General features: G+C 43.3%; 2 protein-coding genes and 1 long non-coding RNA gene across 3 annotated transcripts in view; 1 reads left to right on the forward strand and 2 right to left on the reverse strand.

Annotated features, from left to right (window-relative positions):
- Positions 1-33,752: 33,752 nt before the first annotated feature.
- On the reverse strand, positions 33,753-37,448 carry LOC126381580 (uncharacterized). Its single transcript, XM_050031039.1, has 2 exons — positions 35,164-37,448; positions 33,753-33,771 (listed from the first exon to the last, which is right to left on the reverse strand). Exons 1-2 carry the CDS (start codon positions 37,446-37,448, stop codon positions 33,753-33,755), a joined length of 2,304 nt encoding a protein of 767 aa, XP_049886996.1.
- A 1,301-nt stretch (positions 37,449-38,749) lies between these two features.
- Positions 38,750-45,107, forward strand: LOC126381579 (uncharacterized). The gene is made up of 2 exons (XR_007568881.1): positions 38,750-38,818; positions 45,028-45,107. It is a non-coding gene; the product is annotated as an uncharacterized LOC126381579 (long non-coding RNA).
- A 25,556-nt stretch (positions 45,108-70,663) lies between these two features.
- The window catches only part of LOC126381581 (uncharacterized), a 1,776-nt gene continuing 350 nt past the window's right edge, over positions 70,664-72,089 (reverse strand). The window contains exon 1 of the mRNA XM_050031040.1: positions 70,664-72,089. This exon is cut by the window's right edge and continues 350 nt beyond it. Within this exon, the coding sequence (XP_049886997.1) occupies positions 70,664-72,089 (1,426 nt within the window).

Below are 72,089 nucleotides of genomic sequence, written 5' to 3' on the forward strand. Positions count from 1 at the left end.
AGTAACTCACGTGGGTGAATTTCAAATTAATTAAACATGCCTATCGGAAAAATAGAAGCGTTTGACATCGGGAAACACAATTGGGATGCTTATTGTCGTCGCATAAAACAATTTATCGCATTAAATGATATCGATAAGGAGTTACAAGTGGCCGCGTTAGTAACTCACGTGGGTGAATTTCAAATTAATTAAACATGTCTATCGGAAAAATAGAAGCGTTTGACATCGGGAAACACAATTGGGATGCTTATTGTCGTCGCATAAAACAATTTATCGCATTAAATGATATCGATAAGGAGTTACAAGTGGCCGCGTTAGTAACTCACGTGGGTGAAGCGTGTTACGAGTTAATGTGCGATTTATGTGCTCCAGTGTTACCGAAAAGTAAAACGTTCGATCAATTAACGGAAATAGTGAGGTTGCATTTAGAACCACAACGGTCGGATATTGCGGAAAGACACGTTTTTCGGCAGAGAACGCAGCGGCAGGGGGAGACCGTGAGTGAATATTTGCAAAGTCTGAAACATCTCGCGAAGACTTGCAATTTCGAGAAGATAACCACGAATCCACTCGAGGTCAGTCTCAGGGATCAGTTCGTCTCAGGTCTCTCCAGCGAAGACATGAGGTGCAGGCTGTTCGCCGAAAAAGATCTGAATTACAAAAGGGCGGTAGAACTCGCACTCGCGCTCGAGGCGGCGGACAGGCACGCGGTAGTGGCGGCGTCCGACAGCGCGGCGACCGAGGGCGAGGGTATGCATCGCGTGGCGGAGGTGCGCAGGGCTACGCGGGCGCCCGCGCAGACAACGAGCGGCGCGGCGGCGGCCGCGGCGGCCGCGGCTGGCAGTATGGCGGGCTCGGCCGGCGTGGCGCGGGGAGCGGGCACGGGGCCGCGAAGCCCGCGCTGCGGCCGGGGAGGCCATACGGCGGCGCGATGCAGGTTCCGGAATTATACGTGTGATCATTGTCATCAAAAAGGGCATCTAAAGGTGGTGTGCAGTAAGTACAAAGGCGGTAGCGGACAGGACTTCGACAGCAAAACAAAAGGTCAGTTCTTTTTTAATGATTCCGATGATAGTGAAGTTGATTTTTATAAAATTTCGTGTGACTGTGACGACGGACCGTATTATGTGAATTTAAAAGTGGAAGAGTGCTTAGTTAATTTTGAAGTGGACACCGGAAGTAAAATTTCTGCTATATCAAAAAGTTGTTATGATAAAATGTTTTCGGACATAGTCATAAAACATAAAAAACTAAGGTTAAGGTCATATACGGGTAATATAATTGAGCCTATGGGTTATATTGTTGTCAACGTAAACTAGGGTTAATTAAAGAACAATTAGAATTGTACATAATTGAAAATGGAGGACCACCATTAATGGGTCGTAGTCGGATTAGACGACTCAATTGTGAAGTTTCGTGTTGTCATAATATTAATGAAGTTAGTATAGACCCAGTCGAACAATTAAAAAAAGATTTTCCGGAAGTATTTGCTGATGGGCTTGGGACTTTAAAATCGCGTTTGCAGTTACATTTGGCGGACACGACACCTGTATTTGTGAAAGCGCGCCCGCTACCACTCGCGTTGCGCGCGCCGGTTGAACGGGAGTTGGAGCATCTACAACGAGATGACGTAATATTCAAGGTGGAACGTTCAGATTATGGAACACCAATTGTCCTTATTGTTAAAAAGAATGGAGACATCCGCATATGCGGTGATTATAAGGTTACCATAAACCCGTTACTTAAAGACTATCATTATCCGCTCCCGCGAATAGATGACATATTTGCTACCCTGGCCGGGGGGCAACAGTATTCAAAGTCAGATTTGTCCCACGCCTATCAACAAATTATTTTAACTGAGGACTCTCAACCGATGACAGCAATCACCACACATGTTGGAACTTTTGTATATAAGCGCGTTCCCTTTGGAATAAAATGCATTCCAGAAAATTTTCAAAAATTGATTGAAGAAACGTTGTGTGGTCTGTCGTCAACTGTTGCATTTATTGATGATATCTGTGTGACCGGTAAAGACAAAGAAACACATTTAAAACAATTGCGTGCCGTTTTAGACAGGTTAAAAGAAGCCGGTTTAAGAGTGAATTGGTCGAAATGTGAGTTCTTTAAAGATAGCGTAACATACCTGGGGTATCGCATAGACAAAGACGGTTTACACACAGATAGCAAGAAAGTGGAAGCGATTGTGACCGCTCCCACTCCATGTGACGTTACTCAGTTAAAAAATTTCCTCGGTCTAGTGAACTTTTACGCTAAGTTTTGTAAAAATATTAGCGATATTTTGAGACCGCTATATAATTTACTTAAAAAGGATGCTAAGTGGATAAGGTGCCAGGAGTGCGAAACATCATTTAATAAAATAAAACAGTTACTTAGTAGCGGGCCCGTGTTGGTACATTACGATGCGGCGCTGCCGTTAATACTCTCGGTAGATAGCAGCGCGTACGGTGTAGGTGCCGTGCTGACTCATAGGTTGCCCGACGGCTCGGAGCGGCCGGTCAGCTGTGCCTCGCGCACACTTAACGCGGCAGAATTAAATTATTCACAACTCGATAAGGAAGCGCTGGCAATAATATTTGGTATCAAAAAGTATCATCAATATCCTGTATGGCAGACATTTTACATTGAGAAGCGATCACCGATGCTTTATCTAGATTGCCATTGAAAATCACGCGAAAAGAAACGGTAGAAGATGGGTTTGAAGGTAGTTATTGTAATTATATTGAGAGTAAACTGCCAGTCACATTCCGCGAAATAAAGGCTGAAACTAGAAAAGATCCAATTTTGAATAAAACAATGGGTTATGTAAAGTTTGGTTGGCCGAATCAATTAATAAATGAATCAGAAAAGATATATTACGCAAAAAGGGAAAACCTGTTTATCGAACACGGTTGTCTTGTGTGGGGTTATCGGGTTGTGATCCCTGCAAGTTTGCGGGCACAACTGTTAGAAGAATTACACAATGGCCATCTAGGTATTGTGAATATGAAGCAGGTCGCGCGTAATTACCTATGGTGGGAGCGAGTGGACTCGGACATTGAGCAGGTGTGCCGGGATTGCGGCCCGTGCGTCGCGCACCGCTTCTCGCCCCCTCCCGCTCCATTACATTCATGGCCCTGGCCAGAAGAGCCGTGGACGCGGCTTAATGTAGATTTTCTAGGTCTCTATCGAGGTAAATATTATTTAATAATAATTGATGCGCATTCCAAATGGATAGAGGCGGAATGCGTGGCAACTACATCGGCAACTGCAGTAATTTCATGTTTACGAAAAATTTTCGCTCGATTCGGATTACCAAAAAAAATTGTCAGTGACAATGGCCCACCCTTTTCTTCCACTGAATATCTAACATATTTAGAGAAAAACGGCATCAAACGTAAACTTGTCGCACCGTATCACCCATCAAGCAACGGAGCGGCAGAAAATGCCGTCCGGACAATAAAACAAGTATTGAAAAAGGCAACAGTGGAAAATTAAGATATTGTTACAATTGCCGTGCAGAGATCGCTGATGGCTGTATAGCTGTGGTGTGCTGTGCCGATGATAAAAGCTGAGCTGTGCTGTGCTGATAGAATTTAAGCTGAGCTGAGCTGTTATTTATTATTACGCAACTATTTTATTTAACAATCAAAATAATACTCCTTGGTGGAATATAGTTTTTATAATCTAGCAAGGAGGCTCAATATTAAATTGATACAGGCATAATTGAAACTTGTTACGTTCGGTACATTTTTAGTCTGTGGTTTTAAAAAGAAAAGGGTGGATTCTCTGTTGTTAGTTTTTGATGGCGGCAATTGTAAAACTTGTTAAATAAATAATGACGCAATTATACACATAAAAACTATTTCGTATTTAATTCAGCATCTTCTCTTACATTCAGAAGCGGGTTAAGTTAACACGCCTAGTTATAATTTTTAATCAAATTTATAGATAATTAAAATTGGTCAGATTTTTTTGTAAAGCAAGCTTCATGTTGATTATTTTGTAATAGGTACCAAATTTGTAACCGTGTTTATTTTTAGTAAAGGATAAAAAAAACGTGTTAGACTTAAAGACTAAGGTAATGTAACGCAATAATTTTCTGCGAGATTTCAGAACAATGGATGAACCGCCTGGTAACAAAAGTCGGGACCTGTATCGACCGAGGCTCCTGACTCCTGGCACCAAGGAGACATGCAGTGTCACCTGAAGTCCAGGCTGCGATCAGCCAGGTCGTGAGCGCATTCTTTTACTGGAAAGGGAGTTTCAACGCGAGCAAGAACGGCTCGCGCTCGCTTTGCAAGAACTTCGCCGCACGCCGATGCGATCGCCGGGGTGAGCAGCATGCTGAGCGTCGGGGTGAGCAGCATGCTGAGCGTCGGGGTGAGCAGCATGCTGAGCGTCGGCCTGAGCCGCATGCAGATCGTCGGGGTGGGCTGCATGCTGAGCGTCGGCCTGAGCCGCATGCGGATCGTCGGGGCGGGCTGCATGCTGGGCGTCGGCCTGAGTCACATGTGGGTCGCCGGGCTGAGCTGCGTGCGCAGCGTCGGCCTGAGCTGCATGCTGAGCATCGGCCTGAGTCACGTGCGGATCGCCGGGCTGGGCTGCGTGCGGAGCGTCGGCCTGGGCTGCGTGCTGGGCATCGGCCTGAACTGCCGCTCCGGCATGCGCAGCGGCAGGGCGGCGCGGGACGGTTAAGGTGACGTAGGTGGAGGGATTATTTTGTGGATGTTTCGCATTGAGAGATAGTCTTTCATCGCAGTCTCGAGTGTAGGGCATACAATCAAATATTTCTATTTGGTAACAAACTCAACGTTTGGATTAAAGAAAAAGTAAATTAATGTACCTCGGTTTGAGTTTGTAGAGGTGCTGCTACTTATTATGAAAGGGTCACACTTTTCAAACATTGTGATACTGCTATGTAGGCAAGCGTGCGGTGGATTGTATAGTTCATGGTGTCCATATAATATAAAAGCGAAAGGTCACGACGTAACAAAGTCAAAGTGCTGGGAGTTTTGAATTTTGCATGGGGGTTCTAAAAGGACTGCGTGATGGCGCATGCTGACTCGAGTGATGGACCGACGGAGGTTAGTTCGTTTTAGTAATATAATATAACTAGATGTCGCGTGGTTCGCTCGCAGCAAGCTGCTCGCGTGTCTTGTTTTCCCGCCACTTTTTTACCGCGATAGAATTTGACCAAGACTTCAATAGGTCTCGTGAAATCAAAAAAGTTCTAGGTGCTATAGTTTTGCCAGGCCGTAGGGTGTATCCCTGATGTGGAGCAGCTTTCGAAGATCGAAAAGTATTTCCATACTCAACATGATGTTTCGATCACATTCCTCATACATCATTTTTACCCCCGAGGCATTTTCAGGAAAAACGAAAATTTTGTATGGCGGCCATCTTGTTTTTCCGCCATTTTGATTTTTTTTACAGGCGATTGGATTTGACCAAGTTTTAAATAGGTTTCGTGAAATTAAAAATGTTCCAGGTGCGATAGTTTTGCCAGGCCGTAGGGTGTCTTCCTGATGCGGAGCAGTTTTTGAAGATCGGGAAGTATTTCCATACTCAACATGACATTTTGATCACATCTGTCTTACATCATATTCACCCCCGAGGCATTTTCGAGAAAAACGAAAATTTTGTATGGCGGCCATCTTGTTTTCCCGCCATTTTGATTTTTTTTCACCGGCGACTGATTTTGACCAAGATTTAAGTAGGTTATGTGGAAAAAAAAATGTTCCGAGAGCGATAGTTTTGCCAGGCCGTTGGGTGTCTCCCTGATACGGAGCAGTTTTTCAAGATCAAGCAGTATTTCCATACTCAGCTTGACGTTTCGATCACATCTCCCATACATCATTTTTACCTCCGAGACATTTTCTGGGAAAACAAATTTTTGTATGGCGGCCATCTTGTTTTTCCGCCATTTTGATTTTTTTTCACCCACAATAGAATTTGACCAAGATTTAAATAGATTTTGCGAAAAAAAAATTGATCCAGGTATAATAGTTGCGCCAGACTGTAGGGTGTCTCCCTGATGCGGAGCAGTTTTCCAAGATTTGGGATTTTTCCCATACTCACCGGGAGGTCCCGATCACCCCCCCCATACATCATTTTGACCCCCCGACGCTCCTTCTAGGAGAACAATTATGTCAGTGAGTCAGTCAGTCAGTCAGTCAGTGGGTCTCCAGCTATATATAGTAAAACTAGATGTCGCGTGGTTCGCGCGCAGCAAGCTGCTCGCGTGTCTTGTTTTCCCGCCATTTTTTTAACGCGATAGAATTTGACCAAGACTTGAATAGGTCTCGTGAAATAAAAAAAGTTATAGGTGCTATAGTTTTGCCAGGTCGTAGGGTGACCCCTGATGCGGAGCAGTTTTCCAAGATGACGTTCCGATCACACCCCAATACATCATTTTTACCTCGTGAGACATTTTCTGGAAAAACAAAAATTTGTATGGCGGCCATCTTGTTTTTCGGCCATTTTGTTTTTTTTTCACTGGCGATAAAATTTGGCCAAGACTTTAATAGGCTTCGTGAAAACAAAAAAGTTCCAGGTGCGATAGTTTCGCCAGGCTGTAGGGTGTCTCCCTGATGCGGAGCAGCTTTCGAAGATCGAAAAGTATTTCCATACTCAACATGATGTTTCGATCACATTCCTCATACATCATTTTTACCCCCGAGGCATTTTCGGGAAAAACGAAAATTTTGTATGGCGGCCATCTTGTTTTTCCGCCATTTTGGTTTTTTTTCAGTAAGGATTGGATTTGACCAGGATTTAAATAGGTTTTGTGAAAAAATAATCGTTCCAGGTGCGATAGTTTCGCCAGGCCGTAGGGTGTCTCCCTGATGCGGAGCAGATTTCAAAAATCGACTAGTATTTCAATATCCAACTTGACACTCCGATTACATTCCCATACATCATTTTTACCTCCGAGACATTTTCTGGAAAAACGAAATTTTGTATGGCGGCCATCTTGTTTTTCGGCCATTTTGATTTTTTTTCACTGACAATAGAATTTGACCAAGATTTAAATAGGTTTTGCGAAAAAATAATTGATCTAGGTATAATAGTTGCGCCAGACCGTAGGGTGTCTCCCTGATGCGGAGAAGTTTTCCAAGATCTGGGATTTTTCCCATACTCAACGGGAGGTCCTGATCACACCCCCCATACATCATTTTTACCCCCCGACGCTCCTTCTGGGAGAACAACTCTGTCAGTGAGTCAGTCAGTGGGTTTGTAGCTATATATATTATAATAACTAGATGTCGCGTGGTTCGCTCGCAGCAAGCTGCTCGCGTGTCTTGTTTTCCCACGATTTTTTTACCGCGATAGAATTTGACCAAGACTTAAATAGGTCTCGTGAAATCAAAAAAGTTCTAGGTGCTATAGTTTTGCCAGGCCGTAGAGTGACCCCTGATGCGGAGCAGTTTTCCAAGATGACGTTCCGATCAAATCCCCCACACATAAATTTTACCCCCGAGGCATTTTCGGGAAAAACGAAAATTTTGTATGGCGGCCATCTTGTTTTTCGGCCATTTTGTTTTTTTTTTCACCGGCGATAAAATTTGACCAAGATTTAAATAGGTTTCGTGAAAACAGAAAAATTCCAAGTGTGATAGTTTTGTCAGGCCGTAGGATGTCTCCCTGATGCGGAGCAGATTTTCAAGATCGAGAAGTATTTTTATACTTGACATGACGTTTCTATTACACCCCTATACATAATTTTTACCCCCGAGGCATTTTCGGGAAAAACGAAAATTTTGTATGGCGGCCATCTTGTTTTTCGGCCATTTTGTTTTTTTTTTCACCCACAATAAAATTTGACCAAGATTTAAATATGTTGTGCGAAAAAAGAATTGCTCCAGGTTTTATAGTTTTGCCAGGCCTTAGGGTGTCTCCCTGATGCGGAGCAGTTTTTCAAGATCGAGAAATATTTCCATACTCTACAAGACGTTCCGATTACAACCCTATACATTATTTTTACCCCAGAGGCATTTTGAGGAAAAACGAAAAATTTGTATGGCGGCCATCTTGTTTTTCCGCCATTTTGGTTTTTTTGCAGCGGGGATTGGATTTGACCAAGATTTAAATATGTTTCGCGAAAGAAAAATTGCTCCAGGTTTTATAGTTTTGCCAGGCCGTAGGGTGTCTCCCTGATGCGGAGAAGTTTTTCAAGATGGAGAAAAATTTCCATAGTCAACGGGATGTTCCGATTACAACCCCATACACAGTTTTTACCTCCGAGACATTTTCTGGAAAAATAAAATTTTGTATGGCGGCCATCTTGTTTTTCCGCCATTTTGATTTTTTTTCACCTACAATAGAATTTGACCAAGATTTAAATAGGTTTTGCGAAAAAAAAATTGATCCAGGTATAATAGTTGCGCCAGACTGTAGGGTGTCTCACTGATGCGGAGCAGTTTTCCAAGATTTCGGATTTTTCCCATACTCACCGGGAGGTCCCGATCACACCCCCCATACATCATTTTGACCCCCCGACGCTCCTTCTGGGAGAACAATTATGTCAGTGAGTCAGTCAGTCAGTGGGTTTGTAGCTATATATAATATAATAATAATAATAATAACTAGATGTCGCGTGGTTCGCTCGCAGCAAGCTGCTCGCGTGTCTTGTTTTCCCGCCATTTTTTTTAACGAGATAGAATTTTACCCAGACTTAAATAGGTCTCGTGAAATCAAAAAAGTTCTAGGTGCTATAGTTTTGCCAGGCCGTAGGGTATCTCCCTGATGCGGAGCAGTTTTCCAAGATGATGTTCCGATCACACCCCAACACATCATTTTTACCTCTGAGACATTTTCTGGAAAAAAAAAAATTTGTGTGGCGGCCATCTTGTTTTCGGCCATTTTGTTTTTTTTTTCACTGGCGATAAAATTTGACCAAGACTTTAATAGGCTTCGTGAAAACAAAAAATTTCCAGGTGCGATAGTTTCGCCAGGCTATAGGGTGTCTCCCTGATGCGGAGTAGCTTTCGAAGATCGAAAAGTATTTCCATACTCAACATGATGTTTAGATCACATTCCTCATACATTATTTTTACCCCCGAGGCATTTTCGGGAAAAACGAAAATTTTGTATGGCGGCCATCTTGTTTTTCCGCCATTTTGGTTTTTTTCACCGGGGATTGGATTTGACCAAGATTTAAATATGTTTCACAAAAGAAAAATTGCTCTAGGTTTTATAGTTTTGCCAGGCCGTAGGGTGTCTCCCTGATGCGGAGCAGTTTTTCAAGATCGAGCAGTATTGAAATACTCAACATGACGATCCGATTACATCCCTATACATCATTTTTACCCTCGAGGCATTTTCAGGAAAAACGAAAATTTTGTATGGCGACCATCTTGTTTTTCCGCCATTTTGGTTTGTTTTCACCGGGGATTGGATTTGGCCAAGATTTAAATATGTTTCGCGGAAGAAAAATTGCTCCATGTTTTATAGTTTTGCCAGGCCGTAGGGTGTCTCCCTGATGCGGAGCAGTTTTTCAAAATCAAGAAAAATTTCCATAGTCAACGGGATGTTCCGATTACAACCCCATAGACAGTTTTTACCAACGAGACATTTTCTGGAAAAACAAAATTTTGTATGGCGGCCATCTTGTTTTTCCGCCATTTTGATTTTTTTTCACCGACAATAGAATTTGACCAAGATATAAATAGGTTTTGAGAAAAAAAATTTGATCCAGGTATAATAATTGCGCCAGACTGTAGGGTGTCTCCCTGATGCGGAGCAGTTTCCAAGATCTGGAAGTTTTCCCATACTCAACGGGAGGTCCCGATCACATCCTCCATACATCATTTTTACCCCCCGATGCTCCTTCTGGGAGAACAATTATGTCAGTGAGTGAGTTAGTCAGTCAGTCAGTCAGTCAGTGGGTCTCCAGCTATATATAGTATAATAACTAGATGTCGCGTGGTTCGCTCGCAGCAAGCTGCTCGCGTGTCCTGTATTAGTTCGAAGCTTTTTTGACCAAGACTTAAATAGGTCTCGTGAAATCAAAAAAGTTCTAGGTGCTATAGTTTTGCCAGGCCGTAGGGTGTCTCCCTGATGCGGAGCAGTTTTCCAAGATGACGTTTCGATCACACCTTTATACATCAATTTTACCTCTGAGACATTTTCTGGAAAAACAAAATTTTGTATGGCGGCCATCTTGTTTTCCGCCATTTTGTTCTTTTTTTCACCGGCGATAAAATTTGACTAAGATTTTAATAGGTTTGGTGGAAAACAAAATGTTCCAGATGCCATAGTTTTGCCAGGCCTTAGGGTGTATCCCTGATGCGGTGCAGTTTTTCAAGATCGAGCAGTATTAAAATACTCAACATGACGATCCGATCACATCCCTATACATCAATTTTATTACCCCCCGAGGCATTTTCAGGAAAAACGAAAAATTTGTATGGCGGCCATCTTGATTTTCCGCCGTTTTGTTTTTTTTCCACCGGCAATTAAATTTGACTAAGATTTAAATAGGTTCTGTGAAAAAATAATCGTTCCAGGTGCGATAGTTTTGCCAGGCCGTAGGGTGTCTCCCTGATGCGGAGCAGATTTCGAAGATTGAGAACATTTTCCGTACTCGTCAAGCCATTTCCATTACACCCATATACACAGATTTTACCGCCGAGGCATTTTCAGGAAAAACTAAAATTTGTATGGCGGCCATCTTGAATTTCCGCCATTTTGATTTTTTTTCAACTGCAATTAAATTTGACCAAGATTATTATTTTATTACTAGCTTTTGCCCGCGACTTCGTCCGCGTGGCGTGTTATATAAGAGAGAGATCTTTGTGTGTGTGGGAGTGCATATCAAATTTCAAGCATCTAACTTATGCAGTTTAGATTTTTTCATACAATTTTTTTCCCAATAACTCCCATTTTTCAAAATACAGCCAAAAATAAACTTTATATTTACTAAGGTATGCATGCATGCTAGATTGAATCAATTGATTGAATTGATTTTTTTTTTAATTGATTGTTCATTGAGTTTTAATTTTAATACACACTTCCTCTCTTCCCTTCAACGTTGCTGTGCCCTACAGGGTCCATGTTTTTGTTCCTATGCCTATGTAACACCCCATTGTACTACATGGAATGCAATAAATAATTTAATTGAATTGAATTGAAAACATCTATCTTACGCGGTTTCGATTTTTTCATACAAATGTTTTTTTCCCGTTAACTCCCGTTTCCGTGGGAATTTTGCAATATCCTGTTGCAACTAAGGTTTAAGTTAACTAAGGTACCTGCATGCCAAATTTCAAGCGTCTAACTTAAGCGGTTTAGATGTTTCATACAAAAGGATTTTCCCGCTAATTTCCGTTCCCGTGGGAATTCCGGGAATTCCTTTCTTAGTGCACCTCTACGGTACCTAAGCTATGTCCCTTCCAAATTTCAAATGCCTACATTTAGCCGTTCAGGCTATGCGTTGATATGTCAGTCACTGAGTCAGTCAGTTTCTCCTTTTATTTAGATTTGATTTTTTCATACAAATGTTTTTTCCCGCTAACTACCGTTCCCGTGGGAATTTTGTAATATCCTGTTGCAACTAAGCTTTAAGTTTACTAAAGTACCTGCATGCCAAATTTCAAACGTCTAACTTGAGTGGTTTAGATTTTTCATACAAAAGGATTTTCCCGCTAATTCCCGTTCCCGTGGGAATTTCGGGAATTCCTTTCTTAGTACACCTCTACGGTGTCTAAGGTACCTGCGTGCCAAATTTTAAACATCTTACTTGAATGGTTTAGATTTTTCATACAAAAGGATTTTCCCGTTAATTCCCGTTCCCGTGGGAATTTCGGGAATTCCTTTCTTAGTGCACCTCCACGGTACCTAAGGTACCTGCATGACAAATTTCAAACGTCTAACTTGAATGGTTTAGATTTTTCATACAAAAGGATTTTCCCGCTAATTCCCGTTCTCGTGAGAATTTCGGGAATTCTTTCTTAGTGCACCTCCACGGTACCTAAGGTATCTGCATGCTAAATTTCAAATGTCTAACTTGAGTGGTTTAGATTTTTCATACAAAAGGTATTTCCCGCTAATTCCCGTTCCCGTGAGAATTTTGGGAATTCCTTTCTTAGTGCACCTCTACGGTACCTATGGTACCTGCATGCCAAATTTCAAACGTCTAACTTGAGTGGTTTAGATTTTTCATACAAAAGGATTTTCCCGCTAATTCCCGTTCCCGTGGGAATTTCGGGAATTCCTTTCTTAGTACACCTCTACGGTATCTAAGGTACCTGCATGACAAATTTCAAATATCTAACTTGAATGGTTTAGATTTTTCATACAAAAATATTTTTCCGCTAATTCCCGTTCCCGTAGGAATTTCGGGAATTCCTTTCTTAGTGCACCTCTACGTTATCTAAGGTACCTGCATGCCAAATTTCAAAAGTCTAACTTGAGTGGTTTAGATTTTTCATACAAAAGGATTTTCCCGCTAATTCCCGTTCTCGTGGGAATTTCGGGAATTCCTTTCTTAGTGCACCTCTACGGTATCTAAGGTACCTGCATGCCAAATTTCAAACGTCTAACTTGAGTGGTTTAGATTTTTCATACAAAAGGATTTCCCTTCACTACTCTGCTCCTATTGATTGTAGCGTGATGAAAAGTATACTATGACCTGTCCAGGAGTGTGAAGAATAATTGTACCAAGTTTCATTAAAATCCGTCCAGTAGTTTTTGTTTCTATAAGGAACATACAGACAGACAGACAGACAGACAGACAGACAGACAGACAAAAATTTTACTGATTTCATTTTTGGCATCAGTATCGATCACTTATCACCCCCTGATAGTTATTTTGAAAAAATATTTAATGTACAGAATTGACCTCTCTACAGATTTATTATAAGTATAGATTATTTATTTATTTATTGCACAGGTTATTATAAAAGGTGTTACATAATTAATAAAGTACAAGTGACACCCTGCAAGGGCACAGCAATTTAAAGTGTAGAGAGGCTACTAGATACAACAAAAAAATAAATGATATTAGTGTTCTATTCTATGTTATTATTATTATTATTTGAAAGTTGTGAGGGCCGGACCGAATGCAGCCCGCGGGGTCACTGCGACCTTGACAGATCTATTGTGACCCTAAGTCCCTACATTTAAATATCCTCCTCTAGACCGATCCGTTCGAATAGATCCAACGTCTTTTTGGGAGAAAGCTCCATGACTTCCTGGAGGTCCATTATGTGGCCCCCAAGTGTACGGCTTCTACTATGTATGAGAGCCTCGCAGCTGCATAGCAGATGTAGTGGCGTCTCATCTTCCCCTAAGCAGAATCTGCATAGAGGAGACTCGGTCAGCTCCATTCTGTGTAGGTGCTTATTGAGTCTACAATGCCCCGTGAGGGCCCGTATCAACAACCTAACCTGCCCCCTAGTGAGAGTAAGGATTTTTGATGATAATTTCTTAGAAAAAGGTCTAATCAGCTGCTTTGAATGTTTTAGGCCAACAGAGTTGTACCAAAATTTCTTCACTCTGCCGTCAGCCACGCCTACCATTATGGATTACGCCTACGTAGAAGACCTACGCCGAGCAATCAACAACCTACGACCAATACCTACAGAGCCACATAACAACAGCAGAGCAGTTTTCGTCCATCCGCACCTACAAACTTGCGAGAGCGTATTCATGAGAGTAGATGCCGTAAGGAAACCTCTAACAGCGCCGTATGAAGGTCCTTATCGTGTACTATCGCGCACGGATAAGTTTTTCACACTCCAGTTGCCAAATCGACAAGCAACAGTGTCGATAGACCGCCTGAAACCGGCCTACATTCTCAATGAAGACGAACCGACCGAAGATACGACTACACCTGCATCGCCTGAGAAGAACGCTCATCATACCAGTCCTCCACCATCGAATCGACCTACATCGAGCACAGAAGAGAAGAAGACGCAGTCTGGCCGCATTGTCAAGAGGCCGGTACGCTTCGCTTGAGGGGGTGTACTGTAGCGGCGCGCTCCGCGCACGTCCGCACTCTTCGACGCCGCGACGAGCAAAACCGAGACGCAGTCAGGCCGGTCGTATTTATAGCTCGCGCAAAGTTTCCGGGGTGGAAAGCGACGCGCGGGCGCAGAGGAACGATTGCGCCGCGCATGCGCGTACTGCATATTTAACTTTAAATTATCCTTTTTAATTGATAGATAATAAGTTTATAATGTGCAAACCTACCACTAGTTGCGTAGACATTTTGTACACATAATTAGATATCCCGAAAATAACAAGGACAATTCATTTCACTACGCGAATGGAGTCTTTTATTTGCTAGGTGTAAGACCTCATTACACCTACAGATTCATTTCCTAGTCGCACCCCCAGATGATATCTAGAGGTGCTTTTCGAGATCCCGCAGAAGGGTTCGGGTCCGGTTAAACTTGTGCCCGATCCCTCTCTTGCGAGTTCGTCAGCAATTTCATTGCCCTTAATGTTAGAGTGCCCTGGGACCCAGCCTAGTGTTACCGAGTTTGAGGCCCCCAACTTGTTCAGACTATCAATACACTCTAGAGTGAGTAATGAGTCTACTTCAGACGCCGCCACCGCCTTAAGGGCAGCCTGGCTGTCCGACAGTATGAGAATGTTACTGTTTGTGTTCCCCAAATTTTGGTGCACACAATCAATGATGGCATACATCTCGGCCTGAAAAACTGTGGCGTGCGCCCCCATGCTGGTCACCCTCCTTCGCTTGGGGCACCCTCCGTATACACCCGCCCCTGAGAGCCCGTCTCGCTTAGAGCCGTCGGTAAACCACACCCGATCAGCACTGGGAAAGGGCGAGGGTACAGTTCCAGACCACTCCTCTCTCTCTGGTATTACCACCTTGAAGTACCTCACAAAGTTATGAGTCCCGACCATGACGTCTGAGGGCATCGCCATGACCGGGTCAGTCATAAGGTCCTCTTTGAGCTTTCTCATGACAGTTGATCCCCATGTCGTCTTACCCCTTTCCTTAGCTCGGAGCATAGCTATTCTAGCTTCCCCGATTATGTAGAGATGGAGTGGAGGCAGGTTTAGTGCCGCCTCCATTGCTAAGGTTGGTGTGGACGACATAGCTCCCGTTATTATCATACAAGCCATTCTTTGGACGCTGGTTAGGTCCGAAATGTAGGTTCCAATAGATGCCTTTTTGAACCATGCTGCACAGCCGTACGCGAGCATAGGCCTCACCACAGCAGTGTAGAGCCAAAGCATGGCCTTAGGTTTAAGGCCCCATCTTGAACCAGCTAGGCGCCTGCAGGTGCCTATTGCAGATTTGGCTTTTCTTGTGATACTACCTATGTGTTGTGACCATGTAAGCCTTTGATCGAAGGTCAATCCCAAATATTTAACCTCGCTAGAGAAGCCTACTTGTTTTCCGAAAAGGTAAGGAGGTCTGAGTTTGTCGAGCTTTCTCATGTTTGTGAAAGGAACGACTACGGTTTTGCTCGCGTTAACTGATAGTTTGAACTCTAAGCACCACCGTTCAATTCTTTTGAATGATGATTGCATGAGACTTGAGATTGTGTAAGGGCACTTACCTACTACAGTAACCACCAAGTCATCCGCGTACCCTTGAGTATGATATTTCGCGGAACTTAGCTCGCTAAGTAGACTATCAACTACCAAGGACCAAAGTAAGGGTGACAGGACTCCGCCCTGGGGGCAGCCCTGAGCAACCTTCAGGTCGAGGGTTGTGTCCATGAGCTTCGTTCTTACTATCCTTGTTGTCAACATTGACTCTACCCAGTTTACCGTTGTACTGTCAATGTTGCGGGCTTCCATGCTCCGGATCATGACCTCTGTAGAGGTGTTATCAAAAGCGACCTCAATATCCAGAAAGGTACATAGGGCAATTTCCTTGTCCTCGATTGCCTTTTCCAGACGATCAGTCAGTTCCATAAGTGCCGACTCGGTTGATTTACCTTTTTGGTATGCATGTTGCCTTACATGTAGGGGATTTAGTTTTATGAATGTGTCCCTAATATGTATATTAATTACCTTTTCCATTGTCTTCAGTAAGAAGGAGGTAAGACTTATTGGTCTATATGACTTTGGTTGTGATGGGTCCTTATCCCCTCCTTTGGGAATGTAGATCACCTTTACCTGTCGCCATAGGCTGGGCAGATATCCCCAGGCAAGACTCGCTCTGAAGATTTTGACCACAGCTCCCAAGATGATGTTCTTACCTTGCTGCAGTAGAGCAGGGAAAATATCATCGACCCCGCTGGATTTGTAGGGCTTTTATTCTATGTTAGTAAATTATTTATATAGTGTAAACGAATATAGTGTTAATATGTTAGTTAGTACTTATTATCTATAATAGATATATATTTCTCTACAATTAATCAACAATAGGAACTTTACATATTTTCTTTATCATGAAAAAATTCTGAAATCGTATACTAACACTTATTTTCTAGAAATTGTTTTAATTTTTTGATAAATAAAGAAGGATTTTTTATATTTTTTATGTATTTCGGTAGATGATTATATATTTTGATCACCATATGATGGGGGCTTGTCGCTACCAACTTCATCTTGGTAAAAGGTTTTATTATTTTATTTTCATTCCGGTTATTTCTTTTACTATCATTCTCCATAAACGAATATAGTTCGGGGTGTTTATTTATGAATTTACTACATTCTAATATATAAATACATGTAAGGGTCAATATTTTATGTTTTCTAAAATGCGCCCTACACGACTCTGTTTGTTTAATATTAGTTATTATTCTCACAATTTTTTTCTGGACAATAAAAATATCATCTACCTCACAGCAATTTCCCCAAACAATAATTCCATATGCGAGACGCGAGTATGCATACGCGTAGTAGGCTGTCAAGGCCGTATTGAAGTCTGTTGCTCGTTTTAGCTGTAGGAGAGCATAAGTTACAGATGATAGTTTCTTTTTTAGGGATAGCAGGTGGGGTTTCCAGGTCAAGTTAGTATCTAGCTCGATCCCTAACAGGGTAGCACTTTCAACCAATTCAAGATTTGTATTTTTATACGTGTAGGATGGCAGTTAACAGCAGGTAACGGTGTCTTTTGTGCAGGCTTAAATTGGATGATTTTTGTTTTTTTGAGATTGAGTTCTAAGTAATTCTCTTCTAACCAGGACTGAATTTGATTTAGGGTAGAATTCAATTTATGTATAAGTTCACCCGTATTTGCACATCTGTAGAGAGGTCAATTCTGTACATTAAATATTTTTTCAAAATAACTATCAGGGGGTGATAAGTGATCGATACTGATGCCAAAAATGCAATCAGTAAAATTTTTGTCTGTCTGTCTGTCTGTCTGTCTGTCTGTCTGTCTGTCTGTATGTTCCTTATAGAAACAAAAACTACTGGACGGATTTTAATGAAACTTGGTACAATTATTCTTCACACTCCTGGACAGGTCATAGTATACTTTTCATCACGCTACAATCAATAGGAGCAGAGTAGTGAAGGGAAATCCTTTTGTATGAAAAATCTAAACCACTCAAGTTAGACGTTTGAAATTTGGCATGCAGGTACCTTAGATACCGTAGAGGTGCACTAAGAAAGGAATTCCCGAAATCTATACTTATAATAAATCTGTAGAGAGGTCAATTCTGTACATTAAATATTTTTTCAAAATAACTATCAGGGGGTGATAAGTGATCGATACTGATACCAAAAATGCAATCAGTAAAATTTTTGTCTGTCTGTCTGTCTGTCTGTCTGTCTGTCTGTCTGTCTGTATGTTCCTTATAGAAACAAAAACTACTGGACGGATTTTAATGAAACTTGGTACAATTATTCTTCACACTCCTGGACAGGTCATAGTATACTTTTCATCACGCTACAATCAATAGGAGCAGAGTAGTGAAGGGAAATCCTTTTGTATGAAAAATCTAAACCACTCAAGTTAGACGTTTGAAATTTGGCATGCAGGTACCTTAGATACCGTAGAGGTGCACTAAGAAAGGAATTCCCGAAATTCCTACGGGAACGGGAATTAGCGGGAAAATCCTTTTGTATGAAAAATCTAAACCACTCAAGTTAGACTTTTGAAATTTGGCATGCAGGTACCTTAGATAACGTAGAGGTGCACTAAGAAAGGAATTCCCGAAATTCCCACGGGAACGGGAATTAGCGGAAAAATATTTTTGTATGAAAAATCTAAACCATTCAAGTTAGATATTTGAAATTTGTCATGCAGGTACCTTAGATACCGTAGAGGTGTACTAAGAAAGGAATTCCCGAAATTCCCACGGGAACGGGAATTAGCGGGAAAATCCTTTTGTATGAAAAATCTAAACCACTCAAGTTAGACGTTTGAAATTTGGCATGCAGGTACCATAGGTACCGTAGAGGTGCACTAAGAAAGGAATTCCCAAAATTCTCACGGGAACGGGAATTAGCGGGAAATACCTTTTGTATGAAAAATCTAAACCACTCAAGTTAGACATTTGAAATTTAGCATGCAGATACCTTAGGTACCGTGGAGGTGCACTAAGAAAGGAATTCCCGAAATTCTCACGAGAACGGGAATTAGCGGGAAAATCCTTTTGTATGAAAAATCTAAACCATTCAAGTTAGACGTTTGAAATTTGTCATGCAGGTACCTTAGGTACCGTGGAGGTGCACTAAGAAAGGAATTCCCGAAATTCCCACGGGAACGGGAATTAACGGGAAAATCCTTTTGTATGAAAAATCTAAACCATTCAAGTAAGATGTTTAAAATTTGGCACGCAGGTACCTTAGACACCGTAGAGGTGTACTAAGAAAGGAATTCCCGAAATTCCCACGGGAACGGGAATTAGCGGGAAAATCCTTTTGTATGAAAAATCTAAACCACTCAAGTTAGACGTTTGAAATTTGGCATGCAGGTACTTTAGTAAACTTAAAGCTTAGTTGCAACAGGATATTACAAAATTCCCACGGGAACGGTAGTTAGCGGGAAAAACATTTGTATGAAAAAATCAAATCTAAATAAAAGGAGAAACTGACTGACTCAGTGACTGACATATCAACGCATAGCCTGAACGGCTAAATGTAGGCATTTGAAATTTGGAAGGGACATAGCTTAGGTACCGTAGAGGTGCAATAAGAAAGGAATTCCCGGAATTCCCACGGGAACGGAAATTAGCGGGAAAATCCTTTTGTATGAAAAATCTAAACCGCTTAAGTTAGACGCTTGAAATTTGGCATGCAGGTACCTTAGTTAACTAAAACCTTAGTTGCAACAGGATATTGCAAAATTCCCACGGAAACGGGAGTTAACGGGAAAAAAACATTTGTATGAAAAAATCGAAACCGCGTAAGATAGATGTTTTCAATTCAATTCAATTAAATTATTTATTGCATTCCATGTAGTACAATGGGGTGTTACATAGGCATAGGAACTAAAACATGGACCCTGTAGGGCACAGCAACGTTGAAGGGAAGAGAGGAAGTGTGTATTAAAATTAAAACTCAATGAACAATCAATTAAAAAAAATCAATTCAATCAATTGATTCAATCTAGCATGCATGCATACCTTAGTAAATATAAAGTTTATTTTTGGCTGTATTTTGAAAAATGGGAGTTATTGGGAAAAAAATTGTATGAAAAAATCTAAATTGCATAAGTTAGATGCTTGAAATTTGATATGCACTCCCACACACACAAAGATCTCTCTCTTATATAACACGCCACGCGGACGAAGTCGCGGGCAAAAGCTAGTATTAATAATATAGAGATATCATCCGCGAAAACTACGCATGTTTCTGTTATTTTACTAGGAAGGTTGTTTATGTACAGGAGAAATGACACACAACCCAAAACGCTACCTTGAGGGATGGATGCATTTCATAGGACTCTATCAGATCTGATATATTCAATTTTACCTGTACCATAATCAGTATTTTTTATTTCTACACATTGTGCGCGATTTTCGAGATAAAATTTAAACCATCGATGGGCTACGCCTCGGATACCTGATTTGTAAAGAATCTTCAATAACGTGGCATGACGAACTTTATCATACGCTTTACTCATGTCCAGTAGGAGGCCTACTGAATATTTCTTTTCATCAATATTTTCGTAGATTTTTTTCATATATTTGTAGACTGCTAGGGTGGTGCAGCGGTTAGATTATAATAGGCCTGGTGGAAAAAATTATGTTCTAGGTGCGATAGTTTGGACAGGCCGTAGGGTGTCTCCCTGATGCGGAGCAGATTTGAAGAATAAGAAGTGTCTCCATACTCAACTTGACGTTTCGATCACACCTCCCATACATCATTTTTACACCCGAGGCATTTTTTAAAAAAACAAAATTTTGTATGGCGGCCATCTTGTTTTTCCGCCATTTTGTTTTTTTTTTCACCCACAATAAAATTTGACCAAGATTTAATAAGGTTTTGCGAAAAAAAATTGATCCAGGTATAATAGTTGTGCCAGACTGTAGGGTGTCTCCCTGATGCGGAGCAGTTTTCCAAGATCTGGAAGTTTTCCCATACTCACCGGGAGGTCCCGATCACTTTTCTGATACATTATTTTTACCCCCCGACGCTCCTTCTGGGAGAACAATTATGTCAGTGAGTCAGTCAGTACATGGGTTTGTAGCTATATATATTATAATAACTAGATTTCGCGTGGTTCGCTCGCAGCAAGCTGCTCGCGTGTCTTGTTTTCCCGCCATTTTTTTACCGCGATAGAATTTGACCAAGACTTAAATAGGTGTCGTGAAATCAAAAAAGTTCTAGGTGCTATAGTTTTGCCAGGCCGTAGGGTGTCTCCCTGATGCGGAGCAGTTTTCCAAGATGACGTTCCGATAACACCCCTATACATCGTTTTTACACCCGAGACATTTTCTGGACAAACAAAAATTTTTATGGCGGCCATCTTGTTTTTCGGCCATTTTGTTTTTTTTTTCACCGGCGATAAAATTTGACCAAGATTTTAATAGGTTTGGTGAAAAAAGAATCGTTCCAGGAGCGATAGTTTTCCCATTCCGTAGGGTGCCGCCCTGATGCGGAGCAGTATTTGAAGGTCGGGAAGTATTTCCATACTCAATATGACATTTTGATCTCATTCCTCTTACATCATATTCACCCCGAGGCATTTTCGAGAAAAACGAAAATTTTGTATGTCGGCCATCTTGTTTTTCCGCCATTTTGTTTTTTTTTTTTTCACTGGCGATAAAATTTGACCAAGACTTTAATAGGTTTCGTGAAAACAAAAAAGTTCCAGGTGCGATAGTTTCGCCAGGCTGTAAGGTGTCTCCCTGATGCGGAGCAGCTTTCGAAGATCGAATAGTATTTCCATACTCAACATGATGTTTCGATCACATTCCTTATACATCATTTTTACCCCCGAGGCATTTTCGGGAAAAACGAAAATTTTGTATGGCGGCCATCTTGTTTTTCTGCCATTTTGTTTTTTTTTCAGCGGGGATTGGATTTGACCACGATTTAAATAGGTTTCGTGAAAAAAATATTGTTCTAGGTTTTATAGTTTTGCCAGGCCGTAGGGTGTCTCCCTGATGCGGAGCAGTTTTTTAAGATCGAGCAGTAATGAAATACTCAACATGACGATCCGATCACATCCCTATACATCATTTTTACCCTCGAGGCATTTTCAGGAAAAACGAAAATTTTGTATGGCGGCCATCTTGTTTTTCCGCCATTTTGGTTTTTTTTCACCGGAGATTGGATTTGACAAAGATTTAAAAATGTTTCGCGAAAGAAAAATTGCTCCAGGTTTTATAGTTTTGCCAGGCCGTAGGGTGTCTCCCTGATGCGGAGCAGTTTTTCAAGATCGAACAGTTTTTCCATACTAAGCTTGACGTTTTGATCACACCCCCATACATATTTTTTACCTCCGAGACATTTTCTGGAAAAACAACATTTTGTATGGCGGCCATCTTTATTTCCGCCATTTTGTTTTTTTTTTTTACCCGCAATTAAATTTGACCAAGATTTAAATAGGTTTTGCGAAAAAAAATTTGATCCAGGTATAATAGTTGCGCCAGACTGTAGGGTCTCTCCCTGATGCGGAGCAGTTTTCCAAGATCTGGAAGTTTTTCCAAACTCACTGGGAGATCTTGATCACACCCCCTATACACCATTTTTACCCCCCGACGCTCCTTCTGGGAGAACAACCCTGTCAGTGAGTCAGTCAGTCAGTCAGTCAGTCAGTACATGGGTTTGTAGCTATATATAATATAACTAGATTTCGCGTGGTTCGCTCGCAGCAAGCTGCTCGCGTGTCCTGTATTAGTTCGAAGCTTTGTATGGCGGCCATCTTGTTTTCGTGAAATCAAAAAAGTTCTAGGTGCTATAGTTTTGCCAGGCCGTAGGGTGTCTCCCTGATGCGGAGCAGTTTTCCAAGATGACGTTCCGATCACACCCCAATACATCATTTTTACCTCTGAGACATTTTCTGGAAAAACAAAAATTTGTATGGCGGCCATCTTGTTTTTCGGCCATTTTGTTTTTTTTTCACTGGCGATAAAATTTGACCAAGACTTTAATAGGCTTCGTGAAAACAAAAAAGTTCCATGTGCGATAGTTTCGCCAGGCTGTAGGGTGTCTCCCTGATGCGGAGCAGCTTTCGAAGATCGAAAAGTATTTCCATACTCAACATGATGTTTCGATCACATTCTTCATACATCATTTTTACCCCCGAGGCATTTTCGGGAAAATCGAAAATTTTGTATGGCGGCCATCTTTTTTTCCCGCCATTTTGATTTTTTTTCAACTACGATAGAATTTGACCAAGAATTAAATAGGTTTTGTGAAAAAAGAATCGTTCCAGGTGCGATAGTTTTGCCAGGCCGTGGGGGTGTCTCCCTGATGCGGAGCAGTTTTCGAAGATCCAGCAATATTTTCATACTCGACATGACGTTCCGATCACACGTCCTATACTTCATTTTTATCCCCGAGGCATTTTCTGGAAAAACGAAAATTTTGTATGGCGGCCATCTTGTTTTTCCGCCATTTTGATTTTTTTCACCGGCACATAAATTTGACCAATATTTAAATAGGTATCGTGAAAACTAAAAAGTTCCACGTGCGATAGTTTCACCAGGCCGTAGGGTGTCTCCCTGATGCGGAGCAGTTTTTCAAGATCGAGAAGTATTTCCATACTCAACAAGACGTTCCGATTACAACCCCATTCACAGTTTTTACCCCCGAGGCATTTTCTGGAAAAACATTTTTTTGTATGGCGGCCATCTTGTTTTTCCGCCATTTTGATTTTTTTTCACCAGTGATTGAATTTGACCAGGAATTAAGTAGGTTTTGTGGAAAAAGAATCGTTCTAGGTGCGATAGTTGCGCCAGGCCGTAGGGTGTCTCCCTGATGCGGAGCAGTTTTCCAAGATCTGGAAGTTTTCCCATACTCACCGGAAGGTCCAGATCACATCCCCCATACACCATTTTTACCCCCCGACGCTCCTTCTGGGAGAACAATTATGTCAGTGAGTGAGTGAGTGAGTCAGTCAGTCAGTGGGTTTGTAGCTATATATAATATAATAATAATAATAATATATATTAAAATAACTAGATTTCGCGAGGTTCGCTCGCAGCAAGCTGCTCGCGTGTCCTATATTAGTTCGAAGCTATATATGGCGGCCATCTTGTTTTTCCGCCATTGTTTTACCGCGATAGAATTTGACCAAGACTTAAATAGGTCTCGTGAAACCAAAAAAGTTCTAGGTGCCATAGTTTTGCCAGGCCGTGGGGTGTCTCCCTGATGCGGAGCAGTTTTCCAAGATGACGTTCCGATCACACCCCTAAACATCATTTTTACACCCGAGACATTTTCTGGAAAAACGAAAAATTTATATGGCGGCCATCTTGTTTTTCGGCCATTTTGTTTTTTTTTTTCACATGCGATAAAATTTGACCAAGATTTAAATAGGTTTCGTGGAAACAAAAAAGTTCCAGGTGCGATAGTTTCGCCAGGCCGTAGGGTGTCTCCCTGATGTGGAGCAGATTTCAAAGATCGAGAAGTACTTTCATACTCAACAAGACGTTCCGATTACATCCCCATACATAATTTTTACCACCGAGACATTTTCTGAAAAAAAAAAAAAAAAACAAATTTTGTATGGCGGCCATCTTGTTTTTCCGCAATTTTGTTTTTTTTTTTTTCACCGGCAATAAAATTTGACCAAGATTTAAAAAGGTATTGTGAAAAGAAAAAAGTGCCAGGTGCGATGGTTTTGCCAGGCTATAGGGTGTCTCCCTGATGCGGAGCAGTTTTCGAAAACCTGGAAGTATACCCGTACTCTACATGACGTTCCGATTACACCCCTATACATCATTTTTACCCCCGAGGCATTTTCAGGAAAAACGAAAAATATGTATGGCGGCCATCTTGTTTTTCCGCCATTTTGTTTTTTTGTCACCGGTGATAAAGTTTGACCAAGATTTAAATAGGTATCGTGAAAACAAAAAAGTCCTAGGTGCGATAGTTTCGCCAGGCCGTAGGGTGTCTCCCTGATGCTGAGCAGTTTCTGAAGATCAAGAAGTATTTCCATACTCAACAAGACGTTCCGATTGCAACCCCATACATCATTTTTACCTCCGAGACATTTTCTGAAAAAACAAAACTTTGTATGGCGGCCATCTTGTTTTTCCGCCATTTTGATTTTTTTTCAACGACAATAGAATTTGACCAAGATTTAAATAGGTTTCGTGAAAAAAGAATAGTTCCAGGTGCGATAGTTTCGCCAGACTGTAGGGTGTCTCCCTGATGCGGAGCAGTTTTCCAAGATCTGGAAGTTTTTCCATACTCACCGGGAGGTCCCGATCACACCCCCCATACATCATTTTTACCCCCCGACGCTCCTTCTGGGAGAACAACCCTGTCAGTGAGTCAGTGAGTCAGTCAGTACATGGGTTTGTAGCTTTATATAATATAATATAATAATAACTAGATGTCGCGTGGTTCGCTCGCAGCAAGCTGCTCGCGTGTCTTGTTTTCCCGCCATTTTTTACCGCGATAGAATTTGACCAAGACTTAAATAGGTTTCGTGAAATAAAAAAAGTTCTAGGTGCTATAGTTTTGCCAGGCCGTAGGGTGTCTCCCTGATGCGGAGCAGTTTTCAAAGATGACGTTCCGATCACACCCCCAATACATCATGTATACCCCCGAGGCATTTTCGGGAAAAACAAAATTTTGTATGGCGGCCATCTTGTTTTGCCGCCATTTTGATTTTTTTTCAACTACGATAGAATTTGACAAAGAATTAAATAGGTTTTGTGAAAAAATAATCGTTCCAGGTGCGATAGTTTTGCCAGGCCGTGGGGTGTCTCCCTGATGCGGAGCAGGTTTTCAAGATCAAGAAGTATTTCCATACTCAACGATACGTTCCGATTACGCCCCCATTCACAGTTTTTACCCCCGAGACATTTTCTGGAAAAACAAAACTTTGTATGGCGGCCATCTTGTTTTTCCGCCATTTTGATTTTTTTTCACCGACAATAGAATTTGACCAAAATTTAAATAGGTTTCGTCAAAAAAGAATCGTTCCAGGTGCGATAGTTTCGCCAGACTGTAGGGTGTCTCCCTGATGTGGAGCAGTTTTTCAAAATCGAGAAAAATTTCCATAGTTAACGGGATGTTCCGATTACAACCCCATACACAGTTTTTACCAACGAGACATTTTCTGGAAAAACAAAATTTTGTATGGCGGCCATCTTGTTTTTCCGCCATTTTGTTTTTTTTTCGCCGGCGATTGGATTTGACCAAGATTTAAGTAGGTTTTGTGGAAAAATAATCGTTCTAGGTACGATAGTTGCGCCAGGCCGTAGGGTGTCTCCCTGATGCGGAGCAGGTTTTCAAGATCGAGAAGTATTTCCATACTCAACAATACGTTCCGATTACACCCCCATACACAGTTTTTACCCACGAGACATTTTCTGGAAAAATAAAATTTTGTATGGCGGCCATCTTGTTTTTCCGCCATTTTGATTTTTTTTCACCCACAATAGAATTTGATCAAGATTTAAATAGGTTTTGCGAAAAAAAAATTGATCCAGGTATAATAGTTGCGCCAGACCGTAGGATGTCTTCCTGATGCGGAGCAGTTTTCCACGATCTGGAAGTTTTCCCATACTCACCGGGAGATCCAGATCACACCCCCCATACATCATTTTTACCCCCCGACGCTCCTTCTGGGAGAACAACCCTGTCAGTGAGTCAGTGAGTCAGTGAGTCAGTCAGTGGGTTTGTAGCTATATACAGGGTGTTAGTGACGTCGTAACGAAAACTTTGAGGGATGATTGAGACCATGATTCTGGGATGATATGAAGTGGAATTTTCCGTCGCAAAAGTATGGAACGGAAAATAATAAAAAGAAAAACAAAAATTTTCATGAATTTTCTTACTGAAAATTCCACTTGATATCAACTCAGAATCATGGTCTGAATCAGCCCCCTCAGTATTCGTTACGGTGTCACTAACACCCATACCTACTTGTATGGGTACAGTATGTACTTGTGCGGGGTGTAAGTGACATCGTAACGAATACTGAGGGGGATGAAACAGCTGATTATTCTGAATTAATATCAAGTGGAATTTTTCATCGCAAAAGTATAGATTTGAAAATAATTTTAAAAAACTAAAAAAAAATCATGAATTTTGCGACGGAAAATTCCACTTGATATCAACTCAGAATCATGATCTGAATCATCCCCCTCAGTATTCGTTACGATGTCACTAACACCCTGTATAATATAATAATAATATAATAATAATAATAATAATAACTAGATGTCGCGTGGTTCGCTCGCAGCAAGCTGCTCGCGTGTCCTGTATTTGTTCGAAGCTTTGTATGGCGGCCATCTTGTTTTCGTGAAATCAAAAAAGTGCTAGGTGCTATCATACCTCCAATCACTCTAAATAGCACACCTTTGAAACGTGTTTCCCAGTTTAAATATCTTGGTCACATAGTCACTGAAAATTTATGTGATAATGCTGATATTGAGAGGGAGCGCAGAGGGTTATCGGTACGTGGTAATATGTTGGCACGCAGGTTTGCTCGGTGTTCAGCAGAAGTTAAAATTACGCTGTTTAACGCATACTGTCAGACTTTTTATGCGGGCAGCCTGTGGGCCAACTTTACACTTGGGGCCTATAACGCTCTGCGTATCCAGTACAATAATGTATTTAGGGCTCTGTTTAGGCTCCCTCGTTACTGCAGCGCCTCAGGCAAGTTTGCCGATGCTGGAGTCGACGACTTTTACGCGGTAATTCGCAAAAAAGTTGGCTCATTAGTACGCAGAGTGCGAGGGAGCACGAACAGCGTCCTTAGGATGGTGGGAGACCGGCTGGACTCCGCGCTGCTGGGCCGGTTCACCGAGCTGCACGTGTTGCGCCCGAGCGCACGGTGAGGTTGCCCATCTGCTTATTATCTACATTACTTGTTACTAACATAGCATGTAAGTTAATCATACTAACATATCTATGGACTGTAGTCTGAGAATAAATGTTTTTTATTTTTATTTTTTTATTATTTTTTATAGTTTTGCCAGGCCGTAGGGTGTCTCCCTGATGCGGAGCAGTTTTCCAAGATGACGTTCCGATCACACCCCTATACATCATTTTTACACCCGAGACATTTTCTGGAAAAACAAAAATTTATATGGCGGCCATCTTGTTTTTCGGCCATTTTGTTTTTTTTTTCACCCGCGATAAAATTTGAAAAAAAGGGAAAGGCAAAGGGATTGTGTCCTCTAACATGATGGACTAATGTTATGGGCGATAGGCTGATCCCTTATCACCATAAGGTTCATCATATCCATCTTTGGACTTCGTATCAACAGTGGCTGCAAGTTGTCTTTGATTACTTGTGGCTCTGCCCACCCCATTAGGGATTACGGGCGTGAGTTTATGTATGTATGTATGTATGTATAAAATTTGACCAAGATTTAAATAGGTTTCGTGAAAACAAAAATGATCCAGGTGCGATAGTTTCGCCAGGCCGTAGGGTGTCTCCTTGATGCGGAGCAGTTTTTGAAGGTCGGGGTGTATTTCCATACTCAACATGACATTTTGATCATATCCCTTTTACATCATATTCACCCCCGAGGCATTTTCGAGAAAAACGAAAATTTTGTATGGCGGCCATCTTGATTTTCCGCCATTTTGATTTTTTTTCAACGGTGATAAAATTTGACCAAGGTTTAAATACATTGTGCGAAAAAAGAATTGTTCCAGGTGCGATAGTTTCGCCACGCCGTAGGGTGTCTCCCTGATGCGGAGCAGTTTTCAAAGATTCAGAACATTTTTCGTACCCGACAAGACGCTCCGATTACACTTCCATACACAGTTTTTACCCCTTAGACATTTTCTGGAAAAACAAAAAATTGTATGGCGGCCATCTTGTTTTTCGGCCATTTTGTTTTTTTTTCACCTGGGATTGGATTTGACCAAGATTTAAATAGGTTTCGTGAAAACAGAAAAGTTCCAGGTGCGATAGTTTCGCCAGGCCGTACGGTGTCTCCCTGATGCGGAGCAGTTTTTGAAGATCAAGAAGTATTTCCATACTCACCAAGACGTTCCAATTACACCCCTTTGCACAGTTTTTACCCCCGAGACATTTTCAGGAAAATTAAAAAATTTGTGTGGCGGCCATCTTGTTTTTCCGCCATTTTGATTTTTTTTCACCCACGATAGAATTTGACCAAGATTTAAATAGGTTTTGCGAAAAAATAATTGATCTAGGTATAACAGTTGCGCCAGACTGTAGGGTGTCTCCCTGATGCGGAGCAGTTTTCCATGATCTGGAAGTTTTCCCATACTCAACGGGAGGTCCCGATCACACCCCCCATACATCATTTAAATAAATAATAAATAAATAAATCTTTATTCGTTTTAGACAATATTTTCTTTTAAATGCTAGTTGACCCCCCGACGCTTCTTCTGGGAGAACAATTATGTCAGTGAGTGAGTGAGTGAGTCAGGGGGTTTGTAGCTATATATAATTATAATATAATATAATAACTAGATGTCGCGTGGTTCGCTCGCAGCAAGCTGCTCGCGTGTCCTGTATTAGTTCGAAGCTTTGTATGGCGGCCATCTTGTTTTCGTGAAATCAAAAAAGTTCTAGGTGCTATAGTTTTGCCAGGCCGTAGGGTGTCTCCCTGATGCGGAACAGTTTTCCAAGATGACGTTCCGATCACACCCCTATACATCATTTTTACACCCGAGACATTTTCTGGAAAAACAAAATTTTGTATGGCGGCCATCTTGTTTTTCCGCCATTTTGATTTTTTATCACTGGCGATTGGATTTGACCAAGATTTAAATAGGTTTCGTAAAAACAAAAAAGTTCCAGGTTCCATAGTTTTGCCAGGCCGTGGGGTGTCTCCCTGATGCGGAGCAGTTTTCAAAGATCTAGCAGGATTTAAATACTCAACATGACGATCCGATCAAATCCTTCACACATAATTTTTACCCCCGAGGCATTTTCTGGAAAAACAAAATTTTGTATGGCGGCCATCTTGTTTTCCCGCCATTTTTTTACCGCGATAGAATTTGACCAAGACTTAAATAGGTCTCGTGAAATCAAAAAAGTTCTAGGTGCTATGGTTTTGCCAGGCCGTAGGGTGACCCCTGATGCGGAGCAGTTTTCCAAGATTACGTTCCGATCACACCCCAATACATCATTTTTACCTCTGAGTCATTTTCTGGAAAAACAAAAATTTGTATGGCGGCCATCTTGTTTTTCGGCCATTTTGTTTTTTTTTTTACTGGCGATAAAATTTGACCAAGACTTTAATAGGCTTCGTGAAAACAAAAAAGTTCCAGGTGCGATAGTTTCGCCAGGCCGTAGGGTGTCTCCCTGATGCGGAGCAGCTTTCGAAGATCGAAAAGTATTTCCATACTCAACATGATGTTTCGATCACATTCCTCATACATAATTTTTACCCCCGAAGCATTTTCGGGAAAAACGAAAATTTTGTATGGCGGCCATCTTGTTTTTTCGCCATTTTGGTTTTTTTGCAGCGGGGATTGGATTTGACCAAGATTTAAATATGTTTCGCGAAAGAAAAATTGGTCCAGGTTTTATAGTTTTGCTAGGCCGTAGGGTGTCTCCCTGATGCGGAGCAGCTTTTGAAGATTGAGAAAATTTTCCGTACTCGACAAGACACTCCGATTACATTCATACACATTAGTTTTACCTTCGAGACATTTTCTGGAAAAACAAACTTTTGTATGGCGGCCATCTTGGTTTTCCGCCATTTTTTACCGCGATAGAATTTGACCAAGACTTGAATAGGTCTCGTGAAATCTAAAAATTTCTAGGTGCTATAGTTTTACCAGGCCGTAGGGTGTCTCCCTGATGCGGAGCAGTTTTCAAAGATGACGTTCCGATCACACCCCCAATACATCATGTATACCCCCGAGGCATTTTCGAGAAAAACAAAATTTTGTATGGCGGCCATCTTGCTTTTCCGCCATTTTGATTTTTTTTCACATGCGATAAAATTTGACCAAGGTTTAAATAAGGTTTATGAAAAAAAAATTGGTACAGGTGTGATAGTTTTGCCAGGCCGTAGGGTGTCTCCCTGATGCGGAGCAGTTTTTCAAGATCGAATAGTTTTTCCATACTCAGCTTGACGTTTCGATCACACCTCCCATACATCATTTTTACCTCCGAGACATTTTCTGGAAAAACGACATTTTGTATGGCGGCCATCTTGTTTTTCCGCCATTTTGATTTTTTTTTCACCGGCGATTGGATTCGACTAAGATTTAAATAGGTTTTATGGAAAAAGAATCGTTCTAGGTGCGATAGTTGCGCCAGGCCGTAGGGTGTCTCCCTGATGCGGAGCAGTTTTCCATGATCTGGAAGTTTTCCCATACTCACCGGGAGGTCCCGATCACACCCCCCATACATCATTTTTATATATTTTTTTGTCAGTCAGTACATGGGTTTGTAGCTATATATATTATAACTAGATTTCGCGTGGTTCGCTCGCAGCAAGCTGCTCGCGTGTCTTGTTTTCCCGCCATTTTTTTACCGCGATAGAATTTGACCAAGACTTAAATAGGTGTCGTGAAATCAAAAAAGTTCTAGGTGCTATAGTTTTGCCAGGCCGTAGGGTGTCTCCCTGATGCGGAGCAGTTTTCCAAGATGACGTTCCGATAACACCCCTATACATCGTTTTTACACCCGAGACATTTTCTGGACAAACAAAAATTTTTATGGCGGCCATCTTGTTTTTCGGCCATTTTGTTTTTTTTTTTCACCGGCGATAAAATTTGACCAAGATTTTAATAGGTTTGGTGAAAAAAGAATCGTTCCAGGAGCGATAGTTTTCCCATTCCGTAGGGTGCCGCCCTGATGCGGAGCAGTATTTGAAGGTCGGGAAGTATTTCCATACTCAATATGACATTTTGATCTCAATCCTCTTACATCATATTCACCCCGAGGCATTTTCGAGAAAAACTAAAATTTTGTATGTCGGCCATCTTGTTTTTCCGCCATTTTGTTTTTTTTTTTCACTGGCGATAAAATTTGACCAAGACTTTAATAGGTTTCGTGAAAACAAAAAAGTTCCAGGTGCGATAGTTTCGCCAGGCTGTAAGGTGTCTCCCTGATGCGGAGCAGCTTTCGAAGATCGAATAGTATTTCCATACTCAACATGATGTTTCGATCACATTCCTTATACATCATTTTTACCCCCGAGGCATTTTCGGGAAAAACGAAAATTTTGTATGGCGGCCATCTTGTTTTTCCGCCATTTTGTTTTTTTTTTCAGCGGGGATTGGATTTGACCACGATTTAAATAGGTTTCGTGAAAAAAATATTGTTCTAGGTTTTATAGTTTTGCCAGGCCGTAGGGTGTCTCCCTGATGCGGAGCAGTTTTTTAAGATCGAGCAGTAATGAAATACTCAACATGACGATCCGATCACATCCCTATACATCATTTTTACCCTCGAGGCATTTTCAGGAAAAACGAAAATTTTGTATGGCGGCCATCTTGTTTTTCCGCCATTTTGGTTTTTTTTCACCGGAGATTGGATTTGACCAAGATTTAAATATGTTTCGCGAAAGAAAAATTGCTCCAGGTTTTATAGTTTTGCCAGGCCGTAGGGTGTCTCCCTGATGCGGAGCAGTTTTCCAAGATGACGTTCCGATAACACCCCTATACATCGTTTTTACACCCGAGACATTTTCTGGACAAACAAAAATTTTTATGTCGGCCATCTTGTTTTTCGGCCATTTTGTTTTTTTTTTCACCGGCGATAAAATTTGACCAAGATTTTAATAGGTTTGGTGAAAAAAAAAATCGTTCCAGGAGCGATAGTTTTCCCATTCCGTAGGGTGCCGCCCTGATGCGGAGCAGTATTTGAAGGTCGGGAAGTATTTCCATACTCAATATGACATTTTGATCTCATTCCTCTTACATCATATTCACCCCGAGGCATTTTCGAGAAAAACGAAAATTTTGTATGTCGGCCATCTTGTTTTTCCGCCATTTTGTTTTTTTTTCACTGGCGATAAAATTTGACCAAGACTTTAATAGGTTTCGTGAAAACAAAAAAGTTCCAGGTGCGATAGTTTCGCCAGGCTGTAAGGTGTCTCCCTGATGCGGAGCAGCTTTCGAAGATCGAATAGTATTTCCATACTCAACATGATGTTTCGATCACATTCCTTATACATCATTTTTACCCCCGAGGCATTTTCGGGAAAAACGAAAATTTTGTATGGCGGCCATCTTGTTTTTCCGCCATTTTGTTTTTTTTTCAGCGGGGATTGGATTTGACCACGATTTAAATAGGTTTCGTGAAAAAAATATTGTTCTAGGTTTTATAGTTTTGCCAGGCCGTAGGGTGTCTCCCTGATGCGGAGCAGTTTTTTAAGATCGAGCAGTATTGAAATACTCAACATGACGATCCGATCACATCCCTATACATCATTTTTACCCTCGAGGCATTTTCAGGAAAAACGAAAATTTTGTATGGCGGCCATCTTGTTTTTCCGCCATTTTGATTTTTTTCAACGGAGATTGGATTTGACAAAGATTTAAATATGTTTCGCGAAAGAAAAATTGCTCCAGGTTTTATAGTTTTGCCAGGCCGTAGGGTGTCTCCCTGATGTGGAGCAGTTTTTCAAGATCGAACAGTTTTTCCATACTCAGCTTGACGTTTTGATCTCACCCCCATACATAATTTTTACCTCCGAGACATTTTCTGGAAAAACAACATTTTGTATGGCGGCCATCTTTATTTCCGCCATTTTGTTTTTTTTTTTACCTGCAATTAAATTTGACCAAGATTTAAATAGGTTTTGCGAAAAAAAATTTGATCCAGGTATAATAGTTGCGCCAGACTGTAGGGTCTCTCCCTGATGCGGAGCAGTTTTCCAAGATCTGGAAGTTTTCCCATACTCACTGGGAGATCTTGATCACACCCCTTATACACCATTTTTACCCCCCGACGCTCCTTCTGGGAGAACAACCCTGTCAGTGAGTCAGTCAGTCAGTCAGTACATGGGTTTGTAGCTATATATAATATTATAATAATAATAATAATAATAATAATAATAATAATAATAATAATAATAATAATAATAATAATAATAATAATAATAATAATAATAATAATAATAATAATAATAATAATAATAATAATAATAATAATAATAATAATAATAATAATAATAATAATAATAATAACAAAAGCATCTAACATGTGGTGGAAGGAGTACCTTACTCAACCACATGTGAAAGAAAATGATACTGCCAAGATAATGTGGGAGATGCCAGTGCAAACAGATGTTTCAGTACCGCACAATAGACCTGACATAATATACATAAATAAAATAGAGAATAAAACATATTTGATAGACATAACCATACCATCAGACTATAATATAGGAGCAAAAGAAATAGAGAAACTGAGCAAATATCATCTACTGCAAAAAGAAATAACCCGACTCTGGAAAACACCTACCCAAATAATACCGATAGTTATAGGAGCGACTGGAGTAGTAGCCAAAAGTTTACATAGATATTACCGCCAACTAGATGCAGATATAAACGTACACGTAATGCAGAAACAGGCCGCCATTCACACAACAATCATACTTACAAAAGTTTTAGGAAACACCATGTTTATAGAGAGGGACTCCGATCTACCTTTTCCCTGAGGGTCTCGGGGCGGGAGAAAGGAGAAAATGCCGACCCAGGTCGAGTGAAAAAAAATGATTCTTATAATAATAATAATAATAATAATAATAATAATAATAATAATAATAATAATAATAATAATAATAATAATAATAATAATAATAATAATAATAATAATAATAATAATAATAATAATAATAATAATAATAATAATAATAATAATAATAATAATAATAATAATAATAATAATAATAATAATAATAATAATAATAATAATAATAATAATAATAATGATAATAATAATAATAATAATAATAATAATAATAATAATAATAATAATAATAATAATAATAATAAACAGTTTGAGACAGACGTATGCAAACATTCATGGCGTTTCTCAACTCCTAAACGGTAATATACTGAGGTAAGGGTGCAAGATCACAGTGAGTTTTCTTGGCTTCAATTCTTTGTTTACAAACCTTAACAAATCTAAATAAGTAGGCAGTCACACGTATAAGTTTCTGTAACTTCAAGTATTTTTTCAAGTAGGAAAATGGTTCATCTTCACGATCGACTCCAACATTAACAAGAACTTTGACTTTACTCTCTAGCTTAGTTTCAGGAACATCAACTTGTGAAAATGCAATACTTTCAGAGTCACGCAAGAATCGTGGTCCGTGCCACCACAAGTCGCAATCCTTTAATAATTCTGGGTCTATGTCTCGCGAAGCGCAATCTGCAGGATTGTCGGCTGACTTGACGTGGTGCCACCGATCACTACTCAGTACATTCAGAATTTCCGTAGTGCGATTTGCAACATAGGTTTTCCATATATTTGGATTTCTCCTAAGCCATGATAAGACGATCATTGAGTCAGTCCACGCAAAAACTGAATCCTCTTTGAGCTTCAAACTTGTTTTAACATCATTTATTAATTTGGAGAGAAGAACTGCTCCACACAGTTCCAATCGTGGTAAAGTGACTTGTTTCACTGGAGTGACTTTAGTCTTTGCGAGTACTAGCGTAACATAAATTCCGTGAGATGTAATCACTCTAACATACACAACAGCGCCATAGGCAAGACAGGAAGCGTCGCTGAACCCATGAACTTCAACGCGCTCTGAACAATCTAATTGGGTGTGAATCCAGCGATCTAGATGTAACGTGCCCATGTGAGCAAGCTTTTCTCTGTAAGTAAACCATTCCGACGCCAGTTCCGGAGGAAATTCATCGGTCCAGCCCACACCACTTAACCATAACTTTTGTAAGAATATTTTTGCTGTTATAACCACTGGTCCCAAGAATCCCAGAGGGTCAAAAGCTCGTGCGATATCGGAAAGTACAGTAGTTTTGGTAAAAGGTTTGCTCTGTTGCGAAGTTTCAAGTTTCAATTCAAAGACATTAAGTGTAGAATTCCATCTTATACCGAGTGCCTTAATTGTGTCATCTACTTTAATATCAATACTTTCCCTTGTGACCTTTTCCGACTCCGAAATATGTTTTAAAACTACTGGACTGTTCGATGCCCACTTGTGCATTTCAAATTTACCTTTATTCATAACATCCGTAATTCTCTTTTGTAAATCTCTAGCTCCGTCCTCGTCACCGGCACCAGTCAACAAATCATCCATGTAAAAGTCATTGTTAATAATATCGAATAGATCAGAATCCTTAGGGGTCTCATCTTGGGCTAATTGTTGAAGGGTGCGAATGGCCAGAAACGGAGCACAAGAAGTGCCGTAAGTAACTGTAAGTAACCGTTTTTCCACGAGATCATCTTGCGGCGACGAGCGCCATAGAATGCGCTGGTAATCGACATCTTCCTTAGAGACCAGTATTTGGCGGTACATCTGTTTCACATCAGCGTGTAAACAAATCTTGTGTGTGCGCCAACGAATAATGAGATCTCGAAGATCCTGTTGTAATGCCGGTCCAATAAGCAACTCATCATTGAGGGCTGTTCCATTTGAGGGTCTGGCGGATCCATCAAAAACGACACGAAGTTTAGTGGTCGTGCTGGATTCTCGAATAACCGCGTGATGAGGCAAATAGTACACCTTGTGATCTGCTTCTTCATCTGGATCTACGTCTTCCATGTGATTCAGACTTTGGTATTGCTCTATAAAATCTGTATAATCTTGACGAAATTTTGGCTTGTGTATGAATCTTTTTTCCATATGTCGTAATCTGTTTTCTGCTATCTGTCTTGAATCTCCTAAATTCTCTTCGTGTGAGTCTCTAAATGGTAATCGTACAATGTAACGTCCATCTTCATTTCTTGTATGTGTCTTTTGGTAATGGTCTTCGCATTGCTTCTCTAATTGTGTCAAAGGCTTTTCGTGTGGTTGATATTCTTCGATCTCCCAAAACTTTTGTAACAACTGATCCATCTCAACCAAAGTCGTAGATACTACTATAGTTTGAGGAGGTGAATCAGTCTGTGATTTGGTAGTGCCGGACACTAACCATCCTAATCTTGAGTTTTGTGCTATGAGAGAACCATATCGTTTTAAACCTTCCAGGAGAATCGACGTATAAACATCAGCGCCGAGTAAGACATCAATGGGACCAGGTTTATGCATGTGAGGATCCGATAATGTAATTGTGGTTAAACCTGTCCACTGAGTGAGATCGATTTCTCTTTTGGGTAATGACGGCGTCAACTTTGTGAGCACATGCGCATCGACTTGAGTAACATGTGTCGAGTCTAATGGAGACAGTATATCCAATGAGACAATGTGTCGTGATTTGATAGCGTTGTTCGCTATGCCCGTAACATTTGCTTCTAATGGCGTTTTCTTCAATCCGAGAAATTGAACCGCAGCCTCGGTGATGAAAGTAGCTTGGGAGCCTTGGTCTACTAAGGCACGCAGATTGATCAATGTTCCATTTCTATCTACGACACCAACTTGGGCCGTAGCTAGTACAACTTGTGTATGATCCGTTACTACTTTCAGACTAGTAATTTGTGTTGGTTCTGTGGTTTCAACTTTTTCATCATTGGTGTCAGTGACAACCGACTTCGCTATCAAATAATCGGTATGCAACAGCGTATGATGTTTGTGGTTGCAAATTTTGCAAGAAGTGTGTTGTCGGCAGTTCTTCAATTGATGGCCCTTGACTAAACAGTTGAAACATAGGCCATTCTTTTTTGCAAATTCTTTACGCTGTTCCACGTCTAGTTGTGTAAAATCAGTGCAGTGACAAATGTAATGAGGTTTGTTACAGTATGTGCAGACAGAGTTTACTTCGGAGGTGAATGACTTTATATTCTTCGGTTTCTGTATGGTTTGTGGTAATTGTCGTGGTATCTCTTTCTTTTCCTTCATATATGTTGTCTGTATCATTTCCATAGCTCTAAATCGTCCTTCTAAATATGATGTTAACTTCTTATAAGATGGTAGGTCCATCGATGAACCAAGTGATTGTTCCCAGCATTTGTGAGTTTCTATATCTAACTTCGATACTGTAATGTGTACGATGATAGGGTCCCAGTCCGTTGTGCTTATTTCCAAATTCTCGAGACTGTTGATGCATTCATTTGTAGTATCTAGAAGTTCCTTTAAAGTTTTGGGGCATTCATTTGTAAGTTTTCTTTGATTAAGAAGACGATTCAGGATTGTGTTAACGATGATTCTCTTATTACTATATCTCTCGACTAAAGTTTCCCAAGCCTTATTGTAGTTGGCGGCAGTGACATCAAAGTGGCGAAGTAGTTGTTCCGCTTCCCCTTTCAAACTCGATCTTAAATAGTGATGTTTCTGAATGTCACTCAATGTGGGCTCGTTGTCGATTAATGATTTAAATAAATCCTTGAAATGAATCCAATTACGATAGTTTCCTGAGAAAACCGGAAGACTGATAGGCGGTAGCCGTATTGACGATACCGAAGAAACTACTGACTCTTTATCGATTGTATGTGACGTTCCAGGTTTATTAAATGAAATAGCTTCCTTTAATGTTTCTTTAAATTCTACGTACTTGTCTTCGATTCCATTATATAATTCCTTAAGTGTTTTGCTTTCTTCCTTACTTTATGTTTGCTTTAATAACCTAGTGTATTCACTTGTGTATTTCTCCCAATATTCTTCTAACAGTTCCAACCTTGTTTCTAAATAACTAAGTTTATGTCGAGACACAGGAGTCTTTTTAAAGTTACTTAATAGTCTTTCTATTTTTTCTTGAAGACCCAATAATATATCACCCATTTTGTACTAAGTTAAATAAACCAACACTTGTAGAATTTTTAGAGTTAAAACTTGTTCAAATTATTCTAAGTCCCATAATCAGTGAAAAGTACAAGTCCCGTAATCAATAAAAAGTTAAAGTCCAATTTTGCTAATTATTCTAAGTGTCCACAACGTACATTTTTCTAAGTTCTTTTTCACCAGTAATTTGTCTAAGTATCACTTCACACGTTTTTTTTAAGTTTATTTATTTATTTTCACTTCGACTTGTATGTAATATCCACAGATCACTATCCACTATATCCGGCTCGAAGGACCATAATGTTCACTACACTGTCACTCACTAAATGAAACACTGATTTCTTCAAAAAAACTGCATTTATTGCCGGTTGCTTCTTCTCGACGTCCTCGGGGCTATGCCCCCTTGACGTGGCCTCAGTCGCCGCCCGCAGAAACGGGCATGGCACGTGGGTGGGACACGGCGGGCGATGGTCGCCCCTCCGTGAGCCCGATGGTGAATCTTGTCCGAGGTGCCGCCAGCGAGGTCGAGCACACCGGGTGGTTCCCCGTTGGGGGAGGCCCAGAGAGCGCCCGTCAGCTGGCGGTGGTGTCTTGTCCGGTGAGCTGCTCCGTCGCCGGGGCAGCTGGTGTCGAGTCGGCTGGAGGGGGGGAGAGGACTTCTTCCACTGCCACTGGAAGCGTCAACTCATCCCCCGGGGGTGTGGCCACGATCCTAACTACTCGACGGGGAGTAGTGGATGTGGGCAGCCCCGGTCCAGTCCGATGGAGATGGTCAGTGCCCACCGGTGAGTTGGCCCAGCAGTGACGCCAGGCCTCCCACGATGATGGGCACAGGGTCAGTCCGGGAACGTATGGCGGCCAGTACGTTGTGGAGCAGCTGAATAGTCTGCTCCAGTATTTCCAGCTTCTCGCTGGAGGGGGCCGGTGGTATCTCCGCGCGGGGCTTCGCCTTCTTCCCCTTGGTAGGGGCGGCGACCGCTTGGTTCGGCGTCGGAGTTGGCGCTGGCTGCTGCTCGACGATGGTGGTGGCAGTGGGGGCCGGTTTTGCCCTCTTGCGGATGCGCTTAGGTCTCTGCGGCTTGGGCCCGGCTGGGCCGTTCGCCGTGGCCATAAGCGAGCTCCGCGCGGTCGGCTCGATGTTGGGGTCCACAATGGAGGCTGCTGGTGGAGCGGCTCTTCTTGCGCCGGTCATGGGCGCCGCACCCGCCTTGGTGTTACGCAGCTCGCGTAACTTGACCGGGCAGGAGGAGCTGCATTTATTGCTCAGTTGTTGTCTTCTCGACGTCCGCGAAGCGGACGTCGGGGAGGCACCCTCGGGGCTTAGCCCCTTTGGTGCGGTAGCTCTCGCCGCCCGCTAAAACGGGCGGGGCACGGGGGCGGGCTACGGCGGGCGAGTTTCGCGCCTCCAAAGGCCCAATCTCTTGTCCGGGGTGGTACCGCCGGCGAGTCAGCCCACCGGGTGAGACCCTGTTGAGGGAGGCCCAGTGAGCGACTCCAGCCAGGCGGTACGTGTCTCGTCATAGTAGGTGGCCGGCGAGCTTGACCCGAAGTTTCCAGGTCAGCTCGAGCCGGCGGGGTCAGTCCGGTGAGGTCAGTCCGATGAGTCCGCCGGCAAGGTCGAAACCGTCAACAATGACGGTTGCCCTCAAACCGGCGGCTTGGGTCAGTCCGTTGCTGGGTAGGTATCCTCGTCGAGCTCCTCCACATCAGCCAGCTCGCGAGGATACGGCTTCCAGTCCGGGGGGCGCGCGTGGTATGGAGCCAGATTTCGTAGGTGCACGAAATCTGACTCGTCCGCGCGCGCGAACATCCCAGTCGAGAGCCTGGAGATAAACTCATCCAAGGTCTCGACTTTTAGGTCCCTCCGAATTACTTCGTTGCGGACGAATCTCGGCGCGTCCGCGATGGTGCGCAACGCCTTGGACTGCTGTGCCCGCAGTCTTTGGCGATGGGTCTCAGAGACCAATGCGTACCACGCGGGGGCGGCATAGGTAAGCCGTGTCCTAATGTACGCCTTATACACGCCGAGCTTCATGCGCAACGGGAGACTCGAGCAAAGAATGGGGCGGAGCAGAGCAGTGGCAGCACCTGCCTGTCCGATCACATTCCTCGCATGCTGGGCCATGGTGAGGTGGCGGTCTATGGTCACACCCAGGTATTTAGCCTGCGAGGACCACCCGATCTCCTCACCATGCAGCGTCAGATTCGGAGGGTGTAGCCGACCACGTCCCACAGTGATCGCTTGGGTTTTCCCCACGTTCACCGTCAATCTCCACTTTGCCAGCCAGGCAGGGAGGGCATCCAAGGTTCGCTGCATCTTCTTCGCAGCGTGCTTGGCGTTCAAGGACGTCGCGAAGAAGGCAGCGTCATCGGCGTAAAGCGCCAGCTTGGACCCTCCCTCCACGGGGATGTCATCCGTGTACCTGGCGTAGCAAACCGGAGATAGGCAGCTACCCTGGGAAACTCCCGCAGCGATCCTTCGGACTTGGGAGAGGGCGCCTTCCACTGCCACCTGGAAGCGCCTATTCTCTAAAAAGGTGGCCACAGTCTTAACGACTCGACGTGGAGTCGTAGACGTGGACAGCTTATATACCAAGCCCGGGTACCATACGCGATCGAACGCCTTCTCCATATCCAAGAATACCGCTACGGTGGTCTCCCTCTTGTTGAGGGCCGCCGTCATATCGTGCAGTACCCTTGTCAGTTGAAGGGTCGTGGAATGTTCGGCTCGAAAGCCGAATTGTTTCTCGCGTGGCATGATGTGTGGGATCATGTGACGCAGAAGAAGTCTCTCAAACACCTTGCTGATGTTCGGTAGCAAGGGATTGGCCGATAGCTCTCAGGCTTCAGGATATTCTTCCCGGGCTTGGGGAGCATGATAACTCGCCCAAGCTTCCAGAAATCCGGAAAGTGCCCCGTCCGCGTGATGCCATTAAAAATGCGCGTCACCGCTGCGACTGAACGCGGTGGAAGGTGACGCAGCATTTCGTTGGTAATGCCATCCGGGCCGGGGGCCTTCCGGAGCGGAGTCCGTCTTAGCGCCCGGAGCACCTGTCCGGGCGTAAAGACGACGGGATCCTCATCAGGGGCTATCGGCTGACCGAAATAGCCCGCTAGATTTCGGGAGACTTCTTCTTCGTCATGGTCGGCGCCTGGGTTCGGCCGAAATTGGCTCTCCAAACACTCAGCGAAGATTTCCGCTCGATCCTCAGCTCTAAAACGGGGTGTCCCGTCCTCAGCGAGGAGAGGTCGCACTGGTGTCGGCTTCCCGGAGAGCTGTCGACACAGTCTATGGATGCCGGTCCAATCCTCGCCGGCTGAGTCGATAGTGTGTTGCCAAGAGTCGGCGGAGGCACTATCGAGCGCGGCCGAGATCTTCTCGGCCAACGCATTCAGCCGGGACTTCATGGTAGGGCAACGCGTGGTATTCCACTGCTTGCGGAGTCGCCTCTTTTCCGCGAGCATATTCGCAATATGCTTCGGCGTGGGAGGAGCGGCTCCCGGTTTGGGAGCTTCGAGCGCGGCATGTTGCAGTGCCCGCTGGACTGTAGAGGCGAACTCGGTTGCCAACTCGTCGACATCCGTGGGGGTCGAGACTGGTCGCATGGGAGTGTTCTCTACCATGTACTGGCCGAATTTATCCCAGGAGTACTTCCGCCGCGGCGGCAGCAGCCTCGTCCTGGTAGGATGGTTTGAAATGACCATCAGGACTGGTTGATGGTCGGAGCCTGTGTGATAGTCTAACGTCTCAACGGTGGGATCGGGCCGGAGCCCCTTGACCACCGCGAGGTCTATCACGTCTGGGAGATGAGCGGGGTTGTGCGGGTAGTGGGTCGGGGTCTCCGGCCCCAGAACCACATACCCGCCCCCGTTGGCGTCATCGAACAGACGTCGTCCATTTGGACAGGTCCACGTGGAATTCCAACCAACGTGCTTGCAGTTCCAGTCACCGGCCGCGATCGTTGGCCCCGGGCTGTCCAGAATTTTCTGAACGTCCGCGAGGACAAGGCGCGCCGCCGGCGGCTTATACACCGCAAACACACGTGTTGGGACGTCTCCGAGAGCGATCTCCACTCCCAGGGCGTAGATCGACTGAAGACCAGCGATAGGTGGCAGAGGCTGGTGCACCAACCTTCTTCTTACCAGGACGGCTAGGCCTCTATAGGCCTGACCGAGGTCACTGAGCTCGTCCTTCCGGTATACGAAGAAGTTGGGGATCTTCAGTCGGTCTGCGCCTCTCAGCTTGGTCTCTGAGATCAGGGCGACATCAATGTTCTGCTCCCTCAAGAGAACACGTAGAAGACCTATCTTTCTAGACAGGCCTTCGGCGTTCCAATGAAGGATTCTTAACGACATAAATTTTATGCCGTTAACAACCTCTTCATCCCGTCCAAAAGCACTGTAACAGGATCGAGATCCTGCTCCAGTGCCTTCAGGACATCTTGGAGTACCCCCATGGCGACCAGTAGTGCCGCCTTCTTGGCGGCGGCTAGATCGCCAGTTCCGGCCGACTTCCCCTTCCCCTGGCTTGGGGCGGGGGGTCGGATGGAGGGGGTTGTCTTAGGAGCAGACGATGTCGCCGGCTCCTTAGGCTGCTGTCGCGGCGGGATTTGGGGCAAGGAGGGATCTTTTCCTCCCCTGCCGCGCCTCCTCTTACGCCGCTTCGTGGGGCCACTCTTCGGGCCGTTGGCCGCCGCCATGAGCGACCCCTGGGCGTTCGACTCGCCTGTGGGCGCGACCAAGACCTTCTTGGTCGTTTGCCCCGAGGAGGTGCGGGCTGTGGTTCCGGCCTTCTTGTTGCGCGCCTCGCGCACGAAGGCCGGGCAGGCCACATGGTTGGCGGGATGTGGCCCACCACAGTTGGCGCAGGTCGCCGGTTGCTCCCTTGGTCTGGGGCAGTCCCTGGCCGCGTGTTCCTCCCCGCACCGCACACACGCAATCTTGCGGTGGCACTTGTGCGAGGAGTGGCGGAACTGCTGGCACCGGTGGCACTGCGCCGGTCCCTTTTTGCCCCGCCAGGCCTCTATTATCACCCCGGGCACGTTAAGGAGTTCCGTGACTCCATAAATGCCCGGGATGGTCGCAGAGTTACGCTCGAGCTGGGCATGGTATATACACCCGGGTCGTCCGAAACGCGCCTGGATGGCGCGCACGAACTCAGGGGTGTACCCGAGTCGGCGTAACTCGGCCTCAATGAGGGCTGGGTCGGTGTCGACCGGCAGCCCTCGGATGGCAACCTTGAGGTTGCGCTCCGCCGGAAGGGAGTAGGAGAACCACGATATCGTGGTCTCCTTTTCCAGGGCCATCAGGTAGGACTGAATGGTCCTGTACTCCTCCCCTGTGCGCGGTATAAAGCGTACCCCCCGCCCGTATGGACGGGCGTTAGGGGGGTGTCCGAGCTTCTCCCGGAGGGCTCGGAAGTGCCGAGCCCAGTCCGGGAGTACTTCCACCACCAAAGGGGGGTAACGCTCTCGCTTCGGCGGAGCAGGCTGCGACGCGGGCTTGGCCTGGAGCGGGGAATGTGCGTCCCGCTGTGGTGTCGTCGAGGCCGCAGCCGCGTACGACGGCTGCGTGTCCATCGCCTCCGGCGACTGACGTGGCGCCGGCGTGGGCGCGACCTGTCTCAACCCTCCTCGGAACGGGGGGGGAGACACGGCTCCGCGCACCGGCAGTCGAAGGGCATGCCTGCCCTCTCCCGAAGACGGGGACTGGGACTGGGCGGCGAGCACCTTGGCCGGTGGCGGGGACGTCGAGCGGGCCGGGGAGCGGCTCGCGCGAGAGGGGCGCTGCGGCAACGGGGCCGCTGCTAAGTGCAGCGGCGGCGCTGTCCGGCGCGGCGGCGGCGATGGCGGTCCCAGCTCCGGCATGGAGAGGGACGGCCCCGGTGACGGGGGGCCCTCGCCCGCAGGGGCGAGGGGCGCGTCGAAGTACGTCTCCCCCGCCCCCGGCGTGGAGGGGGGAGGGACGCACTGCGTCACGCGCGGGTTGGCGCAGTGACGCCAGGGTCTCCCGCAGGTGCGGAATCCCAAGTAGGGAAGCCGCCGCGCTCCTGCGGAAGACCCTGGGGTGCTTAGGGCGCCGTTTGGAGAGGGAGGGGGGCGGCATGACCCCCCACCATCCCAATTGACGATTCACCCGGCGGCGGAGTCAGAACTCCTTTCCCGCCGGGGAAACAACCGGGGGACACCTGGCGCACCAGGCGTCCCCAGCCCGCTGGGCAAAGACCTCTCGACCTCTCGGAAGCCGACCGACACCCAATCTTACTCGTGCCAGGCAATCGCTCCCGCCAGCTTCCCTCCCGGCCTAACCACACCCGGCAGACCAGTGCCGAAGTGTGGGGTTCCGGGAGCTCACCGGCACTTAGTCGCGACCACCTGTCGCGGGTCGGGGGCCGAGCCGGACCTAGCGAGCCCTAACCTCGGACTTTGCCGAGGGGTTTCGGAAGGGGGGAGATGTCCGCCACTTCCACGAACACTGGGTACGAGCGTGCGCAGACAGCAGAAGTGCGTGCGGAAATGCAACTCCGACTGTCCCGCATTTATTGCAGTCGGTTGCTTCTTCTCGTCGCGGGCGAAGCCCGTGGCGGGGAGACGTCCTCGGGGCTATGCCCCCTTGACGTGGCCTCAGTCGCCGCCCGCAGAAACGGGCGTGGCACGTGGGTGGGACACGGCGGGCGATGATCGCCCCTCCGTGAGCCCGATGGTGAGTCTTGTCCGAGGTGCCGCCAGCGAGGTCGAGCCCACCGGGTGGTTCCCCGTTGGGGGAGGCCCAGTGAGCGCCCGTCAGCTGGCGGTGGTGTCGATCCGGTGAAGCTGCTCCGTCGCCGGGGCAGCTGGTGTCAGTTGGGCTGGAGGGGGGGAGAGGGCTGCTTCCACTGCCACTGGAAGCGTCAACTCATCCCCCGGGGGGTGGCCACGATCCTAACTACTCGACGAGGAGTAGTGGATGTGGGCAGCCCCGGTCCAGTCCGGTGTTGGTGTTCAGTGCCCACCGGTGAGTTGGCCCAGCAGTGATGCCAGGCCTCCCACGATGATGGGCACAGGGTCAATCCGGGAACGTATGGCGGCCAGTACGTTGTGGAGCAGCTGGATAGTCTGCTTTATTTATTTATTTATTTATTTAATTTATTTAATGTTCGGAGAAACAACAGCTATAATTAATTTAGTAGCAACTTATGGTAAAAACAGAAAGCCAATTATAGTTCCTCGCAGATAGCAAATTGAAAAAAAAAAAAACAAAAAGGTTTGCACTAATGCACATTACACTAGGCATAATAACAAAGTCAGCAGTTAACCATTACTGTCTCAAAAACACAAAATGTACAAAAAGGCTACACTCACAATGCACGCGTCATTCAACCTAGATACACTACTATTTATTCTATGCTACAGGTTAAAGAATTGCTTGCTAATCTCACGTCTCGCTGCCTCACAACCAGTGTTGAACAAATCCAATTCAGTTGTAGCGCATAGGTTATTAAAACTATTTGCGGCTCGCCAAATATAAGTATTCTGTCGATAGTTAGTAGTAGCGCGCGGAAGAAAAATCAAATTATTGTGACGCAGACTTCTATAAGGGGGCTTAATATATATTTTTGATAGCAGGCTTGGACAATCAACAACACCAGTAGTTATTTTTAACAAGTAAATCAAGTCTGCTATTTCCCGTCGTTTCTCGAGAGGGAGCAAATGAAATCTCCTGCACATATCCAAATACATACTAGATGAATATCGCTGTTTAAACCGGTAGCAAACATAACGCACAAACTTCTTTTGTATGTTCTCAATTTGATGGATGTATTTTTGGTACATAGGATTCCAGATCTGCGACGCATACTCCAAGTTACTGCGCACAAAGGTACAGTACAGTATCTTAAACGTTTTAATTTTGACGAAGTCTTTTGATGAACGCATCACAAACCCAAGTGCTTTATACGCCTTAGCAGTAATTTTCTCAATGTGGGCGTCAAACATCAGCTTACTGTCGTGAAACACTCCAAGATCTCGTACTAGCTTGTTTCTCTCAAGAATTTCACCCTTAAGAGTGTAGTGGAAATTAATTGGGATATGTTTGCGAGTATATGTTACTATACTACACTTAACAGGATTCAAGTCGAGCAGATGATTTGAACAGTAATCCTCCAAACGAGAAAGATCCGACTGGAGCGCCTCAGCGTCAGCAATCGATGAGATGCGGGCGAATATTTAATAATAATAATAATAAAGCTTTATTTCAGAAAACATTCCATACATACAAAATACAACACAATTAAAATATAATAATAAAATTTACAAAAATAACAACACCTGACAATAATAACAATACTTACTTAAATAACTATCATAGTATACCACTACTTTTTCCCCACAGAGAGCAATGTCCAGAATCGCATGATGTGAGAGTCGAAACTTGTCGCAATACTTCTAATGATGGTGTTAGAACTGGACATTACTCTCTGCATGAGAGAAGCAACACGTTTCCTTAACACAGCTGCAAAACCATCTGTGCGCCAGAAACAGAACATCCCAGAGGCACTACAATATCTAGGCAACCGAAACATTGCTCTAAATACATCGTTATATTGGACACGCAGGACACTGTGCGATTGCTTGGTATAGTTGGTCCAGAGACCGCACGTGTATAAAGTCTGACAGTAGGCCTTGAACAAGGTGACTTTGACTTGGTCAGAACATCGTGCGAATCTCCGGGCCAACATATTACCTCGCATTGCCAATGCCCTGCGTTCCCTTTCAATATCATCATTATCATTCAAGTGCTCATTAACAATATGCCCAAGATAACGAAACTTATTAACACGTTCAATCTGAGTCCCATTTAATAGAACATCAGGGACAAAATCAGGGCCATTTTTATATTTAAAAACCATTAGCACAGATTTTTTACTATTATAAACTAATCCGTGAGATTGGACATAACTTTCACAAATGTCAATAAGCTTCCTCAGGCCTCTTATTGATGGGCTGAGCAAAACCATATCGTCTGCATAACTAAGATTATTAACACTACATCCACCTATGTGGCAACCAACACGTGATTTGCTCAGCTCACCAATAAGATCGTTGACATAAATGTTAAAAAGACTAGGAGAACTTATTCCACCTTGCCTAACCCCACATTTTAATTTGTAAGTATCAGAAAAAGAGTCAGACCACCTAACTGTATTTTTCTGATTATTGTACCAAAATCTAAACATATTTATTACCTCTCTAGACAATGATGACTTTTCAAGTTTATCCCATAATAAATCATAATTTACAAGATCAAAAGCTTTAGATAAATCTAAAAAACAAGCATAAACATTTGTCTTACGAGCAGTATAATAAGAAACTGTGTGCTTAAGACCTAATATTGCCATTTCAGTGGACAAATGTGGGCGAAATCCAAACTGACCATCATGTAATTTCATATGTCTCGATAATCTCACATCAAATAGCTTATCTAAAACTTTAGCTATTACAGTAGCCAGTGAAATAGGCCTATAGTTACCAACAGAGGATATATCACCTGTTTTATTCTTAACAATTGGTACAACAATAGTTTTTATAAGATCTGGAGGTAAATAACTGTGACTCATACAAAGATTAAATAATATGTGTAAGACCCTCGATATGTGCTTACCACCATATATGAGATGTTCCACACTAAGGCCATCATGTCCAGGTGTCTTGCCCCTTTTCATATTATTAATAGTACTTTTAATTTCTTTAACTGAGAAGTTGTCAGACACCTGTCCTGAGAGGACCCTAGGTTCAGAATCATTAGAGATATGTGACAACACCATAGGATTCACACGAAAATGGTCTTTAAAAAGATTTGCTATTTCCTTAGAAGTACATATTCCATCCACACTAGCTGAGATACTACTTTTATAATTAAGGTTATTTGTTTGTTGCCAGAATTTACGAAAATTATTATCAGCTCTACTATTTGCTATAATATCCATTTTAATACTTTCTTCATTTTGTTGACACCATCTTAAGTTACTTTTAAAGTTATTACGTGATTCCACCATGTCCCTATGTGTTTATAACGCCTGCACGTTTGCTAAGAGCAATGGCTTCGAAGTACCTATTTGCATTCATATTTCATAAGAAAATTTTTAGATAAGCATTCTTGTAACATCATTACTGACATCATTACATCTTGGCAAGTCATATATTGAGTTTTACTCCAAAACCACTCTAAATCATCTTAACATGGTCCAAACCGAACCGGATGTGAGGAATAATAGATCAACTGTTGTTATCTTCGTTAAAAACAGTGGAAATACGGATCAATAAAGGACGAGTAGTGGATCGCATTGAGGTTAACAACGTGCTATTGTTCGAAGTGGAATTTACTCAAGGATTACAAATTACAAGGTGTTAAGTGTGGATAAAATAATCAAATAAGTATAACCCAACACTCTAAGGTAGTATTAAGGTATAAAATATTACGATTTATAAGGTTAGTACAATACTTATTACATTCTGTTCACATTCCTTTGTTATGTACGATAGATCGTACTTGTTTGTTTATCGAAGATTCCTTTCATTTACTATAAACCTGTTGCATTGTGATTAGCTTTATGATATTGCATACATTTGCATAAAATAAGTTAAAATTGTACTTAGAACAGTATAGTTAGTACTCATCTGTACTTCATTATTTTGACTTAGTTACCTATCCTAGCTTTTCACGTATTTTCTGTGCATAGGTATTATGGTACTACCATAAAAGTGTTGTTGTATTAAGTATATCTAGATAAACAAGAATTTAGTTAAGGTTAGTGGTACTAAATAGCATAGAATAGCAATTAGTACATTTTGGCATTATATACATTCCAGGTTGACCGGTCGCTTGCCTCCTAGAATGTCGGAATCTGAGGATGAACCCGCTAAGAACCCTAAGGATGTACTAAAGGAGCTGATAAAGAGAAGGGGAAGCTATAAAGGTCGATTAACCATCTTTATTAATTACCTAAACGAGTTGAGCGCTGAAACTTTGACTGCTACTGGTGCAAAAGAATTGCAATTACGGTTAAATAAACAAGAATCTTTATATGATAGTTACGACTCAATACAATTACAATTAGAATGTTTAACCGAAGACGTCGAAGCTCAGTATAGTGCGCGCAATGAATTCGAGTCACAATATTATAAGGCTTTGGCTTGTGCTCAGGATTTATTGTGCAAATTCAATAAAAATTGTGATGACTCATCGGAAAGTGATGGTAAGAGCACCCGTGCAAGTACCCGTCCTCAGCTTGTCAGGTTGCCTACAATACAATTGCCAAAGTTTAGCGGTCGTTATGAAAATTGGCTAGAATTTCGTGACACTTTCACTAGTCTCATACACTCAAACGAAAGCATCGATGAAATAAATAAGTTTCATTATTTGCGAGCATCTTTGGAGGGGTCAGCTGCCGTGGTAATACAGTCAATGGAATTTTCTGCCAGCAATTATAATGTGGCGTGGAAACTTTTGCGCGAAAGGTTTGATAATAAACGTTTATTAGTACAAAATCATGTCTCAGCGTTATTTAATATTGAAAATATAACCAAAGAATGTTCTATAACATTAAAGCTTTTAATTGACCAGTTAAATAAAAACATAAGGGCATTACAATCATTAGGTGAACCTGTCCATCACTGGGATACCTTATTAATTTATATTATAACTCAAAAGTTGGACGCGAAAACCTTTCGAGAGTGGGAAGAACATAAAGGTTCCACACAGAAAGATGACTCGATTACTTTTGATTCATTTATCACGTTCATTCGTCAGCGAGCTGATCTGATTGAAACTTTAGAGTTATCGCGTAATCAGTCAAATAAATCAAACAATAAAATTAAAACTATGGTATCCATACAAGGCAATCCAAATACAACTTCTAACACGACTGGTTCACAGTCATCATGTAAAGTTTGTCCTAAATGTAAAAATGATCACAATTTAAGTCAATGCCCTCAATTTCTTGCTTTGACTAACGAAGCTCGGCTTAAATTGCTACCAAGCTACAAAGTTTGCTTCAACTGTTTTCGGTCAGGTCATTTTGCAAACCATTGCAAAAAGCCATCTTGTAAAATATGTAAACGCCGTCATAACACACTAATTCATTTATCAGAACCTAGAACTAATAATAACGTACAAAATCAAAATGTTACCTCAATTGAAACGGAGCCCTCACTGCCGCCACCTCCGCCCTTGAACACTTTGTCTGCTAATGTCACTTCCTCGGGTGATACAAAGCAGCATGATGTAATTTTATCCACTGCATTAATCAAAGTGTACAATGATGATAATCGCGAGTACATAGTCCGCGCCGTATTAGATAGCGGCAGCACATCATGTCTCATCACTGAGAAACTGTGTCGACAGTTGAATTTAAAAACTCGCGAAATTAACCGTACGATACTGGGTATCAATAACGTAACTTCTCGCATAGGTAAACTAGGTCACGTGAACATAAAATCACTTCGCGAAAATTATGCTACGGACATTAATTGCTTTGTTCTGCCCTCAATTACCGATCGTGTTCCCGGACGTGAAATTGATATCACTCATCTAAGACTACCCTCTAACATTTGTTTAGCTGACCCCACATTCTACAAGCCAGCTGATATCGATATTTTGCTTGGCGCTGATCTCTTTTGGGATTTGTTAGGGTCCGAGAAAATTAAGCTAGGCGATAAATTACCAATACTTTATGACACGAAATTAGGGTGGATTATTTCCGGCCCCATTTCTAGCGGCCATTTTACACTGTTGTCGAATGATATTAGGTGCAATCTTACCACACTGTCTGACACAGATGGCAGTATCGGCGACAGTGGAATCAATTTAACTCGATTTTGGCAACTAGAAGAAGTCAATTCGCTGTCAAATCACTACTCGCCTGCTGAAAAATTATGCGAGGAACATTTTGTTAAAAATGTATCACGTCTTGAAGACGGACGTTTTTGTGTCCGCATTCCGCTTAAACAGAATCCTGCAGTTTTGGGAAATTCACTTGAAAAAGCTACACAATGTTTATTTTCATTAGAGCGTCGACTAAAGGTTAATCCTGAACTAAGTAAAATGTACTATGCTTTTATGTCAGAATATCAATCTCTAGGTCACATGTCGGAACGTCAACTCAATTTAAACCATCATGCATATTATATACCGCATCACGGGGTTTTACGAGAAAACAGCACTACCACAAAACTAAGGGTAGTCTATAATGCGAGTTGTCCAACATCTTCTGGAGTTTCCTATAATGATATTCAGATGATTGGCCCAACGGTGCAGGACGATTTACTGGCTATATTGCTTCGTTTCAGACAGCACAAATACATTTTATCCGCAGATGTAGAAAAAATGTACAGGCAAGTCGTCGTCCACCCGTCTGACAGGCATTTACAGCAAATAGTATGGCGCAATAATACAAGTGAGCCCGTTAAAATCTTTGAATTGCACACGGTTACATATGGTACGACAAGCGCTCCATTTCTGGCAACAAGATGTCTTAAACAAATTGGTCTTGACTGTAGCAAAGAGAAAATCGCGGAAATAATTCAACATGACTTCTACGTCGATGATCTGCTTACTGGGGGTGATGATCTCAATCATGTCATTAATATACGCAAGGAGGTCACAAATGAGCTGGCTTCAGCTGGAATGCCATTACGGAAATGGAAGTCAAATGAGCCTAAATTAGTGCCTGAGACTTTCCATACACCACTTGATTTAAATTTCGGATCTCAAGAGCCAAGCAAATTATTAGGTTTAGGTTGGCATGCAGATTCTGACGAACTCTGCTTTCCGATAGGTGATTTTATTTCAAATGGCAACACCAAGCGTGCAATACTTTCCGTAATTGCTCAAATTTTCGATCCCCTAGGTTTGTTGTCACCTATTGTGATAACTATGAAAATGTTACTGCAAACGTTGTGGTTGCAGAAAATTTCATGGGATGAACCGTTATCTCCAGACATTCACAAACTATGGTGTGATATTATCAAAAATTTGTCACTACTAAATGACATTCGAATACCTCGCAGAGTTATCTGTGAACATCATAAAGCGTTACAATTACACATCTTTTCAGACGCTTCTGAGCGTGCGTATGGTGCGTGCGCATATGTTCGTAGCGTTAACAATGATGGAGAGGTCTCGGTAAGTGTGTTAATGGGTAAGAGTCGAGTGGCACCAATCAAACCTACCACTATTCCAAGATTGGAGTTGTGTGGTGTTCTTGTTGCGACTCGTCTCTATGAGAAGATCGTTAGTTCACTTCGAGTTCAATTCAATGAAGTCTATCTTTGGACCGACTCAACCATTGTGTTGGGATGGCTACAGATGTTGCCTTCAAAACTTCAGCCCTTTGTACGAAACCGTGTAGCTGAAATTTTAGACAAGGCAGGTAGTTGCACCTGGCACCATGTTCCTACAAATCAGAATCCAGCAGATCTGATATCCCGAGGTATGGATATTAGCGTTCTGCAAAACTCTGATTTATGGTGGAGCGGTCCCAATTTTTTGAGGCAGGAACCAATTCAAACACCTTCTCAACCTAAACACACTGAAAGGTTACCTGAGACTAAACCCGATCTTTCATTGCACGCAGTTGTTAATGATACGACCATTAACAATGATTTCATTACCTTTAATCGTTTCTCTAATTATTCGCGTCTTGTTCGTTCCGTAGCTTACGTTCTACGATTTGTAAAGCGTTGTAAAAAACAACCTTTAACAAGTGATTTCTTAAGTCAAGACGAATTGCAGGAAGCGTTAAATTTGATAATTACGAAGTGTCAAGACGAGTCCTTTTCTGAGTATAAAGTACTTTTACGTAAAGAAACTTTGCCGAAAAAGAGTCCATTGGTCAAATTTAATGTTTATTTGGACGAAAACAAAATAATGCGCGTAGGCGGTCGTCTTGACAATTCTGAATTTAATTACAATAAAAAACACCCTATAATCATACAGTCCACTCATGTTTTCACTAAATTGCTGTTTGAATCGGAGCACAAAAAGATGATGCATGCTGGCCCACAACTTTTGTTGGCATCTATCAGAGAATTTTACTGGCCCATAGGAGGACGGAACATTGCGAAGTCCTGCTACCACAAGTGTGTCCGTTGCACTCGCATGAAAGGGAAGATAGTAAATCCTGTTATGGGTAACTTACCACGGCAGCGTCTCCTTTCAGGCGGCGCTGTTTTTGAAAACGTAGGGGTTGATTACGCCGGTCCTATTTTGAGTGCTAGTCGTCAGGGCCGTGGATGTAGGCTGGTCAAGGTGTACATCGCGATCTTTATATGTTTTTCCACTAAGGCCATTCATTTGGAATTGGTAAGTGACCTGACCAGTAACCACTATTTAATGGCATTGCGTCGTTTCATTGCGCGTAGGGGAAAACCCCTAAATATTTACTCCGACAACGGCACCTCATTTGTCGGTGCCTATAACGATCTTTCAAAATTTTTAAAGGCTAATTGCAATTCTTTAAGCGAAAGTGCAGCTAATGAAAGTATTCGGTTCCACTTTATACCGGCATATACTCCTCATTTCGGGGGTCTCTGGGAGGCAGGCGTCAAGTCGACCAAGTATCATTTAAGAAGAGTGTTGGGAAATTGTGCCTTAACATATGAAGAGCTAAACACCACACTAACACAAATTGAGGCGATACTGAATTCGCGGCCGCTTACTCCGCTGTCGTCTGATCCTGCTGATTGCACCCCACTGACGCCGGGGCATTTTATTATTGGGCGTCCTATGACATGCTTACCGCAACCAGACCATCTCGATCGTTCTACTACCTCTTTATCTCGTTTCCAACGCATAGAACAGCTGCGCCAACATTTTTGGTCAAGATGGAGCAAGGAGTACGTTGCTGAGTTGCAACAAAGAGTCAAATGGCGCTCCTGCAAGGATGGACTGGAGCTGAACAGCCTTGTCGTGGTGAAAGAGGACAACCTGCCGCCGCTGAAATGGAGACTTGGCAGAATAGTCGCCGTGCACCCTGGTCCAGATGGTATCGTTCGTGTCGCCGACATTCGCACTTCTACTGGAGTCATCCGCAGGGCCTTTAGCAAAATTTGCCCTCTGCCTGTACCTTCAGCTTCTGTTTGAAAACATAGATGTTTCCAACGCCGGGGGGCATGTTTATAACGCCTGCACGTTTGCTAAGAGCAATGGCTTCGAAGTACCTATTTGCATTCATATTTCATAAGAAAATTTTTAGATAAGCATTCTTGTAACATCATTACTGACATCATTACATCTTGGCAAGTCATATATTGAGTTTTACTCCAAAACCACTCTAAATCATCTTAACACTATGGACTGCTCCTGACAATGGCTTTCCACAATAAAGCCATATTCTGTATTTATCTCTAGCAATAATATGACTATCTTTCACATATCTATTCCATCCTGTAATATAACCACCCTTTCTCTTAATTTGTTTACAACACTTACTTTGAGTTGATGCATCTGAAAGCACATTTATAATTTTACTATACAATTCACAAATCATTTCCCTATGCTTAGGTTCACTACAGAAAGTATCACAGCACTTTAAACATTGTTCAGGTATATGTATATCACTTAATAAATTATCACACAAATATGTATACTTATCAATTTCTGTAGTGTCACGTATACCCCATAATACTGGATTATTTAACTTAATACTAATATCACTTACTCTAGGACATATCGAATTTAAATTATAAGTAATAGCCACTGGAAAGTGGTCAGACCAATAAACATTACTATCTAATACCCTTACATCTGAGATCATATTATGAGCTGAAACTGACGTTAATATGTGATCCAGCCATCTTCTACATTTATGTCCGTGTAATTCACTAACATATGTAAATGTACCTGAGTTAATTCCAAAGTGTTCATAATCTGCACAAATCCAGTTGTACTCTTCACAAAACTGAATTAACTCCGTATGAAATAACTCACCAGGGTGTGCATTAAAATCACCTAAAACAACTACATTTTCTGTATCATTATTTTCTACTATTGCACTTATACAAGCTAAACAGCTAGTGAACTCAGGCAAATTATCTATACAATCAGTAGGCATGTAAACAGAGAAAACAAGTAAACACTTTTGTTTTATGTTGTTTAGGGTTTGTTGCCGCGTATTGGCGCGGCGGTGTTATCTCCATGTCTAACAGGGGCATGGAGAGTGCTGCGGGCGGCGTGGTCCTCACCACGGGCCGCGGTGGGATACGTTCGGGCGGCGTTGTGGTCCTCTTTTCCGCGGCTCCTGCTCCCGGAAGTCGGGGCAGGGGCATCGGGAACGGGGACAATCGGAGGCCTGTGTCGATGAGACGCGGCGGAGGCGGTGGTACATTAGCGGCGAACGGCGTCGTGACGGCGCGGGTGCGCACGAAAGTGCGCGCCCGGCGCTTCACTACGCCGGCAGTTGGGGGAGCCATACCTGGCTGCTCACCCTGTTGAGCTGTCTCAGCGCGAAGCCAAGCGGTCCGCCTGGCAGAGCACGCGCTACCACTCCCTCCCCGGTGAGACCCGCTGGTGGGAGGCCGGGGGTTGGTAGGAGCGGTAGCGGTGGTACCGTTTGGAGCCGCGGGATTAGGAGGGTATTTTAATAAAATACCCCCCCCTGCTTCTTCTCGTCTAGGGTCGCAGTGTAGGTGGACGGAGAGACGGCTTCCGAGCGCTTGATAAGACAGAGCGATCCGCATTTATTGCACTCGGGGCTTAGCCCCTTTGGTGCGGTAGCTCTCGCCGCCCGCTAAAACGGGCGGGGCACGGGGGCGGGCTACGGCGGGCGAGTTTCGCGCCTCCAAAGGCCCAACCTCTTGTCCGGGGTGGTACCGCCGGCGAGTCAGCCCACCGGGTGAGACCCTGTTGAGGGAGGCCCAGTGAGCGACTCCAGCCAGGCGGTACGTGTCTCATCATAGTAGGTGGCCGGCGAGCTTGACCCGAAGTTTCCAGGTCAGCTCGAGCCGGCGGGGTCAGTCCGGTGAGGTCAGTCCGATGAGTCCGCCGGCAAGGTCGAAACCGTCAACAATGACGGTTGCCCTCAAACCGGCGGCTTGGGTCAGTCCGTTGCTGGGTAGGTATCCTCGTCGAGCTCCTCCACATCAGCCAGCTCGCGAGGATACGGCTTCCAGTCCGGGGGGCGCGCGTGGTATGGAGCCAGATTTCGTAGGTGCACGAAATCTGACTCGTCCGCGCGCGCGAACATCCCAGTCGAGAGCCTGGAGATAAACTCATCCAAGGTCTCGACTTTTAGGTCCCTCCGAATTACTTCGTTGCGGACGAATCTCGGCGCGTCCGCGATGGTGCGCAACGCCTTGGACTGCTGTGCCCGCAGTCTTTGGCGATGGGTCTCAGAGACCAATGCGTACCACGCGGGGGCGGCATAGGTAAGCCGTGTCCTAATGTACGCCTTATACACGCCGAGCTTCATGCGCAACGGGAGACTCGAGCAAAGAATGGGGCGGAGCAGAGCAGTGGCAGCACCTGCCTGTCCGATCACATTCCTCGCATGCTGGGCCATGGTGAGGTGGCGGTCTATGGTCACACCCAGGTATTTAGCCTGCGAGGACCACCCGATCTCCTCACCATGCAGCGTCAGATTCGGAGGGTGTAGCCGACCACGTCCCACAGTGATCGCTTGGGTTTTCCCCACGTTCACCGTCAATCTCCACTTTGCCAGCCAGGCAGGGAGGGCATCCAAGGTTCGCTGCATCTTCTTCGCAGCGTGCTTGGCGTTCAAGGACGTCGCGAAGAAGGCAGCGTCATCGGCGTAAAGCGCCAGCTTGGACCCTCCCTCCACGGGGATGTCATCCGTGTACCTGGCGTAGCAAACCGGAGATAGGCAGCTACCCTGGGAAACTCCCGCAGCGATCCTTCGGACTTGGGAGAGGGCGCCTTCCACTGCCACCTGGAAGCGCCTATTCTCTAAAAAGGTGGCCACAGTCTTAACGACTCGACGTGGAGTCGTAGACGTGGACAGCTTATATACCAAGCCCGGGTGCCATACGCGATCGAACGCCTTCTCCATATCCAAGAATACCGCTACGGTGGTCTCCCTCTTGTTGAGGGCCGCCGTCATATCGTGCAGTACCCTTGTCAGTTGAAGGGTCGTGGAATGTTCGGCTCGAAAGCCGAATTGTTTCTCGCGTGGCATGATGTGTGGGATCATGTGACGCAGAAGAAGTCTCTCAAACACCTTGCTGATGTTCGGTAGCAAGGGATTGGCCGATAGCTCTCAGGCTTCAGGATATTCTTCCCGGGCTTGGGGAGCATGATAACTCGCCCAAGCTTCCAGAAATCCGGAAAGTGCCCCGTCCGCGTGATGCCATTAAAAATGCGCGTCACCGCTGCGACTGAACGCGGTGGAAGGTGACGCAGCATTTCGTTGGTAATGCCATCCGGGCCGGGGGCCTTCCGGAGCGGAGTCCGTCTTAGCGCCCGGAGCACCTGTCCGGGCGTAAAGACGACGGGATCCTCATCAGGGGCTATCGGCTGACCGAAATAGCCCGCTAGATTTCGGGAGACTTCTTCTTCGTCATGGTCGGCGCCTGGGTTCGGCCGAAATTGGCTCTCCAAACACTCAGCGAAGATTTCCGCTCGATCCTCAGCTCTAAAACGGGGTGTCCCGTCCTCAGCGAGGAGAGGTCGCACTGGTGTCGGCTTCCCGGAGAGCTGTCGACACAGTCTATGGATGCCGGTCCAATCCTCGCCGGCTGAGTCGATAGTGTGTTGCCAAGAGTCGGCGGAGGCACTATCGAGCGCGGCCGAGATCTTCTCGGCCAGCGCATTCAGCAGGGACTTCATGGTGGGGCAACGCGTGGTATTCCACTGCTTGCGGAGTCGCCTCTTTTCCGCGAGCATATTCGCAATATGCTTCGGCGTGGGAGGAGCGGCTCCCGGTTTGGGAGCTTCGAGCGCGGCATGTTGCAGTGCCCGCTGGACTGTAGAGGCGAACTCGGTTGCCAACTCGTCGACATCCGTGGGGGTCGAGACTGGTCGCATGGGAGTGTTCTCTACCATGTACTGGCCGAATTTATCCCAGGAGTACTTCCGCCGCGGCGGCAGCAGCCTCGTCCTGGTAGGATGGTTTGAAATGACCATCAGGACTGGTTGATGGTCGGAGCCTGTGTGATAGTCTAACGTCTCAACGGTGGGATCGGGCCGGAGCCCCTTGACCACAGCGAGGTCTATCACGTCTGGGAGATGAGCGGGGTTGTGCGGGTAGTGGGTCGGGGTCTCCGGCCCCACAACCACATACCCGCCCCCGTTGGCGTCATCAAACAGACGTCGTCCATTTGGACAGGTCCACGTGGAATTCCAACCAACGTGCTTGCAGTTCCAGTCACCGGCCGCGATCGTTGGCCCCGGGCTGTCCAGAATTTTCTGAACGTCCGCGAGGACAAGGCGCGCCGCCGGCGGCTTATACACCGCAAACACACGTGTTGGGACGTCTCCGAGAGCGATCTCCACTCCCAGGGCGTAGATCGACTGAAGACCAGCGATAGGTGGCAGAGGCTGGTGCACCAACCTTCTTCTTACCAGGACGGCTAGGCCTCTATAGGCCTGACCGAGGTCACTGAGCTCGTCCTTCCGGTATACGAAGAAGTTGGGGATCTTCAGTCGGTCTGCGCCTCTCAGCTTGGTCTCTGAGATCAGGGCGACATCAATGTTCTGCTCCCTCAAGAGAACACGTAGAAGACCTATCTTTATGTACGGACATAAAGGGTTGCACAACGACCGTGGACTACATACCTGACCTAGGCAGGCATGCCTTCATCACATGTCACCTGAACGTACCAAAATTCAAACCCTCCCCTATCCAGGTTACACGTCGGCTGCTGATGGACATGGACAGGGACAGTTTCAGGGAACACCTTGCCGCGTTGGACTGGGAAAGCATCCGGTCTGCTTCTGATGTAAATACCATGGTATCGATGTTCAATGAAACTATGACCTCACTTTTTGACCTACATGCACCTCTTAAAACATTCATAGTAAAACACCATCAATATCCGTGGATTACATATAACATCAAAATGATGATGAAGAAGCGCGACCAAGCGCACTCCCGAGCCCGTTTAAGTGGTAGTGATTCCCATAAGGAACATTACAGAGATTTAAGGCGTACTGTAGGGGAGGCACTCATAAGCGAGAAACAGGCATATTACGATTACTACGTAAATAAGAATATTAATGACCCACGCACTCTCTGGTCACATGTGAAAAAAAATGTCAGAATTAAATCTAAAAATGAATTTCCCACAAATATTTTCAATGACCCAGAAGTAATAAACAATCATTTTTTGGATGTGCCGGGCTCAGGAGATGTGCCGGTATCGAATATTAATATTTTTGAAGAGCAGTGCAGTGTTTCCTCTACATTTACGCTTAGTCTTATTACTGAAAATGACATGCTTAGGGAATTACACGCCCTTAGTTCAAACGCCATCGGTGTGGACGGCATATCTCTGGATATGTTGACATTAACACTTCCCGAAACGGCGTCTGTGCTAACATCAATCGTGAACCGATCTCTTGAGACTAGCACCTTTCCCAAAATGTGGCAAAGTGCGGTCGTTAAACCCCTGCCAAAAAATTCATGTCCAGCTACCCTGAAAGATTTACGTCCGATCAGCATACTACCATGCGCATCAAAAATTTTAGAAAAAATAGTAGCCAAGCAGATGAGAACTTTTCTGGAGCAGAATGGTATACTTCCGGTTAAACAGTCAGGCTTTAGAAAATCGTACAGCACTACTACTGCTTTGCTGAGTGTCGTTGACGATATTTTGGCTGCTCAGGACGATGGACAGGGTACACTGTTGGCTCTGCTGGACTTTAGTAGAGCTTTTGACTGTATACACGTCCCTCTGCTACTGGCAAAGCTAAAATACTACGGTTTCAGTCCCACTGCCATCGCCTGGTTTAGCAGTTACTTTGAGTATCGCAATCAGTATGTGGAACTCCAGAATGAGTCTGGAAGATCAAAGTTTTCACAACCCAAGTCCGTTACACGAGGAGTCCCGCAGGGCTCAATTTTGGGGCCTCTGCTTTTCATCGTTTATAGCGCCGATGTCGTGACGCACATTCAGCATTGCAAGTACCACCTTTACGCGGATGACTTGCAACTTTACATAGCCTGTAAGCCTTGTGATGTTCAATCTACCGTAGCCAAACTCAATGATGACCTTGAGCGCATTACATGTTGGTCGGAGTCTAATTCGTTGGTGTTGAATGGAAGTAAAACTAAGTACATGATACTAGGCTCAACACATCAGGTGAATAGCATATCAAACCATGGGGCGAATGTAGTCATCCGTAACGAAACTGTAGAACGAGTTACTGAAGCTAAGAATCTGGGACTAGTCATGGATGATAATTTGAGATTCGAAAAACATGTAATAAACACAACGGCAAATTGCTTCTATCGTCTCAAAATATTATATCAGATCAGGCAATACATCAACACAGATACACGTATTAAACTATGTGACTCTCTTATCTTATCTAAATTTAATTACATGGATGTAGTATATGGCCCACGACTTCTTGTACGTACACAAAAGCTAATCCAGAGAGTACAAAACGCCTGCGCAAGATTTTGTTTTAATATTCCGCCCCGCACACACGTCACTCCTTTTCTGAATAAGGCAAATATATTGAAGATGAACGCGCGCAGGCATTTACATCTAGCGACGCTGTTATTCGGTGTTGTACACAGTGGAATGCCGCCTTATCTCGCTGATAAACTGGTATGGTCACGTGACGTGAAGTCGTTTAAAACTCGCTCGACGTACTACTCACTGGCCGTGCCGCGCCATCGTACCGTCGCCTTCCGTGGGAGTTTCAGATTCGCTGCATCGAAGTGCTGGAACGATCTGCCGCCACCGCTTCGTAGTCTGAAAACGGTTCATAACCTTAGATTCCACTTGAAAAAACATCTTTTACTAGCTCAAAAAAGTTATCTGTGACAGAATTTTTACTTTCAACTTACCTCATAGGATCAGACACGAAAGCATGGCGGAGTCTTGTAGGCAGCGCGGATGCAGCGATACCACGTTGGCGGTTTAGACCACAGATCATATAATACTAACGTACAGATGCCTCACGTCATACAACGAAACTGTGCCGTTCTAACTCGGGCAATTCTTCGGGCTATTTTTAGTTCTAATAAATGACCACTAGATGCCGCTAAAACGCCCCTTTTTTAGCGGCATCTAGTGGTCATTTATTGATGGGATCGAACGAATCGAGCGACATCTAGTGAAATTTCAGCTTACTGAGTGCAAGTTATTGCAAGCACAATATATTTACTTAGAGTTAGAGTAAAATTAAGATAATAGATGGCGCAAACGGATTTTTTTTCTCAACGTTGACATGGTAGTATTATAATCTGTGACAATGATCTGTGACATTGTCAAGGTGACAGTTGTTAGTTGACATACGATTATATCTGATGTTTGGTGGGCAAAGAATACAAGGTCTTTGTTTGGTGGGGTTTATTGATTACGTCTTCATTTTGTATTGGCAAAAATATATCTCCAACTCCTGTAAGTATCTAATTAGTTACTAAAACTGGAAGATAATTAAAAACATAGCTAAGGTCCTACCTAGAACGCAATCGTCCCTTATCATCCCGGGCGTGTCGTAAACCCGACTGAGGAGAACCTTTATGAAAGACAAGTCTTTTCTAGCATGATGAAACATTACATTGGACCACCGGTTAAGCACCTGAGGACTTTGTATAAAGTGCTTCCAAATTGGTCTCTGCTTACTCGTGGCTCTGCCCAGCCTAATCGGGATTACAGGCGTAAGTATAAGTATGTATGTAGTAGATACTTTTTTGTGTAGCTGTCACCTATCTATGATACAAATCATAATATACTGTTTGTTGAAAAAAAGTTAAATAAGTCTAGTTAGGCAGTGAGCGTGTTGTGAATTTAAGCCTGTAATTTATTTCAGATCTCTAAAGACGATGATAACCATTATGAAGAATGACATGCAAAGGCTATTTGAACCACATATCAACAATTTTCTGACCATGACCAAGTGATGAATATGATACAAGTCTACCTCATGAAAGCCACACTACTTTTCAAAGAAAAATATTTTCTTTGGAGTTGTAGGTATTATAGTGAAAACTTAATCCTGACTTCTGTTCTGCATAAATGAGAATCGCACTATGCCAGGTATGTATGCTTAAATTATTATCCCATTAACCCATTTCTTTGAGCCCGAATATCTAAATGTTCAATAAAGTAGATAAATTTCAAACTCATCGGATTACATGCGTAATAGGTCATCCATGTGTCTAAATGTAAAAAATAGAGCCTACTATTACTACTCATTGGTATATGAGAGTATTAACTCACACTTACTCTCCTTCTCAGGGCGGACAGAGCAGAGTTTTGGCACACAAGTTTTGTCATACATTGCAATATACCTACTATTATTATATAGTCACTATTACTCTAATATAAAATAGGTCATAATGGTAGACTTGTTTGCATCTCAAACGATGAACCCGGTTCAAACCCTGGTACCGGACTTGCATTAATTTAATTTAAACAGTTCACATCTAGCACACTTGGCCTGACCATTATAGGTAGCGATACAGCCTATCGTTAGCCTAACGGAAAGCTCGTGAGGTGCGTGTGCTTAGTTCATCTTGTGATGAATGTTACTTTGACTACCTCAATGGGATGCAAGATCTTGCTTATGTTATGTTATTATATTATCTGTGATACATAGATAAACTAATGCCTATAATACCTAATGGGTGGTAGAAATGTTTTGTTCTGAATATCATTGCCGATCAAAATTAATGTGCTCTTTTAATAACTATTATATTTTCATTTGTAGGTAACATAATATAGCGAGTACCCTGGTTGAGTCAAGATAATATAAAATAAGTGGAAAGAGAGAGAACAAGTAGTAAAGGAAAGGATGTGCAAACAGCCGAATGTGAATCTGGCAATAATGTGCCTGTTTAAATGAGTTTTAGTTGAGTACCAAATAGTTACCTAGGTTTTCCTGGGAAAAACACTGATCCAGCTTTTCTGATTCAACTGAGTTTGTGTATGGTTTTGAATAAATAACTAAACAATAGAAATGTGTCTTTTTTATTTTACTATCCCCTTTCCATTACATAGATAGATATCATTTAAAGTAACTATAAATAATTAATTGTTCATTACAATTTATATAAAAGTAGTATTAGTATATTATAATTAAGATACCTACTTGATTATTAAAATTAACAAATTTAATGAAGTTGGATTTTTTTTTAATGACTAGAATGAAAATACAATAAATATTCAATTAAACTACTTCTTTAATTCAAAAGGTATTACATTTTGTTATTGTAAGATACAATACTAATTTCTTTTTTAACACTTTGCATTTTGGCGTGTCTTCAGTAATTGACAACCATCTTCTCTTCGGCGTGTTGCACTGGTATGCTACTGCTGGCGGCTCCACGAGCTCTTCAAGTTCGCAGTCGCGAAGCCGTTTATTTTTGTACACCTTTTTCGGTGTCAGTACTTTAAAAGTACCTGATGAACCTAAAACGAAAAATAGTATGTATTAAATAATGTCGTGAATCTTATCTTCTTATCGTGGGTGGAATACCAGCCTCATCAACCCTAGTGTCAGGGTTATGATTGAGTCGCCAAAGGCCCCAAAAGATGAATGTAAAGCAAAGTTGTTGGAGATAACAATACCTAACATAAAGGAAGAAAAGGGCAATTATAACATTCATTAAAGTAGGTAGGTAACTAACGTATTAACGTAGCCATTTTATAAATATTAAAATGTGTATGATAAGTGATTCCTAAAAGATAGACATAGGTAGGTACTTATAAAAAACCACAATACATTGTTTTGTTATATCTCAAAACCATTAGGCAGCTTTTTCGATGAAAGCTCCCACTAGTCTTGATTTTTTTCGGACATAGATTGAACATCAGCGCTCAAAAAGTGGGACGCAAAGTTACTGTTAATATAGCGACGTGACAGTATTTCTCCGCGGTGCGCGATTAGGCGCCGAACTGGCAACATGCGAAGTGCGTGGTAAAAAGTTGCAAATATAGAAGCTCAAAGAAAAAAATATGTAACACTTCTTGTAAGTCATGACATTGGTGCTAATTCCTGTAAACACATCTAACTTTATTTTAAGTTATATCTATTATTATTATTTTTTTCTTTTGAGATAGCCGCCAACAAACAGACGAGCGAATGGCGTGGGAGCTTTGTTTTATAATATTATTATAATGACAGATAGAATAAAAAAATAATAATGACAGATCTCTCAATGCGTCTTATCGGGGCTTCGGGGGATGCTAGGGCTGGTAGTTATTTCTGTCAGAGAATTAGCCTGGCGATTCAGAGGGGTAATGCTGCCAGCCTGTTGGGCACCTTGCCTCGATGTGACGCATTGGAGGAGGTGTTTTATTTATAGGGTGTGTTTGTTTTGTTTTTATTTGAATAAATAGATTTTAATTATAATGACAGATATAACTTAAAATAAAATAAATAAAAATAATGATTAGATTACTGACGTGTTAAAGGCAACCAGACGAGATATAGAATGTAAACAAAGTTTCAGAGGTTCAAAACATTTATATTTGAATAAATTATCATGAAGTTCGAATTTTAATCGCTGTCGTCTGTACTAGACAAAGATGATTCGTCGGAAGAGTCCGAGTCAGCTGTGTTTATGATAAAACTATCTATCGTATTATCAATCATGTTGTCAATACTGTGTTTAAATCAACAACTACTCATAATACCAGCAAAAATCAAAAATAAAAGTAACAGAAACGGAATAATAAGAACAAAAATCTAAGTAGGTAAATACGGGGACGAAAAAATATGTATCACTTCGAACGCAATCCAAACAGAAATGAACATGTTCATAAAATGGCGGTCCAAATGTTGACAGCTGCAGTACCGACTGCTTTCCTGTACCTACCACGAAACACAACGACAGCTGTCGTTGACCAACTGACGCCATAACTGCGCGTACGAGTGATAAGGACAGAGATGATAATCCCTGGTTATCGCAATGTAACTCAGTAATGGTCCGTTTGTTTACCTTTTTGTATCTCGTCTGGTTGGCCTTACTTTACGTACCTGTATGATTTTAGGTAGCTACGCTGCGGTATAGGTTTTGCGTGAAAGAGCCACAAACATAGTAGGTACCTACCTACTTAAGTAAGTGGAATGATAAGGCTTTATTACCTACATTAACTCGATTCATCTGCCACACACGATGCGTCAGGTCATCGTGTGTACCAATGTAACCTACCTACCTATAAAATGTATGACGAAATCGTGGGTCGCCCACCAATGAACTGTTTATTATAACACTGCCCGATCCTGATGCCCGAGCCCGCGATCTCGACGCATCGCGTTTGGGTAGTTTAATAACCGCTATAATATATACCTATAAGCCCTGTAAGCGCGGTGCACTGTTTTGTACAAGATTGTAAACAACTACGTCTCAATTCCGTGTGTCGAGCAACTATAGACTTTATGTCATTATAAAGATAAGATCCATTCTAGCTTGTTGCGTTGCGCGAGGTCACGTGTTATTACGATTGTAGGTAAGTAGGTAGGCAGGTACCTACCTACTGGCTGAGTCGCGCAAACGCAAATGATAGGTACGTTAGTACGTACGATGCGATGCGATGCGTAGTAGGTACCTAGGTATGTAGGTAAATCTGCCTGTATGTTTGTTACCCCTTCAGGCATAAACAACTGGTTACGTTATGGTAGGTTACATTACCTACCCATCTACGACAATCGCCGTCTGCGTAAAGTTGAAAGCGAAAAGCTACTTTTCTACCTATAGCTACCTAACTTACCTAGGTAGATACTTACCTATTATGGTATTATAAACTGCTTATATACGTCCCACTGCTGGGCACAGGCCTCCCCTCAATCAACCGGAGGGGGTATGGAGCATATTCCACCACGTTGCTCCACTGCGGGTTGGTGGAGGTGTTTTTACGGCTAATAGCCGGGACCAACGGCTTAACGTGCCTTCCGAAGCACGGAATCATCTTACTTTTTCGAACAATCACACCTGATTGCTTGAATCACCATTCAAGCCTGAAAAGTCCTTACCAAACAAAGGACAGTCTCACAAAGTGATTTCGACAATGTCCCCATCGGGAATCGAACCCGGACCTCCAGATCTTGAGCCTATCGCTCTAACCACTAGACCACGGAGGCTGTCAATTTGTCATTAAGGTATTAAGTAGGTATTATAGATAGTAGGTAGGTATCTTGGTATAGGTACAATAAAGTAATATTTTACGTCTTTAATTATTTTAAACCCTACAATTTATGTTAATACGGCTGTATTATAGTTTAGTTACTGAAAATGGTTCGGAATCGAGACGTCTATAGGCACCTATCGAACCTATCTATCATCACAGCCCGGACACTTCATACAAACAACCTATCCCCTACTTTAAACATTTAACTAGGTAGGTAGGTACCTACATTAACTTGTCTACATCTAAGTAGTAGGTAAGTTGTAATTAGCTAGGTACCTAACATTTCAAAAAAACTCAAGGTCGGTAGGTATCATTCATGTAGGTAATAACTCACTATCACTATACTAAAACCCAATATTATGTAGATATTCAAGCAATAGGTAGGTACCTAACTAACCTACAATAAAAATTTGATTGTATTTGTATTAATTCAGTGGTAGGTAAGTACCTACCTACCCAATTGTAGGTAATAACTTGACAAATTAATTGTGCTTACCTGGTGAGGAAGTGCTTGAGCGATTTTGAACGTCTTGAGTCTGATATGGTTCTGGAACTGCACTTCTCTGGAGTCTTTTTCTATGACCAGTCTCATTTCGTACATACTTGATATTGAAATGGTCAATGCATAAATACCTTGACCGCAAATTTTCTGCAGGCAAGTGGGCAATGTTCATATTACCTACAAGAAAAGAATATAATTTTCAATAAAACATAAATAGCCTATAGATGTTCCACTGCTGGATCGTCTCTACCCTCAAATAACAGGAGGTAATCGTTTTGGTGGTAGCCCGGACCAACTATATAATTTCTGAAGCAAAGCTTACTCTTACTTTTTCAGACAATTAAGTGACTTAGTCCGCAATGTCATAACTAAACAAAGATTAATGGTTGGATCATGGTAGTGGTTCCCTGGAAGAAATTGCTTAAACAGGCCTCCCATGTGTACTGTAGTAGGTATGTTGCATAAATTTTTGTATGTTCTAACTGTTTGTGATCATTAAAAATATTTGATTTGTGATGAATAATCTCACAAAGTAATTTTGATAATATCAGAAACAGTACCCGGACCTCCAGATCATAAGCCTAATGTTCTAATCAATAATACACAGAGCCAGAATCTACTAAAACAGCAACTTTTGACATGTCTTATTAAGTTCTTGTAGGTACCTACCTATACATAATGTATGTATAGATTGTTACCTGCTGAAAGGTGGTCAGGTGTGAGCGAGACCAAGATACTAGGTATACCTCATTTGGGTTCCTGGCTTCTGTACACAGTCCCGATGTGTGAAATTGGTACAAAACTGTAGGTTTGGTAGATAGTAGTTTATCTTAGGTATCTATTAAGACTGTATAAGAAGAAATAAATTAATGTTTTATTTTTATTTATTTTCATCTTAAATTAAAAGTAAATGTGTAAGTAGATATCTGGGGGGCCAAAATGGCTACATCAAAGCAATTCATCTAAGAAAGCAATATTGCTATTTGACATTTGTTTGCATCGCACACTTACTTTTATATGCACAAATGTGAAACTGCAATATTGCTTTCTTAGATGAATTGCTTCGATGTGGCTATTTTAACCGCCCTGGTCTATAAAATGTTCAATAAAACAGTCCAAAATTCAGCAATAATTATGTACTTGATTGACTTTTTTTAACTTTTGTCCCTTTTATTCCACAGTTCACTTGGAAATATAAATCCATCGCATACAGTATTGGTATATAGTAGGTACTTTACAAGTTTTTGACTATTCCAGTGCTTTAGTAGTTATAGCAATTGGTTCAGAATCTGGAGGCCCTGAGTTCCCAGTAAGAATATGTTAAAAATCACTAATTATGATTTTCAAGTTTGATTAGTATATCTATATGCCATGCTAAATTACCCAATTGTACAAAAGTTAATTTAATAATTCCAAATTGACATTGAGCACAATACCTAATTATATTATGTTCTTCAGACAGAAAAAACTGTTCTACTACTCTAAACTGTTGATCTCAGCTTGAGTTTAAGTATTACATTAATTATGGTAAACTAAATGATAAATGGTGACAAATGATAAACCGATTAGGTACCAAAATAATAGTCTAGCAAGTAGGGGGAGTGGCAATAACTTTCCCACCATGTTAATTAGGTATTTCTTTTTATTTTATTCCAGTTTTGATTGTCATTGATTCTATCAAATTGTTTGTTTGATAACTTTTTGCAGTTTAATATTAAAAATAAATAAAAGTAAACATTTAACTACTTACCGCAATTCTCAAGCCATACTTTTAGGCGGTTGACGTCATCCCACGGAAAACGGAACATTGACTTCTGTTCCGAAGAATTTGTACAATTATAATAAGAACAATTGTGTGCAGACATTTTTTATAACCACTGTTCCTGTGCCGCTACGTGAAAGCAGGTTTCATGAAGCCAAATCAAAGTCCGATTTCAGTCCAGGGTTAGTTTGTAAACCACAATACACAAAACGTAGAAGGCGCGTTCGACTCGTAATTCAAACGAAAACAAACATTTTTAAACATAGGTAGGTTACTAACCTACCTACGTTATTTGAAAGTTGCGTTTTTTTTTTGTTCTCAAATTTAGTTTTAAATGATATTTATACAGGTTATATTTTTTTTTTAAATTTGATATTGTATCTCCCATAATTTATGAGAATTACAACTAAACATTTAATTAATTCAATAAAATATATTTTGCAAATAAACACAATCTTTTAAAAACGTAATATTTTATTATCTGTGGCAAAGCTAGATCGATGTTGCAATAATTAACGATAGATGGCGCAACTTTAAGCGAGCTTCTTACACATAATTATAGATGGCGTTAATAAAAACGAGAACGTTCAACCCCTCAACAAGCTCCATACTCGACGTAGTTCCGACGTAAATCCGCTAGAGTAACCACTAAATTTAAAAATATAAAAATCTCCATTAAATGCCAATATCTTTGATTAACTTTTGGTTGGAGTATAACTTTTAAATTATAAAACATAATTTTAGTGCCTATTTATCGATTATTGGCTTTTAAAGAAACTTTAATTACAAATCGGTACTATTAGCGTCATCTATTGAAATTTTTTTGAACAATGTTTCCTAATGTTCGCGATGAGAACCCATGGTTTAGACTTTTCTTTTTTCCTGTCACCAACATTTATTGCATTCACACTTCACACTGCAACCAACCACCCACTATTTATTTTATGTCTAAGTATTTGCTGTTATCACTTATCATTTGTTATATCAATATACGTTTATAATATTTATGAACCCATATGAAGTTAAGTATGTTACTATTTTATTTTATTATTCACCAACAACATTTAAAAAGAACCGAATGCGTAATTATCGCAGGTACCTAACGTGCCTTCCCGGCGGCGGCGGGTGACTGGAGATCGACACAATAACAACATGATTAAATACTCTGTCTGTCTCCTGCGGCCGACCGGTGCAACGCACGAACACACTCACATACACACACCTATTTATTAACTGATGACCTATATCTATTTGTTCGTATTATTTTATGATATTTTTATGTTTATGGTAAATCGTATTAATGTGTATTTATTGTAATTGTTATAATTTTGTAATACTAAATAATTATATGTAAGTAAGTTTAAGTAGTATGTATCTATGTACATATATACCGCGATGTCCGTGGCCTCACTCGGCAGGGCCCGCAGAATACCAGCGTCGCGTCGTGGCTCACGCCGCGACTTATGCTGAGCGAGGTCCTTTTATTCCGGACTCCACCGCAGATGATCGGGCCGTCAGTGCGTTGCATTTAGATACTTTGTTTTATTATTATTGTTTTATGAATTTGGTTTGTTTTTCTTTTTGTTTTGGTATTTTTTTATTTTATATATTTTTTTTGTCTGTGTACTTATTGATTTCCGTGTGGTTTCTGTCCTGTGTTAAATGTAATGTACCTGTCTGTCTGTGTCTGTGGTGTCCGGAAGTAATAAATGTTTCTTTCTTTCTTTCTTTCTTTCTTTCTTTCTAGACAGGCCTTCGGCGTTCCAATGAAGGATTCTTAACGACATAAATTTTATGCCGTTAACAACCTCTTCATCCCGTCCAAAAGCACTGTAACAGGATCGAGATCCTGCTCCAGTGCCTTCAGGACATCTTGGAGTACCCCCATGGCGACCAGTAGTGCCGCCTTCTTGGCGGCGGCTGGATCGCCAGTTCCGGCCGACTTCCCCTTCCCCTGGCTTGGGGCGGGGGGTCGGATGGAGGGGGTTGTCTTTGGAGCAGACGATGTCGCCGGCTCCTTAGGCTGCTGTCGCGGCGGGATTTGGGGCAAGAAGGGACCTTTTCCTTCCCTGCCGCGCCTCCTCTTACGCCGTTTCGTAGGGCCACTCTTCGGGCCGTTGGCCGCCGCCATGAGCGACCCCTGGGCGTTCGACTCGCCTGTAGGCGCGACCAAGACCTTCTTGGTCGCTTGCCCCGAGGAGGTGCGGGCTGTGGTTCCGGCCTTCTTGTTGCGCGCCTCGCGCACGAAGGCCGGGCAGGCAACATGGTTGGCGGGATGTGGCCCACCACAGTTGGCGCAGGTCGCCGGTTGCTCCCTAGGTCTGGGGCAGTCCCTGGCCGCGTGTTCCTCCCCACACCGCACACACGCAATCTTGCGGTGGCACTTGTGCGAGGAGTGGCGGAACTGCTGGCACCGGTGGCACTGCGCCGGTCCCTTTTTGCCCCGCCAGGCCTCTATCTTCACCCCGGGCATGTTGAGGAGTTCCGTGGCTCCATAAATGCCCGGGATGGTCGCAGCGTTACGCTCGAGCTGGGCATGGAAAATACACCCGGGTCGTCCGAAACGCGCCTGGATGGCGCGCACGAACTCAGGGGTGTACCCCAGTCGGCGTAACTCGGCCTCAATGAGGGCTGGGTCGGTGTCAACCGGCAGCCCTCGGATGGCAACCTTGAGGTTGCGCTCCGCCGGAAGGGAGTAGGAGAACCACGATATCGTGGTCTCCTTTTCCAGGGCCATCAGGTAGGACTGAATGGTCCTGTACTCCTCCCCTGTGCGCGGGATAAAGCGCACCCCCCGCCCGTATGGTCGGGCGTTAGGGGGGTGTCCGAGCTTCTCCCGGAGGGCTCGGAAGTGCCGAGCCCAGTCCGGGAGTATCTCCACCACCAAAGGGGGGTAACGCTCTCGCTTCGGCGGAGCGGGCTGCGACGCGGGCTTGGCCTGGAGCGGGGAATGTACGTCCCGCTGCGGTATTAGCCGTGGAGAAGTCGCGGGAGGTGTCGAGGCCACAGCCGCGTACGACGGCTGCGTATCCATCGCCTCCGGCGACTGGCGTGGCGCCGGCGTGGGCGCGACCTGTCTCAACCCTCCTCGGAACGGGGGGGGAGATAGGGCTCCGCGCACCGGCAGTCGAAGTGCATGCCTGCCCTCTCCCGAAGACGGGGACTGGGCGGCGAGCACTTTGGCCGGCGGCGGGGACGTCGAGCGGGCCGGGGAGCGG

The sequence above is a fragment of the Pectinophora gossypiella genome, unplaced genomic scaffold, assembly GCF_024362695.1.
Source record: "Pectinophora gossypiella unplaced genomic scaffold, ilPecGoss1.1 Pgos_64, whole genome shotgun sequence".
In the NCBI taxonomy this organism is placed as follows: domain Eukaryota; kingdom Metazoa; phylum Arthropoda; class Insecta; order Lepidoptera; family Gelechiidae; genus Pectinophora; species Pectinophora gossypiella.

Excerpts from the sequence above, each read along its gene's own strand:
- LOC126381580 (XM_050031039.1), bottom strand. The coding sequence starts at position 37,448 with ATGATACAGACAACATATATGAAGGAAAAGAAAGAGATACCACGACAA.